A 67104-nucleotide genomic window follows, 5' to 3' on the forward strand; every position below is an offset into this window, starting at 1 on the left:
GGGGAAGAGACCAGGCACCGAGGATCGGCCGCTAATTACTTGATACCATCTCAGACTGGAAGGAACGATTTGGGATGTTCCCGCCCCGCGGCTGAAATCTCAGCCGTGGCCAGTTCAGACAGGCTCAATCTTTCCCTAGCTGGAGGCGGTGGGTTCCCACGGATTTCGTCCGCACACGGCCACGAGGGCAGCAGCGAAGTGACCCCTGCTTTGGGTTCTGAAAACGCTGAGTGTCGGGGTGAGGGGAAAATCAACGCCTGATCGGACCCTGTCCAGATACGGCGTTTCCGTCGCTTTCCTTTCCATAGCTTTCCTTTTTTTCAACCTTTCCTGCCCGCGTTTGCCAGGGGACGCCGGGGACCCGACCCTGGAGCTTTGTGTAACATCCCGGAATGTCGGACACATTGAGGGGAGTTACCATCTTTGAAGGAACCGCAGGACGCCTGGGTCCTCTCCTCAGTTGGGGGAGGGGAATGGGGTCTAGTAGTTAAAGCAGGGGGCTGGGAGCCAGGTGTCACGGCGTCCCCGGGCGATGCTCTGGAACGGCTCCCTACGAAGCCAGTCAGGACTCTGGGGGAGTCTCCTTCCTGTGAGCAGCCTGTCTGCAGGACACACAGCTCACCCGGCTTCCCCCTTCCTGGGTCTGACCTCGGAGCATTCAGCCTCCTCTGCCCCTCCGTGCGCTTCCCACAGCGAGTCTGTCCAGGCAGGGTCCTCAGGAAGCCAGAGGGTCCTGCCCCCCAACTCCGCAGTCAGACAGGACTCTCAGCCAGCCAGTAACACAGAAGGTTTATTAGACGACAAGAACATGATCTAACACAGAGCTTGTAGGTGCAGAGAACCGGACCTCTCAGCCTGGTCTGTCTTGGGGGCCAGGGAGGCCAGAGCCCCATCTGGCCCTCCCTCCATTTCCCCAGCCGGCTCCAAAACTGAAACTCTCCCCCCCTCCCCCATCTGGCCTTTGTCTCTATCCCAGGCCAGGAGGCCACTTGATCTCTTTGTTCGCCAACACTTTCAGCTGGCACCTTGCAGGGGGGAAGGGCCCAGGCCATCAGTAGCCAGGAGACAGGGTGTTGACCATTCTCTGTGCAGACACCATCAAGCTGGCCCTCTAGGGCTCTGCAACAATCACACCCCCCCTTATCCCACCACCTAGAGACTTAATAAAGACATAGGGGAAACTGAGGCACTCCCACACTATTCAGAGAGAACTTTAAGAACAGCCCCACTTCATCACACCAGGACTCCTGGGTTCTCTCCCCGGCTCTGGGAGGGGAGTGGGGCTGGTGGGTTAGAGCAGGGGGGGTTGGGAGCCAGGACTCCTGGGTTCTCTCCCTGGCTCTGGGAGGGGAGTGGGGATGGTGGGTTAGAGCAGGGGGGGCACTCCTGGGTTCTCTCCCCGGCTCTGGGAGGGGAGTGGGGGCTGATGGGTTAGAGCGGGGGGAGGGGGCTGGGTGTTAGGTCTGCTGAGTTATATATTCAGCCCTAGCCCAGTGTTTGTTCCACACATCCTGAGCTAGTTTCCGCCTCCCTTTGTTTCACTGTCAGCCAAGCCCTGGGGGGAGAGGAGATGAAGCGCTGGGGCACTCGGATCCTGCTGATTGGGGTTCTTTTTTGGCTATCCTACACCATGAGCCTCAAGCAGAGAGAGACCCCACAGGCCGGCCCCGGCCCCGGCTCGGTGGAGCTGAGTGACGGGACCTGCACCTTCTGCTTGAATTACACCGCCTTCCAGACTGAGCTTCCCCAGCTGCAAAGCTACCGGTGCCGGTGAGCTGTGGGGGCTGGGTGGGTTAGAGCAGGGCGGGCTGGCAGCCAGGACTCCTGGGTTCTCTCCCCGGCTCCGGGTGGGCAGGGGGGGCTGGTGGGTTAGAGCAGGGCGGGCTGGCAGCCAGGATTCCTGGGTTCCATATTCAGTCCTGCTTCCGTGTTTGTACAACACACTGTGGACTAGTTTCTGCTTTTTTTTTTTTCACTTTCAGTCGAGGCTCGACGGGAGCGGAAATGATTCGGTGGAGCCGTCCGGCGTTTCTGAAGAAAGTGTTCGTGGCGGGGACGGTGGTCGTGGTGGGGATGGTGGTCGTGGTGGTGGGGGCGGGTTTAGGGAGTCGCGGTGTTGGGCTGCTTTGGACCGTGTACGTCAAGCCGAGACAGAACCTGCAGGCCAGCCCCGGCCCCGGCCCCAGCCCCGGCCCCGGCTCGGTGGAGCTGAGCGACGGGACCTACACCTTCCGCTTGAATTACACCGCCTTCCAGGCTGAGTTCCCCCAGTTGCAGAGCTACCGGTGCCGGGAGCGGATCCCAGGGGACGGCGTCTGCTCCGGGCCCCCGGGGCAGCCCCTGCTGCTCCTGGCCGTGAAATCCCACCCAGCGTCCACCGCCAGACGGGCCACCGCCCGCCACACCTGGGCCCGGCCCAGGCTCCTGGAGGGCTACCGGGTCCGCCCCGTCTTCCTCGTGGGGGTGTCGCCCGACCCCCGGCACATGGTGCTGCTGGAAGAGGAGAGTCAGGAATTTGGGGACGTGGTGCTGTGGGATTTCGCCGAGAGCCACCACAACCTGTCACTCAAGGAGCTCTGCTTCCTGCGCTGGGTGGGGGCGCGCTGCGGGCAGGCGGATTTCATCTTCAAAGGTGGGCCTGGACGCCTGGGTTCTCAACCCAGCTCTGGTAGGGGAGGGAGGGCTGGTGGGTCAGAATGGGCGGTGGGCTGGGAGCCAGGACTCCTGGGTTTTCTCCCCAGCTCTGGGTGGGCAGGGGGGGCTGGTGGGTTAGAGATGGGTGCGCTGGGAGCCAGGACTCCTGGGTTCTCTCCCCAGCTCTGGAAGGGGGGTGTGGGCTGGTGGGTTAGAGATGGGTGGGCTGGGAGCCAGGACTCCTGGGTTCTCTCCCGGGCTCTGGCGAGGCCATCCGGCCCCCAGCTGCACCCTCACTAGCGTCTTTTCCTTCCTCCAGGCGATGACGACGAGTTTGTGAACCCCCCCGCCCTGGTGACCTACGTGGGCCAGACACCCAACGCCTCCCAGGTCATCCACGGTAACATCCAGCGACATTCAGTCGTGATGAGAGCTGGGAAATATCGTGTCTCCTCCACCCTGTTCCCCCAGGGCAAATACCCCTTCTTCCCCTCCGGGGGCGGGTTCCTCATGCCCAGGGCCAGCATCCTGGCCCTGGCCGCGGCCACCGAGCGCATCCCCGTCTTCCCGCTGGATGACGTCTACTTCGGCTTCCTGGTCCTGGCCGCCAGGCTGCGGTACCGGCACGATGACCGATTCCGGGTCTTCGGCACGAAGGACGAGCTGTGTCTGTACGCGGAGGCACTGATGGTGCACGGGCTGTCGCTGGACAGGGTGGAGGAGGTGTGGAGGGGGTTGTACGAGGAGCAACGGTGCAACGGGACGGGGCCTCTCCCCTCTTAGGGGCAGCAACTCCCACCCAGCCCCAGGGCGGGGAATGGGGCTTGGGGCCTGTCCCCTCTAGGGGGCACTGACCACATGGGAGTGGCTGGGAGGGGGGACAGAGCCACATGGGGATGGGGGCAGGGGGTGTGAGTGGGGGTGCAGGGCCACAGGGGGAATGGGTGTCTGAGCTGGGGTGAGGGACATATTTGCCAGGGGGGGTGTCATAAATATCAAGGGAAAGGTAAACACCTTTAAAATCCCTCCTGGCTAGAGGAAAAAGCCTTTCACCTGTAAAGGGTTAAGAAGCTCGGATAACCTCGCTGGCCCCTGACGAAAATGAGCAGTGAGGAGACAAGGTACTTTCAAAGCTGGAGGAGGGGGAAACAAAGGCTCTCTCGGTCTGTGTGTTGCTTTTTGCCAGGACCGGAGCAGGAGTGCAGGTCAGAACTCCTGTAAAGGGCTAATAAGCAATCTAGTGAGATTCTGTTTTGTTTAAATGGCTGAGAAAATAAGCTGTCCTGAATGGAATGGATATTCCTGTTTTTGTGTCTTTTTGTACCGTAAGGTTTTGCCTCGAGGGATTCTCTCTGTTTTGAATCGGATTACCCTGTAAGGTATTTACCACCCGGATTTTACAGAGGTGATTCTTTTACTTTTTCTTCAATGAAAATTCTTCTTTGAAGAACCTGATTGCTTTTTCATTGTTCTTAAGATCCAAGGGTTTGGCTCTGTGGTCACCTATGCAAATTGGGGAGGATTTTTATCAAACCTTCCCCAGGAAAGGAGATTGTAAGATTTGGGAGGATTTTGGGGGGAAAGACGTTTCCAAACGGGCTCTTTCCCAGTAACCGGTGTTAGACGTTTGGCGGTGGCAGTGATAAAGTCCAAGGGCAAAAGGTAAAATAGTTTGTACCTTGGGGAAGTTTTAAGCTAAGCTGGTGAAAGTAAGCTTAGGAGGTTTTCATGCAGGTCCCCACATCTGTACCCCAGCGTTCAGAGTGGGAAAGGAACCTTGACAGGGTGCAAGGACATATGGGGGTGCAGGACCACATGGGGATGGGGCAGATGTGCCTGAATGGGAGTGGCTAGGGGGCAGCCAGGGTCTGCATGGGGGAGGCTCCCTAGCAATCCCTTCCCTCCCCCCAAAGAAAACCTGTTCCAGACTTTCCCCCACCCAAACCCAACAAACCTCCAACTTCACACCCAGGCTCCTTCCCTGCAATTTACTCCCCGCAGCCTTTGCCCTGCTTCTGAGGGGGGCAGGGAACACCGTTCTGTACTGTAGTTTAAATGAATTGTTACTCAAAGCTCTGTATTTATATGGCCCGTAAGGAATCGATTTGTCAAAAAAGCATTTCCTGAATCTTTCCTGTTGGCTGTACTCTTACAGAAACACTTGCTGACGGGTACTGTGCAATAAATGACCAAAAATAATTGAAACTGGTGTGATTAGATCGTGTTATTTTTGACAGATAAAAGATGCAAAATTTGAAACTAGGGTGCGCAGAATTGTTACTTTTGGGGGCGCAGAATTCCCCCGGGAGTAATTGGGGCATTTGGGTTTTCTTCCCTAAATATAGCACCGTCCAGTGGTCTTTGTCCAACTTCAGTTTGGCCCAGTTCTATCCAGATCCCTCTGAATTTTAGCTCCGTCCTCCAAAAAAGTGTTGGCAACACCCCTGTGACGAGTTGGGGCACAGAAACCCCCTTGGGAGCTGCCTCCTGACGTGCTGGGACTACCCCTGAGCCCGTTTTCCCTGCCAGCGTGGGACTTCCACGCCCTGTCTTGTCGAGCCAGACCCGCCCGCCTGCTGCAAACACAGGCCCAGGTCTGAACCACGTCCCGCACCCGCTGCAGGCTGAACTGAAAACAGCTTAAGAAATGCTCCAGTCGCCAGCACCCAGATACCTAGCTCCCAATGGGGTCCCCAAATAAATCTGTTTTACTCGGTATCAAGCTTTGATGGGGTAAACTCATAAATTGTTTGCCCTCTATAACACTGATAGAGAGAGATGCACGGCTGTTTGTTCCCCTGGGTATTAATACATGCTCTGGGTTAATTAATAAGTAAAAAGTGATTTTATTAAATACACAAAGTGGGATTTCAGTGGTTCCAAGTAATGACACACAGAACAAAGTAAATTACCAAGCAAAATAAAACAAACACACGCAAGTCTAAGCCTAATACAGCAGGAAAGTAAATGCAGGTAAATCTCACCCTCAGAGATGTCCCAATGTTCATTCCCGCTGAACATCCGCCCTCCCCCGGAGCATGGGGGGGGGAGGGGGCTTTCCTTATCCCCAAACTGGCGGCGTTTGGCCCCAAAATGAGGTCGGGCTGGGAGAGCAGCAGCCTAGGGCAAAATCCTCTTGCTCCTGCAAACCCCATGAGTCCCCGCGACATCTTCCTTGTGCAAAGCAATTGGCGGCCGTCCTGGTGACTCTCGCTTGTGCGAACCAATGTTCACGAGTCCTAGTGACATCTTCCTTGTGCAACGCGCTGGGTGACTCTCACTCGTGCAAACCAAGATTCACGTGGCCCAGTGACTCCCTTGGCGGCCGTCCGGGAGACACTCGCTCGTGCGAATCAGTTTTCACCAGCGCCGCCCCCCTCACTCGGGTCCCGCCAGAACTGCGGCAGGCAGAGATTGTAGAAGGAGGCGGGGTCGAAGGAGGCCAGGCCTTGCCAGTGCACCCACCCCGCCGCCTGCATCCCCTCCCGCCCAAGGCCTCCGGCCCCCCGGTAATAGTGGGGATCCAGCACGAGGAGATGGTGGCCGGCGGGCATGGAGCAGACCCCCAGTAGCCCCTTGGACGAGCTGTCGGCGTCACCCCCCAGCATCACAGGCCCCCCACCCTCCTGGAAATGGGCATATAAGGCTCCCACCTGCTGCCCCAGCCCGCTCCCCCGGGGGCTGTGCACGATTTTGCACGGCACCCCGAAAAAGTGATCCACGCACAAGGTGGCTTCCACCGTGCCAATCCAGTCCCGGGAGCCGGCGAAGGCCGGGGGCTTGTCCCCCATCTCCACCAGGGCGCGCTGGATGGCAGGCAGGGAGGGGACCGGCCTGGGGGAGCCCCCCGGCCCCGCTCCGGCCCCCGCAGCCGCCAGCCAGGAGCAGAGAGTCTGGAGGGTCCGGTAGCCGCAGCCCCAGCCCCGGTCGTCCACCCCGTCACAGCCGTAGTGGTAATAGAGGTAGGAGCCGGAGACCTGAGCGGCCCGTGTTGGGGAGCCCGGGAAGGGGAGGCCCTGGTGAATGTCGGGGAGCAGAGACCTCGGGACCGCCCTGCGGGGAGAGAGAAATTGTATTAGGGCCAGGTGCTGAGATGCAGCCACCTCTGGGGAGGGGCGGTTGGTGACACAGGGACCACCTGGCCCGGCGCCGAGATGCGGCCACCTCTGGGGTGGGTGGGTGTAACCGGTGGGGAACAATCTAAGCCATTGACATTGCAGGGCCGATTGAGCAAGGTCCAGACCCAATGTGGGGGGAAATCACATCTCAACTCTTCTGTGAGCAAGAGGATGTAATGTAAGGACTCCTGGGTTCTCTCCCAGGCTCTGGGAGGGGAGTGGGGGCTGGTGGTTAAAGCAGGGGGGCTGGGAGTCAGGACTCCTGGGTTCTCTCCCTGGCTCTGGGAGGGGAGTGGGGGCTGGTGGGTTAGATCAGGAGGGGCTTTGAGCCAGGACTCCTGGGTTCTCTCCCTGGCTCTGGGAGGGGAGCGGGGGCTGGTGGTTAGAGCAGGGGGTCTGGGAGCCAGGACGCCTGGGTTCTCTCTGTAGCAGGGTTGTGGGTGCTGGTGGGTTGAGGCGGGGGAGACAGATTATGCGCCCCCTCCCCAGAAGCGCTGATTTGGGGGTTGGACCCCCCCTCTTCCGGCATGGGGGGGACCCAGGAGTCCGGGCTCCCCCAGCACCAGCCCCCACTCCCCTCCCGGAGCCGGGGAGAGAACCCAGGAGTCCGGGCTCCCCACTGAAATCTCACCCGGCGCCCTCCATGTGGCTGGTTTTCCCGGGCGCTGGATTCTGCCTACAATTCCCAGCATGCACCGTGCGCCCCCGCCCGGGGTTAACTCTTTGGTGACCAGCGGCTTGTGCACAATCAGCCCCATATCCCAACTCCCAGCCCCCACTCCTCCAACCCCCAGCCCCCTCCCACCCCCGAGCCGGGGAGAGAACCCAGGAGTCCTGGCTCCCAGCCCCCCTGCTCCGACCCACCAGCCCCCACTGCCCTCCCAGAGCCGGGGAGAGGACCCAGGAGTCCGGGCTCCCAGCCCCACTGCTCCGACCCACCAGCCCCCACTGCCCTCCCAGAGCCGGGGAGAGGACCCAGGAGTCCCGGCTCCCAGCCCCCACCCCTGCTCCGACCCACCAGCCCCCACTGCCCTCCCAGAGCCGGGGAGAGGACCCAGGAGTCCGGGCTCCCAGCCCCACTGCTCCGACCCACCAGCCCCCACTGCCCTCCCAGAGCCGGGGAGAGGACCCAGGAGTCCCGGCTCCCAGCCCCCACCCCTGCTCCGACCCACCAGCCCCCACTGCCCTCCCAGAGCCGGGGAGAGAACCCAGGAGTCCTGGCTCCCAGCCCCCCTGCTCTGACCCACCAGCCCCCACTGCCCTCCCAGAGCCGGGGAGAGGACCCAGGAGTCCCGGCTCCCAGCCCCCACCCCTGCTCCGACCCACCAGCCCCCACTGCCCTCCCAGAGCCGGGGAGAGAACCCAGGAGTCCCGGCTCCCAGCCCCCACCCCCCAAAAAAGTCAATCCATAACCACACAGGCACTGGCCACGGTCCTTTTTTGCGTTGTCATTTATTGAGTGCGCTCGTTAAAATACATGTCTAAATATCTCCCCGACCCACCACTTCCCCCCACCCTTAGTTTACTGTGTTATTACCCCCTCCTCCAGGGGGCGCTGGTCAGTTGTGTTACATGAGGTATCCCAGAGAGAACTGTTAACCAAAAATAGCCTAGTAGCCTAAATAAACTGCATATCGGGGGGGGGGGCTGGTTTTGGGGATCCCCCCAGCTTCTATCCCCCCCTCCAGGGGTTAATCCCGGCTGGGTTAGTTAAGGGCGCCACCTTGTGCCCTGCTGTAGGACACCCCTGCCCCACAAGGTGGGCTGTTGCGGGAGGGGGGACCCCAGTGCTGTACAGTTCGGGGGGCATGGAGCTAAGGCAACAGGCGTTGGGGGGCCTGGGGCCTCCTCAGAAGAGAGACTGGGGAGCACAGAAGAGGCAAACCCCAACCCGAAGGGTTTTTGGGGGAGTGTAGGAACAGCTGGGGACCCCACCAGCCCTAGAGAATTCAGGGTGCAGTGATCTGGGGTGCCTGGAAAAAATGGGGGACCCCCACACAGCCCTGAATGAGGTGCAGCGGAAGAATAGGAGATAGTGATTTGGGGCCCCTGGGCATAAAAAGGGGACCCCATCCCAAGCAGTGATGGGAGGAGATTGAATATGTGGGGAACAGTGATTTGGGGGTACCTCGGGAAATGGGGACCCCCTATAGTGAAGGAATATGGGGTGCATGGATGTGGGGGTACCTGGGAAATTAGGACCCCCTAAGCAGTGCAGGAATGTGGGGTGCATTGATTTGGGGGTACCTGGGAAAAATGGGAACCCCCTAAGCAGTGCAGGAATGTGGGGTGCATTGATTTGGGGGTACCTGGGAAAAATGGGAACCCCCTACTAAGCCATGAAGGAATGTGGGGGGTGCAGAGATCATGGGGTACAGCAGAAGTGGAATGAGGGAAAAGGGGTTCCAACAGTTGCAAGGTTGAGCCCCCCCCCCCGAATTGCAGCCTCAGTTTGGGGGCGGGGGATGGGGGGGGGTCTCTCCCCCTCCACCCGCTCATTACAGGCACCAGGTTTTGGGGGCTCGAAGGCCGGGCCCCCTCAGCTAATCCCACGGGGGGTGCGTCGCCCGGAGGCCGGATGTCCCGGCGCGGTCTCCAGGAGTTCCCCAGGCCCTCGCCCTCCTGCCCCCACCGTCCTCCTCCGGCCCGGCCCCCCTCAGAGCTCGGTGCAGGTGACGGGCGTCAGGCCGTGCACCAGCAGGGTGGGCCCCAAGTCCCGGGTGAGGATCTCCAGCTGCTCCAGGTAGCGCTCGTACGCGGCGGTGTCGGCCGGCGGCCGGGGCAAGTAGAGGAATCGCACGGCCACCTGGCCCCCTTGCTGCAGCACCAGGGCGTTGACGGCCGCCAGGTACTCGTCCGTCACCCGGTGGGCGGCCGGGTTGAGGAAGGGCTCGCCGGCTGCCGGCCGCTGGCCGTGGAGGGCCACCACGTGGTCCCAGGCCACCGCCCGGATGGCGGCCTTGATCCGCAGCTTGCCCAGCAGCTCCTTGAGCTTCTCCTCCTTGGCCAGCCAGCCCCGGTCGCCCGACTCCACGCACAGGAAGAGACGGAGCCGGGCGGCCCGCCAGGAGCTGACCATGGTGAGGATGCAGGCCAGCTGGAGCAGGAAGAGGCTGCAGACGTCCACGTAGGCCGGGGTGTCGGGGCGCAGCAGGTTGAGGGGCCATACGTCCACGAAGCACCCCTCGGCCTTGCAGGAGAAGAGCCGCTCCTTGTCCAGCCGCGGGAAGTAGCGGGCCAGACAGACGTTCTTGTGCATCTTGACGGCGTCCGAGACGATGGCCACGTACTCCGCCGGCGGCAGGGCCTTGGGGGCGCCGGCCCCGCGCACGGGGGGGAAGTGGGCCTGGAGGGCCGGCTGGTCCACCCCGAAGGGGTCGCGCTCCTGGGCCTGGCTGAAGGCTGGGTGGCGGAGGAACTCGTCATCGGGCACGCAGGCGTCGTAGAAACCCAGCACCAGGGTGTTGGGCTTCATGCCGCCTGGCGGGGGGGGAGAAAGAGGGTCAGTGGGGGCGGAGATGCGGCCACCTCTGGGGAGGGCGGCCGGAGACCCAAGGACCCCTCGCCCGGCGCCGAGAGGCGGCCACCTCTGGGGCGGGGCGGCCGGAGACCCAAGGACCCCTCGCCCGGCGCCGAGAGGCGGCCACCTCTGGGGCGGGGCGGCCGGAGACCCAAGGACCCCTCGCCCGGCGCCGAGAGGCGGCCACTTCTGGGGCGAGGCGGCCGGAGACCCGGGGACCCGTCGCCCGGCGCCGAGAGGCGGCCACTTCTGGGGCGAGGCGGCCGGAGACCCGGGGACCCCTCGCCCGGCGCCGAGAGGCGGCCACCTCTGGGGCGAGGCGGCCGGAGACCCGGGGACCCCTCGCCCGGCGCCGAGAGGCGGCCACCTCTGGGGCGGGGCGGCCGGAGACCCGGGGACCCCTCGCCCGGCGCCGAGAGGCGGCCACCTCTGGGGCGGGGCGGCCGGAGACCCGGGGACCCCTCGCCCGGCGCCGAGAGGCGGCCACCTCTGGGGCGGGGCGACCGGAGACATCACTCACCGAGCCCCGTGATGCGCAGCAGGTGCTGGGTCCCCTGTCGGACCGAAGGCGAGAGGGTCAGATCCACGAACGCCTTGACGTTGAGTTTATCCACCAGGCTGAGCCAGAAGTTGTAGTGAGCTTGGATGGGGTCGGAGGGCATCGTGTCTGGGGGGCAGAAATAGAAGGTAGCCAGGACTCCTGGGTTCTCTCCCCCGCTCCGGGAGGGGGCTAATGGGTTAGAGCTGGGGGCGGGTTTGGAGCCAGGACTCCTGGGTTCTCTCCCCGGCCCTGGGAGGGCAGTGGGGGCTGGTGGGTCAGAGCAGGGGAGGCTTGGAGCCAGGACTCCTGGGTTCTCTCCCCGGCCCTGGGAGGGCAGGGGGGGCTGGTGGGTCAGAGCAGGGGGGGCTGGGAGCCAGGACTCCTGGGTTCTCTCCCCGGCCCTGGGAGGGCAGGGGGGGCTGGTGGGTCAGAGCAGGGGGGGCTGGGAGCCAGGACTCCTGGGTTCTCTCCCCGGTCCTGGGAGGGCAGTGGGGGCTGGTGGGTCAGAGCAGGGGGGGCTGGGAGCCAGGACTCCTGGGTTCTCTCCCGGCTCTGGGAGGGCAGTGGGGGCTGGTGGGTCAGAGCGGGGGGGCTGGGAGCCAGGACTCCTGGGTTCTCTCCCCGGCCCTGGGAGGGCAGTGGGGGCTGGTGGGTCAGAGCAGGGGGGGCTGGGAGCCAGGACTCCTGGGTTCCTTCAGTGGGGCGAGGCAGGGGAGTGGCAAGCGCCCAGACGCCTGGGTCCCTCACCCAGCTCGCCGATCTCCACGTGGCCCAGCACGAAGAGCCCCCCCTTCTTGAGGTCGTTGACGAAGCGGACGAGCTGGGCCCCGCTCCGGGGGTTCGCCACCATCAGCAGCATCTGGGGGCGCCAGAATTTCACGTGCTCCTTGCGCACGTCCAGGAGCAGCAGGTATTTCCGCACCTGGGGGGCGGAAAGAGGGAGACGCCCCCGATGCTGGGCACAGGCCCCCCAAAAGTCCTACCCCATCGACTCCGCCCACCGCCCCATAGACCCCCATCTTCCCATGGCATGAAGCCAGCCCCCCCCACAACCCACAGTGGCCTCCGTCCTGTCCCCGGCTCTTGGGCCACCCCACTGCCCCCCCCCATCAATCCCCCCACAGCTGACAGACCCTCCTCCTAGTACCGGGGGGCGGAGGAGGAAGAGGTAGGCAAGGGGATGGCTGACGGATCCCCCCCAATCCCTGGTGTGTCGGAGGGGGTGGGGTCAGATATAGAAGGGAGCCCGGACACCTGGGTTCTCTCCCGGGCTCTGGGAGGGGAGCAGGGGCTGGGGAGTCAGAGCAGGGGGAGGTGGGAGCCCGGACACCTGGGTTCTCTCCTGGGCTCTGGGAGGGGAGCGGGGGCTGGTGGGTCAGAGCAGGGAGGGCTTGGAGCCAGGACTCCTGGGTTCTCTCCCCGGCTCCGGGAGGGGAGCGGGGGTTTGGGGGGGTCAGAGTGGCGGAGGCTGGCAGCCCGGACGCCTGGGTTCTCTCCCCGGCTCGGGGGAGGGGAGCAGGGTTTGGGGGGTCAGAGCGGCAGGGGCTGGCAGCCCGGACGCCTGGGTTCTCTCCCGGTACCTGGTGGAAGATGAGGGCCTGGCTGATGTAGCCCCAGGAGCTGGCGGGCGCCCGCAGGTGGATGGAGCCCAGCAGGGCCAGCATCAGCACCAGGCTGCCCGAGGCGCCCGCCGGGCTGATCAGGAACATCATGAGCAGGCAGCTGGCGATGCCCAGCAGACAGGTGTGCCAGCTGAACAGCTGGAAGGTGGGGCTGGGGGGGAAGAGATGGGGGGTTACAGACAGGCCCCCCCACCCAACAGAGGCCCCCTCCGCCAGGGATGCCCCAAATCCCAGCCCCCTCCCGCCCCATGGACGCGCCCCCTCCGCCAGGGATGCCCCAAATCCCAGCCCCCCCACCCCACAGAGGCCCCCCTCCACCAGGGATGCCCCCAATCCCAGCTCCCTGGCCCCCCCCCCACTCACCTGCCCCCCCCCCCTCCCCAGAGCTCTGAAAACCTGAATTGGATCCTGGCCCCCACCCTGGCAAGTTTTCCTATGAACCCCCACCCCTGCCTTCTCCAGGTCTGGACACTGCCCCCCCTCAAATCCACTCCCTTTCCCCAGAGCTGCCCCCCCACCGGAAATTGGGGGCCGAGGCCCACTCCAGCGCCAGGCAGGCCAGGTCGACGGCCGCGTACGCCACCAGGTAGAAGACAGTGACGATCCCGGCGATGGTGTTCAGCTTCCCTGCGAACAGCACCAGCTGGGGGGGACCAAGAAGGGGGGGGGTCAGGACGCCTGGGTTCTCTCCCCGGCTCTGGGAGGGGGGTGGGGGCTGGTGGGTTAGAGCAGGGCGGGCTGGGAGCCAGGACTCCTGGGTTCTCTCCCCGGCTCTGGGAGGGCAGTGGGGGCAGGTGGGTTAGAGCATGGGGGCTGGGAGCCAGGACGCCTGGGTTCTCTCCCTGGCTCTGGGAGGGGAGGGGGGGCTGGTGGGTTAGAGCAGGGCGGGCTGGGAGCCAGGACGCCTGGGTTCTCTCCCTGGCTCTGGGAGGGGAGGGGGGGCTGGTGGGTTAGAGCAGGGCGGGCTGGGAGCCAGGACTCCTGGGTTCTCTCCCCGGCTCTGGGAGGGCAGTGGGGGCTGGTGGGTTAGAGCAGGGGGGCTGGGAGCCAGGACTCCTGGGTTCTCTCCCCGGCTCTGGGAGGGGAGGGGGGGCTGGGAGCCAGGACGCCTGGGTTCTCCCCCGGCTCTGGGAGGGCATCAGGTTAGAGCAGGAGGTGGGGGGGGGGCACTTACCTGCACCAGGGCCCAGGTGTACAGAACGGCCACCCAGGGGTTCCCCCCCTTGGAGACGATTTTGGCCGGAGCCAGGATGATGCCTGGGGGGGGGAAGGAAAGCGCGTGAGAGTGACGGAGGGACCCCAGTCGGGAGGCTGGGGGGCCTCCTCGGGACAGGCCGGGGGGGGGGGGGGGGCTCACCGAACAGGTCGTCCTTGGCCAGCGCGTGCAGGATGCGGGAGGCCCCGATGAGGGAGCTCATGGAGGCCGAGAGGGACGCGGCGTAAACCCCGACCAGCACCAGGGGCGGCCACAGGTTGATGGACCGGAAGAAGCCGTAGTCTTCCTTCAGCAGTGTCCTGGAAAGGGGGCGGAGCCAGGCCTTGAGCCCCGCCCACCCACTGCCACCCAGCTCCCCTCGGCAGGCCTTGTCCCTGCCCCTTGCCCATTTCCCCTCCTCTTAGTCTGGCCTGGAAAGCCACGCCCCCTCTGCAAGCCACGCCCATTTCAAGGAGCTCTGTGCCTGAACCGCACCTGTTACACTGGCCCTGAGCCACGCCCCTTCTTATAAACCACGCCCCCTCCCATAAGCCACACCCACTTCAACTAGCTGTCTGCTTGAACCCCACCTCACCCCTAGCCCCACCCATCCATAACCCCAGCCCCTTCGCCCCACCCTCTGCACATGAACTGTGCCCTAAGCCCGGCCCCCCAGCCCGCCTCTTAGCCCGGCCCTATTTCATTAGCCACGCCCCCTGGCAATTCCCCCCCCCGCCACTCCATCCCCGATAGCCCCGCCTCCACCTTCATCTTCCCTCCCACCCCTGCCCTGACCTCAGCCATGAAGCTCCGCCCATCCCCACCAGCTTGCTCTCCTAGCCCCACCCCCTGCTCCCTTAGCTCCGCCCCATTGGCCAGTTCCTCCTTTAGCCCCACCCTTATGCTTTTAGCCCCGCCCCTTGGTGCCAACAGCAGGGTGTCCTCCAACCCCTCCCCCCGCCCCGAATCCATCCCTGCCCCCACTCACCTCTCACAGGTGAAGCTGGTCATGAGGAAGAGGAGGAAGTAGATGACGAAGGTGTAAACCACAGCGATGATGGTGCCCTTGGGGATGGAGCTGCTGGCGTTCCTCAACTCCCCTGCAACGGCAGCCCAGAGCCGGGATGGGACCCAGGAGTCCTGGCTCCCAGCCCCCCCTCCCACTCTAACCCACCAGCCCCCACTGCCCACCCAGAGCCGGGAGAGAACCCAGGAGTCCTGGCTCCCAGCCCCCCTTGCTCTAACCCACCAGCCCCCACTGCCCACCCAGAGCCGGGAGAGAACCCAGGAGTCCTGGCTCCCAGCCCCCCTTGCTCTAACCCACCAGCCCCCACTGCCCTCCCAGAGCCGAGAGAGAACCCAGGAGTCCTGGCTCCCAGCCCCCCCTGCTCTAACCCACCCGCCCCCACTGCCCTCCCAGCGCCGGGGATGGGACCCAGGCGTCCGGGCTCACCCGACATGTTGGACCCGGCCATGATCCCGGTGCAGCCGTTGAACATGACGGCGAAGACGGTGGCGAACGTCATGACGTTGTTGGTGGTGTAGTCGCGGGAGTACATGGCTGGGGGGGCGGGGGAGACACACGACAAGTGACTGGGGGGGGGTCGTTCCCCCTTCCCCACGGACCCGTCCCCTCTGCCTGCTGGGGCCCCCCCTCCATACGCCCCCCTCCTGGGCCTTGCCCCCCCCCAGGCCGTGCCCCCACCGATCCCATCATCTCCCCGCAACCCCCTACACCCCCCCAGTGTTTGCTCCACACCCCCTGCTGTCCATCACCCCACCCCCCTGAACACCCCCACTGCCCCCCACCCCTCCCTTTCTCCCTCTTACCCCGCCCACATCCCCGCCCCTCCAACCACTCCTCAAGAGCTCCCCCCACTCAACACCCCTCCAACCCCTGCTTTGCCCCCCACCCCTCCCTTTCTCCCTCTAACTCCGCCCACATCCCCACCCCACGGCACATCCCCAGCCCTCCAACCACCCCTCAAGATCCCCCTCCCCAAAACGCCCACTCGACACCCCCTTCCCCTGCTTTGCCCCCCCACATCTCCAGTCCCCTCATGTCTGTGACCCCCCAGTCCTCAACCCACCAGCCCCCAGTCCACTCCCCTCCCAGCGCGAGGGAGAGAACCCAGGAGTCCTGGCTCCCAGCCCCCCAGCTCTAACCCACCAGCCCTCACTGCCCTCCCAGAGCCGGGGACAGAACCCCCCCCCCCCGAAAACCCCCTTCCCCAGAACGCCCCCCCGCCCCATTCAACACACCCATCCCCTGCTTGGCCACCCCACCCATCCCTTTCTCCCTCTGCCCCCCCCATCTCCAGTCTCCCCACCTCTGTGACCCCCAGTCCTCAACCCACCAGCCCCCAGTCCGCTCCCCTCCCAGAGCCAGGGAGAGAACTCAGGAGTCCTGGCTCCCAGTCCCCTCTGCTCTAACCCACCAGCCCCCACTCCCCTCCCAGAGCCGGGGAGAGAACCCAGGAGTCCTGGCTCCCAGCCCCCCCCGCTCACCGGGCAGGTTGGCCCGCAGGGTGGCCAGGCGGAAGCCGGTGAAGCTGGCGTTGACGGTGTGGTTGGCGTCGCGGGCCACGGGCACCTGGCGGGGCCCCACGGCCACGAAGCTGATGAAAATGTCCAGCAGCACCAGGTTGACCACCAGGAAGATGAGGAAGGCGGCCCGGGCGTAGATCCGGGCCCCCACCAGGCAGACCAGCAGGCAGAGCAGGAGGACCACCGAGCCGTAGAGGAAGCTGTAGAAGTAGCCCTGTGGCAGGATGCGGGCGCCGGGGGGGTCCGTCCCGTCTGCAAGGGGGGCACTCTCAGGACTGGCGAGAACCCAGGCGTCCAGGCTCCCAGCCCCGCCCCGAGGCCCCACTCCGCTCCGCTCCCAGGGCTGGGGAGAGAACCCAGGAGTCCAGGCTCCCAGCCCCCCTGCTCTAACCCACCACTCCCCGCTCCCCTCCCAGAGCCGGGGAGAGAACCCAGGAGTCCTGCCTCCCAGCCCCCCCTGCTCTAACCCACCAGCCCCCACTCCCCTCCCAGAGCCGGGGACAGAACCCAGGAGTCCTGGCTCCCAGCCCCCTCTGCTCTAACCCACCAGTCCCCGCTCCCCTCCCAGAGCCGGGGACAGAACCCAGGAGTCCTGGCTCCCAGCCCCCTCTGCTCCCGTCCCAGAACCGGGAGAGAACCCAAGAGTCCTGGATCCCAGCCCCCCCACTCTCACCCACCAGCCCCCATGCCCCTCCCAGAGCCAGGGAGAGAACCCAGGCGTCCTTGCTCCCAGCCCCACCCCGAGGCCCCACTCCGCTCCGCTCCCAGCGCTGGGGAGAGAACCCAGGAGTCCTGGCTCCCAGCCCCCCGGCTCCTGTCCCAGAACCAGGGAGAGAACCCAGGCGTCCGGGCTCCCAGCCCCGCCTGCTCTAACCCATCAGCCCCCACTGCCCACCCAGAGCTGGGGAGAGAACCCAGGCGTCCGGGCTCCCAGCCCCCCTGATCTCACCCACCAGCTCCCACTCCCCTCCCAGTTCCAGGGAGAGAACCCAGGCGTCCGGGCCTACCTGCCCCGAAGACGTCCAGCACGGCCTCCACCAGCCCCAGGATATAGACCCCACAGGCGCAGACGTTGGCCAGGTAGAACATAAGCCCGATGCTGCCCCCAAACTCGGGGCCCAGCGTCCGCGAGATCATGACTGGGGGTGGGGGGGGGCCATTAAGGAAGCACCATAGAGAGACACCCCCACACACACGGAGCCCATTCCCCCTGCCACAGCCCATGGAGACGCCTACACTGCCCCCCAGCCACCCCAGACAGCCCCCCACGCACCCCTATATCCGATCCAATCCCCCAGTCTCCCCCAAAGACCCTCTCCATAAAGAGATCTCCTGACAGCCCCCCACCCGCTGCTCCCTACAGCCCCTGCCCCCCAAGACAGCCCCCCATATCCCCATGTCTCCCCCACAGACCCCCTCCATAAACAGATCTCCCAACACCCCTACCTGCACCCCAGCTCCCCTCCAACTGCCCCCCACACCTCCTGCCCCCCAAGATGCCCCCATATTCCCTCAGCCCCCTAATCCCAGTGTCACCCTCAAAAAAAACCCTACACAAACAGATCCCCTGACACCTTTCACCTGCACCCCAGCCCCCCTCCTACTGCTCCCCAGAAACAGCCCCCCATATTCCCTCGCCCCTCTCCCAGACCCCCCAGTGTCTCCCCCACAGACCCCCTCCATAAACATATCTCCCAAGACCCCCTCACCTACTGCTTCCCACAGCTCCTGCCCCCCACAGAGACAGCTCCCCATATTCCCTTATCCCTCCCCCAGACCCCCCAGTGTCTCCCCCAAAGACCCCCTCCATAAAGAGATCTCCTGACACCCCCGCACCCACTGCTCCCTACAGCCGCTGCCCCCCTAGAGACAGCACCCCATATTCCCTTATCCCTCCCCCAGGCCCCCCAGCGTCTCCCCCAAAGACCCTCTCCATAAACAGGTCTCCCGACACCCTCCCACCCACTGCTCCCCACAGCCCCTGCCCCCCAAGACAGCCCCCCATAGACCCCCTCCATAAACAGATCTCCTGACTCCCCCCCACCTGCACCCCAGCTCCCCTCCAACTGACCCCCACACCTTCTGCCCAAGACAGCCCCCCATATTCCCTCAGCCCCCTAATCCCAGTGTCACCCCCAAAAAACCCCTACACAAACAGATCTCCTGACACCCTTCACCCGCACCCCAGCCCCCCCCACTGCTCCCCACAGACAGCCCCCCATATTCCCTCGCCCCTCCCCCAGTGTCTCCCCCAGACCCCCTCCATAAACAGATCTCCCGACACCCCCCACCTACACCCCCACCTGCACCCCAGCTCCCCTCCTACTGCCCCCCATAGCCCCTGCCCCCCAAGACAGCCCCCCATATCTCCCCTAAAGACCCCCTACACAAACAGATCTCCTGACACCCCCCCCCGCACCCCACCATCCCCATTGGCTGAAGGATACAGTAGGCCCCACCCCCCTGGATGGCTCCATTCGTGCAGATGGCACAGACGGACAGGACGGTCAGCAGGATGATGACGTAGGCCACCACCAGCATGAGCAGCGACTGCAGGAACCCGGCGTGCCCCACCACGAACCCTAGGGGGCGACAGAGGGGCTGCGGGTCAGGTGTGAGGGGCCCCGGCGGAGCTGGGGTGCGGGGAGCCCAGGGGTCTATTCTCCAGGTAGGTTCCCGGACTGGGCCCATCCCCACGGCCTCGGGGCGCACCTCCCGGCCACGCGTTAACCTCCTCCGATGGACGTCGGGCCGCCTTTCGCTCATCTGCCGCTCATTACAACGGGGGAAGTCGGCTTTCGGCGCCCGAAAGGGGGTAAATACGCAGCCGCCGGCCATCCAGGGGAACTCCCCGCCCCATGATTTTGCTGGAACCGAACTTTCCCTGCAATTGCACCACCAGACCTGGACAAAGCAGCCGCCAGTTGCGGCAAGGAGCTGGCCAAACAGCTGGGTCGGAGGAGGAGCAGGGGTAAGTATGGGCCAACCCCACCCCCCCGTTAGCTGGTGGAACTCCTTGCTGCATGATTTTGGCTGGAAATAGCCAGTGGAACTCCCTGCCACAGGATTTTGGCTGGAAATCAATCCCGCAACCATGGGGGATGGAGCTTTGCTGGTATTCCTAGGGGCAGCGATTTCCCTAGAGGTATGGGGGGGGGAATCCTGAACGGGGGGTCACTCACCCACACGCATGAAGACAACGATGCTGAACATGGACAGGACGGTGGGCACCACGACGCCGAAGAAGGTGGAGAGCCGGCCGGCCGGGTCAGGGTGCGGGGTGCCCATGGCGCCCCCCCCCACGAGGGGGGCCTCCTCCTGGGCCCGGCTCCCTGGCATCTCCCCCTCGTCCACCACACTGAAGAGCCGGTAGCTCAGGAGGGGGGAGCTCTCGGTGGACATGGCAGGGGGGCCCGGTCACCCTGGGGGGGGAGGAGGGGGAAAGGAGGGGTTCAGCCAGGGACCCCCCCGTTATCACCTGTCCCTCCCCCCACAGAGCCCCCACCCCAAATTCCCTCCCCCAGCACCTCCAAATTCCCTCCCCTAGCCCCCTACCCTCTCCCACCCCAAATTCCCTCCCCAGATCCCCCCCAACCCCACTCACCTGCTCTCTGCTCCAAGTTCCCAGCTCCTCCCCCACTTTCTCCCCAGCCCCCACAACTCCCTTCCCCCCAGGCACCCCTGAAATCCCTCCGCCCCTACCCATCAGCTCCCCAGACCCTCCCTGCAAATTCCCTGCCTCCCCCAGCCTCACCTGCAACACCCCCCAGCTCCCCCCACACACACCCCACAACCATGAACCAAGTCAATAGAAGACCCCCTGATTTCAAATCCACATCAGAGACACCCCGCCCCCCAAAAAGAGCTAGAAAAACAGGGGTCAAGCCCCCCCCCACTTCCTGCCTCTGCCATGCGCGGGGCCGGCTTTGAAGCTGCCTGCAGACACCTCCAAAAGAAAATGGGGGGGTGAACCCTAAAAACCCCACCCAGCTTCTTTGAATTAACAGGAGGGGGAAAAGGATCCGTGGGTCTAGGCCCTCGAAATCCAGCCTACCCTCCCATCGCAGAGATGGAGGTACAGGGGGACACCCCTGTTCTCGGTCCCTCTTCTGGAAAAACAGGGGGGTGAAGAGAGTTTAAAAGTCAAATTGAGGGGAACACAAGATGCCACAGATTCGAGGCCAGGGGATTGCTTAAGGGGTGCAAAGAGGAGCTGGGTAATATTTTGGGGGGCACAGCTGGACCCCCAAAAGGACCCCCAGGAGAATCACTGGTAGGTCAAAGCCAGAGCTGACAGATACTGGGTCTCAGAAATCCTGCGGTCACAGAGTAGAGTAAACAGGGGGATCAGCCCCCTACTCTCCACCAAGGGGGTCCCCAAGTTCTGGAGGACGAAGCTCACCAGATACAGGCTACAGCAGTGGGTCACGCTCCCCCCTAGGGCGCAGGAAAAGAGGGAAAGGTGAGGCCAGAGGACTTTATAGAGGGGGGAAGGTTAGTTATAGACAGGTGTGTGGGGGGGAGGATGGGGGCGGGACTTAGCCACCAGGTGGGAACCAGGTGAGTGGAGGAGCTTAAATAGATTTCCTGCCCCCTCCCCACCCCACCCCCAATTCATTAGACCCTACCCCCCTCCCAGAGCCGGGGAAGGAACCCAGGAGTCCTGACTCCCAGCCCACCCTGCTCTAACCCACCAGCCCCCACTGCCCTCCCAGCGCCTGGGAGAGAACCCAGGAGTCCTGGCTCCCAGTCCCCCCCCACTCTAACCCACCAGTCCCCACCCCACCCCCCTCCCGGTGCCAGGGAAGGAACCCAGGAGTCCTGGCTCCCAGCCCCCCCTGCTCTAACCCACCAGCCCCCACCCCCCTCCTAGCGCCTGGGAGAGAACCCAGGAGTCCGGGCTCCCAGCCCCCCCACCCACTCTAATCCACCAGCCCCCACCCCACCTCCCGGCGCCAGGGAAGGAACCCAGGAGTCCTGGCTCCCAGCCCCCCCTGCTCTAACCCACCAGCCCCCACTCCCCTCCCAGCGCCTGGGAGAGAACCCAGGAGTCCGGGCTCCCAGCCCCCCCAGCTCTAACCCACCAGCCCCCACCCCGGAGCCGGGGAAGGAACCCAGGCGTCCTGGCTCCCCACCCAGAGATGCACACACCTTTAGCGGGGGATGCTGGGGGGGGGGCCGGGTCTCCCCCAGCTCCATGCAGGGCTCCCCGGAACCGGCTGCCGGGCCCCAGGCTGCTCATGTGACGAGGCCCCCCCCCCGCCCCGGCCTCTACTCCCGCCCCCGGGTGTGACTTAATGGGCAGCTGTGAGCTCAGATCCTGCCCCCCCCCCGCCTCCTCCAGATGCAGCCTACGTTACACACGGCCCATGTGCGTGAGCGCGGACACACACACAGAGAGAGAGAGAGAGCTCTGTCCACACACACACACACCGAGAGAGAGAGAGAGCTCTGTCCACACACCCACACACACCGAGAGCTCTGTCCACACACACACACACACACCCCGCTCTGTCCACACACACACACACACACAGAGAGAGAGAGAGAGAGAGAGAGAGCTCTGTCCACACACACACACACACACCGCTCTGTCCACACACAGAGAGAGAGAGAGAGAGAGAGCTCTGTCCACACACACACACACCGAGAGAGAGAGAGAGCTCTGTCCACACACCCACACACACCGAGAGCTCTGTCCACACACACACACACACACCCCGCTCTGTCCACACACACACACACACACAGAGAGAGAGAGAGAGAGAGAGCTCTGTCCACACACACACACACACACCGCTCTGTCCACACAGAGAGAGAGAGAGAGAGAGAGAGCTCTGTCCACACACACACACACCGAGAGCTCTGTCCACACACACACACACACACACACACCGCTCTGTCCACACACACACACACACACACACACCGCTCTGTACACACACACACACACACACACACACAGAGCTCTGTCCACACACACACACCGAGAGCTCTGTCCACACACACACACACACACCGCTCTGTCCACACACACACAGAGAGAGAGAGAGAGCTCTGTCCACACACACACACACACACACACACACAGAGCTCTGTCCACACACACACACACAGAGCTCTGTCCACACACACACACACACACACACAGCTCTGTCCACACACACACACACACACACACACAGAGCTCTGTCCACACACACAGAGAGAGAGAGAGAAAGAGAGAGCTCTGTCCACACACACACACACACACAGAGAGAGAGAGAGCTCTGTCCACACACACACACACACACACACACACACACACACACACACACAGAGCTCTATCCACACACACACACACACACACACACAGAGCTCTGTCCACACACACACAGAGAGAGAGAGAGAGAGCTCTGTCCACACACACACACACACACCGAGAGCTCTGTCCACACACACACACACACACACACAGAGCTCTGTCCACACACACACAGAGAGAGAGAGAGAGCTCTGTCCACACACACACACACACACACGCCTGCTTGGTACACAGAGAGAGAGAGAGAGAGAGCTCTGTCCACACACACACACACACACACACACAGAGAACTCTGTCCACACACACACACACACACAGAGCTCTGTCCACACACACACAGAGAGAGAGAGAGAGAGAGCTCTGTCCACACACACACACACACACACGCCTGCTTGGTACACAGAGAGAGAGAGAGAGAGAGCTCTGTGTCCACACACACACACACACACACACAGAGAGAGCTCTGTGTCCACACACACACACACACAGAGCTCTGTGTCCACACACACACACGCCTGCTTGGTACACAGAGAGAGAGAGAGCTCTGTGTCCACACACACACACACACACACACAGAGAGCTCTGTGTCCACACACACACATGCCTGCTTGGTACACACACCGAGAGCTCTGTCCGCACAAACACACACACACACACACAGAGAACTCTGTCCACACACACACACACACGCAGAGAGAGAGAGAGAGAGCTCTGTCCACACACACACACACACACACAGAGCTCTGTCCACACACACATACACACACAGAGAGAGAGAGAGCTCTGTACACACACACACACACACACACACACACACGCCTGCTTGGTACAGAGAGAGAGAGAGAGAGCTCTGTGTCCACACACACACACACACACAGAGCTCTGTGTACACACACACACACGCCTGCTTGGTACACACACAGAGAGCTCTGTCCGCACACTCTTGCTTGGTACACACACAGAGAGCTCTGTACACACACACACACACACTTGCCTGGTACACACACAGAGAGCTCTGTACACACACACACGCCTGCTTGGTAAACGCACAGAGAGCTCTGTACACACACACACACACACACACACACACGCCTGCTTGGTACACACACAGAGAGCTCTGTACACACACACACACACTTGCCCGGTACACACACAGAGAGCTCTGTACACACACACACACACACACACACACACACGCCTGCTTGGTAAACGCACAGAGAGCTCTGTACACACACACACGCCTGCTTGGTAAACGCACAGAGAGCTCTGTACACACACACACACTTGCCTGGTACACACACACAGAGCTCTGTACACACACACACACACACTTGCCCGGTACACGCACAGAGAGCTCTGTACACACACACACACACACGCCTGCTTGGTAAACACACAGAGAGCTCTGTACACACACACACGCCTGCTTGGTAAACACACAGAGAGCTCTGTACACACACACGCCTGCTTGGTACACACACAGAGAGCTCTGTACACACACACACACGCCTGCTTGGTACACACACAGAGAGCTCTGTACACACACACACACACTTGCCCGGTACACACACAGAGAGCTCTGTACACACACACACGCCTGCTTGGTACACGCACAGAGAGCTCTGTACACACACACACGCTTGCCCGGTACACACACAGAGAGCTCTGTACACACACACACACACTTGCCCGGTACACACACAGAGAGCTCTGTACACACACACACGCCTGCTTGGTACACACACAGAGAGCTCTGTACACACACACACACACTTGCCCGGTACACACACAGAGAGCTCTGTACACACACACACGCCTGCTTGGTACACGCACAGAGAGCTCTGTACACACACACACGCTTGCCCGGTACACACACACACACACACACACACACACAGGGCCTGGTCCCTGCCCCCGAGGACCACTGGGGAGGGGTGTCTGCAGGGCCCGGGAGCCGGTGTCGTGACCCCGCTAACGGGACCCTGGCCCCACCTCGGCCCGGCTCAGATCCACGGGACCTCCCTCTGGCCGGCCGGCGATGCCCCTCGCTGCCCTGCTCCGCCCCCCAACCCTGCCCCACTGCCCCCGCCGGGCCCCCAGCACCCCTGGTCCTGTGTCTGCTTCTTCACCATCCTCCCGCCCCAGAGGCCTCGGAGGGGCGTGTAGGGGGATGGACGGACAGACGCACAGAGGGGCGTGTACGGGGATGGATGGATGGACAGACAGACGGGTGTGTAGGGGGATGGATGGGTGGACAGACGGAGGGGTGTGTACGGGGATGGATGGACAGACAGAGGGGTGTGTAGGGGGATGGACGGACAGACGGACAGAGGGGTGTGTATGGGGATGGATGGATGGACAGACGGGTGTGTAGGGGGGTGGACGGACAGACAGACGGAGGGGTGTGTATGGGGATGGATGGACAGACAGAGGGGTGTGTAGTGGGATGGATGGACAGACGGAGGGGTGTGTAGCGGGATGGATGGACAGACGGAGGGGCGTGTATGGGGATGGATGGATGGACGGACAGACGGGTGTGTAGGGGATGGACGGACAGACAGAGGGGTGTGTATGGGGATGGATGGACAGACAGAGGGGCGTGTAGGGGGATGGATGGATGGACAGACGGAGGGGTGTGTACAGGGATGGACGGACAGACGGATGGGTGTGTAGGGGGATGGACGGGCAGACAGACTGAGGGGCGTGTATGGGGATGGATGGATGGACACACGGAGGGGCGTGTAGGGGGCTGGACGGACAGACAGAGGGAGGGGCGTGTAGGGGGCTGGACGGACAGGCGGACAGAGGGTCGTGTATGGGGATGGATGGATGGATGGATGGACAGACAGAGGGGCGTGTAGGAGGATGGACGGACAGACTGACAGAGGGGCGTGTAGGGGGCTGGACGGACAGGCGGACAGAGGGTCGTGTATGGGGATGGATGGATGGACAGACAGAGGGGCGTGTAGGAGGATGGACGGACAGACTGACAGAGGGGCGTGTAGGGGGCTGGACGGGCTGAATGCCGTGCATGGGGAGAGACAGATGTTCAGTGGGGACAGACAGACGTGCACGGGGACAGATGTCCCTCCGTGGGGACGGGTAGATTTCTCCTTATTTGAACATCTGCCGGAAACCCAAATTCCGCCCCCTCCCCCGCCCCGAAGATTGAGACCCTCCCCCCCTTTGCTGGTTTGTTTCTGCCAACCCTTTCCCGGGGGCCAGCCCCCTTTCCCGGCCGGCTGCACTTGTGACCCTGTAGGGGGCACTCCGCTCCCGTTTCCACGCTGTTCCCCCGTTCGGCATCCATCCCGGCGGGGGGGCGGGGGGCACCCAATGGAACCGTAGAGACCCCCCCGCCCCGCCCCCCTAGAGCGCCCCCCGTGGGAGCGTAGAGACCCCCCGCCCCACCCCGCCCCAGAGTGCCCCCCGTGGGAGCGTAGAGACCCCCCCCGCCCCGCCCCCCTAGAGCGCCCCCCGTGGGAGCGGAGACCCCCCCGCCCCGCCCCGCCCCTACAGCGCCCCCCATGGGAGCGTAGAGACCCCCCCGCCCCGCCCCAGAGCGCCCCCCGTGGAAGCATAGAGACCTCCCCGCCCTGCCCCTAGAGCGCCCCCCATGGGAGCGTAGACACCCCCCCGCCCCGCCCCGCCCCAGAGCGCCCCCCGTGGAAGCATAGAGACCTCCCCGCCCTGCCCCTAGAGCACCCCTCATGGGAGCGTAGACACCCCCCCGCCCCACCCCTAGAGCGCCCCCCGTGGGAGCGTAGAGACCCCCCCGCCCCGCCCCAGAGCGCCCCCCGGTGGGAGCATAGCCCTTGGAGGGAGTGCTCGGGGGGATTTTGGGATGGGGGGTGCTCTGGCCCAGGGCATTGTGGGATACGGGGGCGCTTGGGGCCCAGGGGGTTATGGGATACGGGGAAGGGGCTCGGGCCCCTTTTTCCCCGTATCCCATAATGCCACTGGTGCTGGGGTGGGGAGATTCGAACCTGTGACCTTAGGGTGCCTGGGGGGAGGGGACTGTGTGGAAACTGTTATGGTGGATTGACATCCTGGGTCAGCCAATCAGAAGAGCGGCTGAGAACGGCGGGGGCGGGCCTCGTTGTGTGATTGGCAGTTATGGGCGTGGCCTTGGCGTCGGGCGTTTCCCGCTCTCGGTGTCGGAGGGGGAGAGGCAAGGGGGCGCCGCAAATGTTGGCTGGAAGAGAGAGGCGCCTCCTGATTGGTCAACGGAGGTAGAAGGCGGCCTCGTGATTGGTTGGAATGGCGAAGGGGCGGGGCAGGGCTCATCGGGGCGTCGCTGAGACTAGGAGGGGCCGGCGCCTGCGTATTAATCCCGCCGCCGCCATTGGCTTCCCCCCCCCCCCCCCCCACCAACCACCCGGGGCTCCCACTGCCGCCTCCTGATTGGCCGCCGGGGCGCGCGCGCGCTCGCGCGGGGCGCAACGGCGGCCTCGACGGCGCCCACCCATTCCGCCGCCTCCCATTGGCCGCCCGCCGCTGGGCCCCCGTCCTGCCATTGGCCCGCGGCCCCGGGGCGGGCTCCCGCGGCTCGGGGGCGAGGCGCGCGCGCGCCCCTCCCCTCCCTGCGCCTGCGCGCGGGCGGTGCGTGCGTGCGCGCGCGTCTGCGGGGCCGGGGGGGGGCGGCCGCTCGCGCTCGCGGTGTGAGGCGGCGGCGGCGGCGGCGTGAGGAGGCGGCGGCGGCAGGTCGGGTCGGTCCCTGCCTCACGGTGGCGGAGCCGGAGCGGCCCGGGGCGCCTCCCATCCCCCCCCCGCTGCGGGGCTCCCCTCAGGCCGGGCCCGGCGGCGGCGGCGGCGGCTCGGCGGCCGGGAGGCTCCGGCCCGCGGCGGGGCCCGGGCCCCTCCCCGGGGGGGCGGCGGCGGCGGCCGGGCCCATGGAGGGGCTGCCCGTGGAGGTGCGGGGCTCCAACGGGGCCTTCTACAAGGTGAGGGGGGCGGGGCCGGCACGCGGGCGGGGGGGGAGGGGAGCTGGGAAGGTCCCAGGGTGGGGAGTGGGGGAGGGGGAGAAGCGTGATGGGGGTGGGGGGAGAGGAGTGTGATGGGGGGGAGGGGTGTGATGGGGGGGGCAGTGGAGGTCCCTCTGGGGAGGGGCAGAAACGTGATGGGGAGGGGGGAGGTCCCCTGGGGGAGGGGGTATAGCGCTGGGGAGGGGTTTGGGGGCAGGAGTATGATGGGGTGGGGGAGGGGAGGTCTCATTGGAGTGGGGAGGTCCCCCCAGTGGAAAGGGGGGTATGATGGGGGGGGCAGTGGAGGTCCCACGTGGGGATAGGGAGGGGGTGGGGGGGAGAGGCATGATCGGGGAGGGGGGACAGGATGTGAGGGGGGAGGTCCCCCGGTGGGGGGTTTTAGAGTTGGGGTGGGTTTGGGGGGCAGGGGTATGATGGGGGGGCAGTGGAGGTCCCACTGGGGGGCTAGAGGAGGGGGCTGGGGGGGAGGTGTGAGGATGTGGGGAGAGCAGCAGGGAGGTCCCAGGGTGGGGAGTGGGGGCGGGGTATGATGTGGGGGGCAGTGGAGGTCCCATTGCGGGGGGAGGGGAGGGGGAGAGGCATGATCGGGAAGGGGGACAGGATGTGAGGATGGGGAGAGAGGAGTGGGGAGGTCCCACGGGGGGGGGGCGGCGTGTAGAGTGGGGGAGGGGGTTGGAGGGAGAGGTATGATGGGGGGAGCGGGCAGGTCCCACGGGGGGGTCCGCGGGGAGGAGAGATGATAGGGTGGGTGAGGGGGGATCAGGGAGATCATACAGGTGCATGGGGGAAGGTGGATGAGAGGGAGGGGGTCTGGAGGGGGGAGTGGAGGTGATGAGGGGGACGGGGTTTAGGGGAGGTAATAGTGGGGTGTGTGGGGAGGGGGTATGACAGGGTGGGGGAAGGTGGATGATGGCCTGAGGGCGGGTCAGAGGGTGGCAATAGTGGGGGTGAGGCAGAGGGGGTCAGGTGGGGTTAGAGGAGGTAATAGTAGGGTGTGGAGGGTAGCATATAATGGGATGAGGGAGGGGAGGTTACGTGGCTGTGGGTTTATGATGGGGGTATGATGTGGGAGGCTTATGGGGGGGGTCTGTGGGAACATGGTGCTATGGAGGGAGGGGAGGTCATTTGGGGTATGATGGGGATTATGGGGAAGTAACTGGGGAGCGGGGCTATGTGGTGGGGGAGGTTTGGGGGTTATTTAGGAGGAAGTAAGGGAACCAGGAAGGTTTTGAGCCAGGGGGTGAACTAGAGAGTGCTAACTGGGGGCCAAGGGGCTTGGGGTAAGATGTGGGGGTAAGGGGGTAATGTGCAAGCTCACGGGAGGACATGAGGCTTAGGGGGGGACATGTTAGGGTGTTTGGTGGCCCCTTGGGCGTGACTGAAGAATCTGGGACTCTGCAGAAATCTGTCGGGACCTGTGGGGGGGGGGGGGGGGATGGAAGCCCCCTTTCATTAGCAATGAGGATTTCCTCTCCTAAGGATCTCCTGCGGGCTGTTGCCGGGTCACTGGGGATTGGAGGCCCCCCTAATATAGGGGTGGAGGGTCACTGAGCTGGGTAGGCATTCTTAGGATAGCGACCCTGCTTCCCCAATCCTTTTCGGGGGCCCTGACTGTGAGTGGGGCGATCAAAACCTGGAAAAGGGCACCAGTGGGGGTCTGAGAATGCAGTGTCACTGTGGGGGTGGGGAATCCCAATTTAGCCTGTGGTGCACTGTGCCTACCTACCTACCTACCTCCCCCTTATCTCTAAGCTCCACATGAGCTTCCCATAACCCCCCCCATTCTTTCCTCCTTTCCCTTTGCACCCCTAGAAGTTTTGCTTTTGCACTGGCTCTTCTCTTCCCTCTCCACTTTCCCTTCCCCTTTTCCATGCTGCCTCCCTTCTAGAACCACTGACAATTCCTTCCCAGATCATTTCATTTTCCCCAAGACAACGCCTCTTTGCTCCTTCTCAGATGTGTCTCAAAAGCCCAGCCCTGCCTCCTAAACCCAGACATCACAGGGGTCAGAGCTCCCTTCCAACAGTGTGGCAGGGTTAAAAATCGACCACTGAGCAGTCGGGTTGTAGCCGGCCTTTATTGTGTCTCAGGGAAAGTGAGAGGCCTGAAACCCTGCCTGAATCAACCAGCTGTTCATTGCAGCCAGTAATTCCTGGCTGCCAGAGTGCCACAGGCAGGTGGATGTGTCTTGTACCGGGACCCAAAGTCACCTGACCAAACATAAAGAGTCCCTGGTCACAACTGAAACCGACAAGACAGGAAGGATTGTGATTCCCATCTCCCAGATGGGGAAACTGAGGCTCAGATTTGTTGACTTGCCTGTGGTCGCGCAGCGGGTCTCTAACCCTGATTTCCCGGTTCCTTTCTCTTGCAGCAGCACCCAGGTTCAGAGCCCCTTTGCAAACATACACCGATTGTAGGGTGCAAAGCATGAGGATTGATTTCAACATCCTTTGTGGCACTGAACGCCCATATGACGCAAATTCTTACATGCTTTTGGCTTCCCATGCCTTAGCGGACCACAGGAATTATTTAAGTTTATGACCGGCTTCTCCTGTTCCGCATTCATGCTGCCTGCTAACAGGCTATGGATCCAGGTAGTATTTGTGGACAGTCTTGTCTCCTGCAATCTCTTCTCGGTGGTGTGTTTAATTACGCAGATGATACGACTTTCGTTACAGAGCACTTAGGGTTGTTGAGTCAGATTGCTCAATTAGCCAGGCAGGCCTAACCCTACAATTTTGCACTTATGGCACCTCCATGGCAGAGCAGCGACAGGAGAACCTCTCGTGCCGTCTGAAAATCTGGTCTCCTCATTGAAGTGCTTTATCATTTAGCTGGTGAAGATGGTCTTGTGGCAAAAGCTGGGACTCTGGAGAGCCAGTTTCAGTTCCTGCCTGTGCCACACGCTTTCTGCAAGATCTTGAGCGTATCACTTTAATCTCTGGGCATCTGTAAAATGGGGCTATTTCTTCCTTTGTCTTGTCTGTTCAGAGCACGCACTGTCTCTTATTATGTGTATGCCTAGCACAGCTGATATCTAGCCCAATCTCCAGTCTCTGACAGTGACTAGTATCAGCTGCTTTTAGAGGCAGGTGGAAGAAACCCTGCCACCTTAGAATAACTTGCCCCCAGATAACCACCAGTAGAGGTTGTCTTACAAACCCTGCATCTTTGCTGCTGTTCTTATGGATGTGCATGTTGTCTGTATAAATGTCCAATCCTTTTTTCGGTAACTCTTGGGTTCAGCAATATCATGTGGCAGTGGGTTCCACCGGCTAAAGTTTTCCCCATTTGCTCCTGAGCCAGTCTCTTGCCATGAGACTGTCATGGTGACAGCTGGCACGGAGTCCCAGTGCCGTCATGTGTGTTCCCCTGATGCTCTCATTCGTGCTGCTATGGCTGTAATGACCTGTCCGGTCGCTCTTCCCAAAGCCATGGTGGTTATCCTTGTCTGATATCGTTCCACTGAGATTGCAGGCATGGCATAATATGATTTAATCAGGGTTATTAAACCGAGATTGGGACCCCATTTTGCTAGGCACCCTACGTACACATCAAGACAATTTTTGTCCTGAAGAGCTTACAGTCTCAATAAACTAGATAGGGGAGTGATATTTTCCCTGTTTTACACATGGGGAGCTGAGTCTGACTAGTATTAATGTTTTAATATATCAGGCTTTTCATCGGTCAAAGCGCTTTACAGAAGAGGTGTCAGCATCATCCCTATTTTAAAGATGGGGAAACTGAGGCCCAGATAGGGCAAGTGACCTGCCTAAGCTCACCCAGCCCGTCAGCCCCAGATCCAGGAATAGAACCCAGGTCTCCAGTGCTCTGTCCCCCAGTCCAGTGTTTTAATTACAAGCCCAACCTTGGTTCATAGCCCCAAACTCCTCAGCTTGGACGTGACGTGAAACGGCGTTTACTCCTTTTTGACCCATCTCGACAGTAAATTTGCCAAAAGATGACCACCAGGAAGTCCAACAGGGTTAGAAATGAAAGGTTGTCTAAAGCCGCAGCTCTTTTCAAACAGGTCGTAGGGCACTGGATTATGAACCCTGTTAGGACTATTGCTCTTTCCTGTATTCAGATTTTGAAGCAATGAATGCTTTAGATAGTGTAATGCTGGGAGAATACCGGGTGCAATTGACTCCACCCATCAATATTTCCTTTCCTTTTTTTGCTCCAAAATTAAAACATTAACAAAAAAAGTTGAGGTAGTATGAGGTTAGCAGCTTGAAGCAAAATATTTTGAAAAAATCTTGATTTTTGGCCCCTAGTGACAGACCTAGATTGTGTTAACATCACAATGACTTTACAATCTATTTCACATATTTCATGTTTATGGCCTTATTCCCACAGCACTTGACCACTTCACAACTTTTCATATATTTAGCCTCCTTGTGAGGGTAGGAATAGAATAAGATTAGTCCTCTAAATGGGTGTTTTAGTAGCCAGTATTTTCTCCCCTTGAAGGTACTTGTCCACTGTAATCATGTCATCTCTTGATTTTTTTGATAAGTTGAACAGACTGAGGTCTTTAAATTTCTCAATATAAGGCATATTTTCCAGTCCTCTGATCGTTTTTGTAACTCTTCTCTGTACCCTTTCCAACTTTTTTCAACATTTCTTTTAGAAGAATGACTGTCCGTCATATGAAAATCGGGGACATCAAGAACTGAAGTGCCTGAAATCACCCATCATTTTGGCCCAAACCCTATGTCACTTTGATTGCGAATCTCAGTCGATTTCATGTCTGAACAGTTGCAAGGAAAAGACAGAATGTCCCCAGTCTGGATAATGCTGCAGGTCAGGGTTTCATAATTGAGTAACTTGGAGAGGGGCTTGTCTAGGTTGGTCAATTTCATGGTTGATCCTAATCTGTTTTGTTAACAGATTCTCTCCTAGGTTAGCATTTTGCTGTTGTGTCGAAGCTTTAAATAGAGTTTGAGTTGAAGTTTGCTTTAGTTTCAACAAATGTTTGTCATGTTTTCTTGCAGCCCCAGATATTTGGATCTAAGCTTTCCATTAAATTAGAACAAGATGTCAGTAATTTTAGCTCTTGTGATGTGTTTCTTTCCTATGTTGGAAGAATTTGAGGATTGTCCTGTTGTAGAAACCCGTACCTTCTCTCACGTCACCTACCCAACTTTCTCTCTTGGCAAGTCATTCCATCGCTGTGCTTCATTTGTCCCTTTGAGAGGAGCATCCTTTTCTCCCACCCTTTGTTTGCCTTGCCAATTTAGATGAGGTGATCTTTGGGGCAGGACTGTTTCTTCCTGCATTGCATGTATGTATTGCTCCTAGCACAGCGAAGCCCTGATCTTACTAAATGCTGCTGTAATAATATCCAAATAATATCCCCGGGGGTCTGCAGACTGTCTTACATATCCAGGGGGTTCCGCGCCTTCACTTGAAATTGTTTAGGGGTCGACAAATGAAAAATGGTTGGAAACCACTATAATTCGCAATGCGTTCTTTGCTTTTAGGTGTGTATTGTGCAAAAGGAGTAACTTTTAGGTGCTTTCTTAGACTGTCTTTAGCTTTCTTACACTGTCTTAAAAAAGGTAGATTTCGCATCAAACCCTCCATAAATTTCAAAACATCATCGACCCAGCTGTTTTTAATCTTTGATCATATTTTGTCCCTGGGAGCTAAGAATCAATTCTGTTGGGATTTTTTTCAGAGCAGACTTGCCTGTTTTATCTCCTTCTAGTACTTTCTCATCAGCCATGAGTTGCTACAAGAATCTGCACCTGCTCTTGATTTTTATTAACTTAGGTGCTTTTAAGGGGCAAAGTTGCCTCTCTGAAACTGGGATTATGTTAAGCACCACCATGTGTTGTCAATGATCTCAGTAAGAAAGTAACTTTTTCTTAGTGACATCTGGCAACACTTTGAGCGGGTCCCTGGTTGTAGGAATTTGAGGATCGGTGCCGTCCTTATGAAACAGCGAAGCAAAGACGAGAATTGGATATCTGTAAATAGTACCGCACGTTCGGAAAAAGCGAGAGCTATGGGATGTTGCAGTAACCTGATCTGGGCCAAAGGGGTGTGTGGTATTGTCTCCACTTTGCCACAGGGCTAATTTTAGACCTCTCTTGCCCCACGGGAGAACAGTCGAAAAATACGAACCGGTGTCTGGCATCTGCGGGTCTGCAGATCAAAGGTGTAAAAAATTCTTCATGGGCTAATTCTCTGCTTAGAAAGGGGGAAGAAAGGCTTTTTTCAGCTGACCTGCCTGCTTTTGTTAGCCTTGCTGCTTCTGCCTTTCATGAGTGGAGGGTCTCTGATTCCCATCCGACTTTCGTTCGCGTTTAAAGTGAAGGTTCTCTGGAGTTTTGCAAGTGAGAGTTAAGAAGATTTCAGAGGTTATTTCCCCTTCCTATACTTCACTGCCCAAGTCCCCTTTTGGTTTAAGTAATAGCAACCTGTCATCACTCGCTTATTCCACCAAAATCCGGCCCCCTCGGGGAAGTTTGGTGGCCTTTTAGCTAGAGCCTCAGACTGGGCATCGAGAGATCCGAATCCTATTCCTGGCTTGGCCACGGGCCTGCTGGGTGACCTTGGTTAAGTCATTTCACTGCTCCATGCCTCGGTTTCCCCATCTGTAAATTGGGGGCAATGATTTGGATGCCTCCTCTGTAAAGCCCTTTGACCTCTAGTGATGAAAAGCACTAGATGGTCTTGTTTGATTAGCCTCATTTGACATTTAACTGCTCTTAGAGTTAGTTTTCCTTGTATCTACCCTAACCCTCCCTTGCTGCAGATTAAGCCTGTTGCTTCTTGTCCTGCCTTCAGTGGACATGGAGAACAATTGGTCCCCATCCTTTGTAGAACATATTTGAAGACTTTTATCAGGTATTCACATCCCCCACCCACCCCAGTCGTCTTTTCTCAAGACTTAAACGTGCCTGGTTTTTTTAACCTGAGCATAGGTCAAATTTTCTAAATCCTTGATCATTTTGGGTGCTCTCCTCTGGACTCTCTCCAGTTTATCCACACGTTTCCTAAAGTGTGGGCACACACAAATGGACACAGCACTGCTGCTGCGGCCCCCCCAATGCCAAGTAGAGTGGGATAGCTACCTCCCGTGTCTTACGAGCGACACTCCCATTAAGACCCCCCCAGAATGATGATAACCTTTTCTTTCAACCGCGTCATGCTGTTGACTCATATTCCGTTTGTGATCTCTCGGTGCACTTCCCCCTGTTCCACTGCACCAAATACAAACTGGATCACTCTTAGGGCCTCTTGCCATTTAGATACGCAAAGCTACCACCTTGTCGTCATCCCTGCTAGGTACAGGTTTGCCCGCGTTGCTTCGGCATGCTCGTAACGCTTGCAGCTCTGCGGTAAGAACGCTGTAATCAAGTGTCATGCTTCATGTTTTCAGCATGTTGCCTCCGGGGTCAGGAAGGAATTGTTTTCCCCATAGCACAATTGGCTAGACATATTCAGGGTTGGGTTTTTTTGGCCTTCCTCTGAAGCATCAGAGATTGGCCACAACTGGAGACAGGATGCTGGATGGGGTGGACCAGTGCTCAGAGGTGGTACAGAAAGTCCTTTCTAGTGGCTTGGCTGGTGTGTTTTGCTCCTTTGCTCAGGGTCACACTGATTTCTGCATTTAGGGTCCGATCAGATTGGCAGGGATTTTTTTTTGGGTGTGGGGGGGTTCGCCTTCTGGGGTCAACTGGGTATGTATATCACCCAATCGTTTTGCTGCCGTAGCAGGGGCCACGGGCACCGGTGGCCCTTTGGCCTCTCCTGTTCTCTCACTGCGGTGCGCAGTTTAGTCTCCCGAGGACTGAAATGCTTCGGTTAAGCAAAACTGGGCTCAAGGTAGTGGCCTGCGTTAGATCATACAGCCTGAGCTTGGGTTTAACGCCCCTGCCTGGCCTTCAACTCTGTTAAACTATGAAAATCCCTCCTCCTGTATGGTGCCTGAGATGACTGGAAGATCTCTGAGCGCAGAAGGCTCTTCAATCCAACAGACTAAAGTGGAATCAGATCTGATGGCTGGAAGCTGAAGCTAGACTGGGAACAGGGGGCAGGTTTTTAGCCCATCAGGGTCATTACCCATTGGAGCAGCTTCACAAGGGGCATGGCATACATGGGCCGGAGGTGGGTATACTTAATCCTGCCTCGGTGCAGTGTTTCTCAGTGACCGGTCTGTGGACCGTCGCTGGTCCCTGAGATCTCGCTGACCCAGTTTAGGAAGGCAGCAAGCCGGTATCAAAAAGGTTGAAAGACACTGGACTTGATAACTTGTTGAGGTCCCTTCCAGCACGACGTTTCTGTTTTTGTGGTGGATTTGTCCATCTCTTGGAATTTTTAAGTTGACGTATAACTGGGTTCAAAAAAGAACTAGATAGGTTCATGGAGGAAAGGTCCATCAAGGACTGTTAGCCAAGATGGTCAGGGATGCAACACCATGCTCCTAAAATGTCCAGTTGCCAGAAGCTGGGACCGGACAACAAGGGATGGATCACTCGAAAATGCCCCAGTTCTGTTCACTCCCTCTGAAGCATCTGGCCCTGTCTGTTCCCTGCCAGAAGACAGGTTAGTGGGCTAGATGGACCATTGGTCTGACCCCAGTATGGCCGTTCTTACGAGATGGAATATCTTTCTAAAAGAGATGTTCTTAGTTCAGTCACAAATGTGTTGGGATCGATGTAGGAATCACTGGCTGAAATTCTCAGGTGTATGTTGCGTAGGAGGACAGACTAAGAGAAAGATTAAGACCAGAGGGGATTGATATAACGCTGACCGCGACTAGACGGGTGGCGACTATCGGGCTTGAAGCACAAAGTGCTAGTTTGCCTTCCTTCCCTTTGGTCCATAATTTCCCCTGATGTCTCCTCACAGTCCTAGATTGTGAGCAGCACAACAAATCTTTGTGGCTAGAAGGGACCACTAGAGAGAGTCTGACTTCCTGTATTTCATCTGGGGACTCCTGTATTGAGGCCAATAATTTGTGGTGGATTAAAGCATCTCTTCCCGAAAGACAGCCATCCGTTCTTGATATGAAGGCCTCAGAAGGCGGAGAATCCACCGCCTGGGACTTTGTTCCAGGGTTAATCGCCCTCACTGTTAAGAGTTTGTGCCTTATTTTTAACTTGACTTTGTTTGGCCTTAGTTTCCGGCCGTTGGTTCTTGTTCTGCCTTTCCGTGCTAGGTTACAAAGCCCTTTAGCCTAAGTACCCACATGGAGAAAATATCAGATACTAAACACCATGATCAAATCACCTGTTTGATCTTCTCTAGTCTTCTTAAGTCTCTCGCTTATTTTCCAGGTTTGGGATAATTTGTGTGGTTCTTTGCTGCACCATCTCCATCACCATCTCCTTTATTTTAAAAAAGGTGGATGCAAGAACTGAATGCAGTGTTCCACTCTTGGTCTCACTGAGTGACCCTGATCTTGCAGGGTTTGAAACTTGTCTGGTTAATAGAGCCAGTGGCTTGAAACCTTAGCTTAGTTTATTTAATGGGCTCTCAAACTGGGGGTTTTGGTCACCGCGAGAAGGATGTGGGAGGCTAGCACGACAGTGTTCCAGTTCTCCGTAGCTAGCTAGAGACGGGAAGCTCCTGAAACTTTCATGGACGATCCCGAAACTCTCTCCTGTCTCAGCATAGGGTCGCCGCATGCAAAAGGCCGAGACACGCTGTTTATTTTAGACCCCAGCAGTGTGTTCAGAAGGGGTGTGTGTGTGGGCTCCGAGTGGAAAGTGGAGATAAAATGTGCCACTTTGGTATGAGAGGGGAGCTGATTTGCTTCATGCTGAATGAATGATAAATGAGACGCCGTTTGCCAGTCAGTTGACTAACTTGGAAATGACACTAGCTACATATATACCCTCAGGCACAACTGCATTTAAAGGGGACCTGCTTGAGACAAATATAGAACTGTTACTCCTAGAGGATTAAATTACCATCTGTGGATTGGGGGGGTAAATGTGTGGTGGTGCTGGGGGGGGGGCGGAAGGGGGCAGGGGGTGATCAGTTCCTCTGGTTAGATCAAGATTTGCAAAGCGAACCCCCTCCCAACTTAGCGTCGTCCGCAAATTTTATAAGCACCCTCTCCACTCTGTTATCCAAGACATTCATGAAAGTATCGGATCGTAAGTGACTCGGTGCTAGATGCCCCCTCTTCCCAAGTTTGGCAGCGAACCATTGATAACTGCTCTTTGGGTACAGTCTTTCAGTCGGTTGTGCACCTTCATTTAGACCACGCTGCCCTAGTTTGCTTTTGAGGATGCCATGTGAGACGGTGTCAAAAAGCCTTCCTGAAATCAAGGGATATCTCCTCTACAGCTCTCTCAGAACAGAGTCCCTGCCCCAAATTGTATACAGCAGGGAACAGAAGTTGTATGGCGGGCCATGAATGCTCACAAAATTGGGGTCGGAGTGCAGGAGGGGGTGAAGGCTCTGGTTGGGGGTGCGGGCTCTGGGGGGGGGCTGGGGAGTTTAGGGTGTAGGGGGTTGCTCCGGGCTGGGACCGAGGGATTCGGAGGGGGATCAGGGTTAGGGCACGAGGAGAGGCTCAGGGGTGCAGGCTCCGGGCCGCTGCTTCCAGGAGCCACTTGAGGTAAGCGCTGCCATGTCCCCCCTCTGGCTCCAACGTGGAGCTGCAGCCCTGCACTGCCCTGTCTGCAGGCGCTGCCCCTGCAGCTCCCATTGGCCGCAGTTCCCAGCCAATGGGAGCTGTGGGGCAGCATGCAGAGCAGAGGCCTCTGGCTGCCCCAACATGTAGGAGCAGGAGGGGGGACCATGCCGCTGCTTCTGGGAGCCACATGGAGCGGCTCCCAACCCTGCTCCCCGGCTGGAGCGCCGAAGCGGGGCAAGCCCCAGACCCCAATCCCCAGCGGGAGCTCGAGGCCCGGCTTAAAACGGCTGGCGGGCTGGATCTAGCCCACGGGCCATAGTTTGCCTGCCCCTGGTTTACAGTCTGTATGATGAGACAACAGATGGATCCAGTCAGACAAGGGAGTACAAGGAAACAATATTGAGTTTAAGGAGGGGTGTGAAGGAGGTTATGTTAGTTTTTTTTTTTGCGGGGGTGTACGGAGAGCTCCTCCCAAGCATGAGGGGCAGCATGGGAGAAAGCATGAAGGTGTGCCTTTGAAATTTAACAGGTGGTTTGGAAGCTGGCATTGTGCGCTGATTGGAAGCGAGTGTTGACATCTTGATAGCAAATAGTTTCACCTGGAAAGATCCCATCTCTAATACAGATATCTTAGAGGTACCTAGGGTAATATCGGCCTCTGTAGTAACTTGTCCAGGGAAATAATTGTTCTTGCTCAAGTCCTGCTTCCCTGATCTTTGATGTTTGAACTCTGAAGTCAGGATTGTCTGATGCCCTGTTCAGAATTAGTGCAGGAGTTCCTGCGTTGGTTGATTCACAGATTGTTTTCCTGCACTTAGAGGAGCGTTGAGCTGCTTTTGTTTTCGACAGTTGGCATCTTCTGCATGAGTCTCGAAACTTCTGTCTCGCAGATCATGTTTTACCGTTCCCAGTGGTGAATCCCCCTTAAAGACCAGCGAGTCAGAAAAGCACCTGGCGTGAAACCTGTCACGTGTGTGGCTCTGTATTCAGAAACAACGAGAGGAAAGCGAGCTATGGGGCTGAGATTCCAATCTCGCTCCCTGTAACTTTGGGCCGTGGCTTCATTTCTCTGTGCCTCCCTTCCCTATATGTAAAAACCTCTGATCTCCTGAGGAATTCTCCGTGTCTTGATGGCTTCCAATCAGGACTGTTTCGGCTAAAGATATGTTTTAGCCTGGCACAAGTTACTGGACTCAGGATGACTGGGTGAAACTGAACTGCTTCCGATATAATGTCATGCTAGGTGATCTAATGGTCTTTTCTGGCTTTAAACGCTCTGAACTTAACTTTGGTGCTGTCATTTGTTTCTGTTTATATATTATCACTCCCATCCCATAATACTGAGCACCTCCTGGGAAGAGATAGCTTTATCCTCTGGAAGGGAGGGAAATATGATCTTCATTTTGTGGGTGGGGAAACCGAGGCACGGACAGTTAAGTGGCTTTCCCAGAGTCAGAGCTGGGAATCTGAGTCAGACCGGAGTCTCAATCCAGAGCCTTAATCATGAGCCCGTTTGCAGAATTAGCTTCTGGCTGAGGTGGTGGTGAGTATGGGGGAGCGTCTCTCTAAGCCCCTGTTCACCAGTGCAAATGAGGCATTCCTGGTATCAGACGCCGAATGAGTGTGTCCAGAAGGTGTTAAAACAGCAGGAAAAGGGAATTGGCTCTGGATTTTGTAGTCCCTTTAAAAATATAAAAAATTTGTTGGCAGTGTTTAGCGACCCAACTGGGATGAGGGCCCCGTCCTACGGAACACAGAATATATTGTAATGCCTTTCTGGAAATCAATGGGTGGTGCCTTATCTGGAGATGACCTTAAAAAGGAGGTGGCAGAGTTAGAGGGAGTTCAGAGAAGGGCCATGAAAATGATTAATAGCCTGGGTAACCTCTCATGTGAAGAGAGATGAAAGCCGGAATGGCTCATTAGCCGTTCCTGTCAATCGCTGGCCGCCGAACCCCGCCGTCACCCCGTATTGAGCCGATGGCCTGGGTTAGACTAAAGCGTTACAGCCCTCAGGAGGTTACCCTGTTGTGTGCCAGAGGCAGAGAACAGGAGCTGACGGAGTTGACACCAGTGCCCAAGGCAGGGAATTAATTAGGTGAGATGTACCCAGATGATCCTAGCAAGCAACCTGCCCCCCAAGCTGAAGAGGAAGGTGAAAGCCCCCCAGGGTCCCTGTCAGTCTAACCTGGGGGAAGATTCCTTCTCACCCCTGAAAATGGCAATCAGTTTGTTGTGGGATTGTTACCTGAGAAAAGGGGTTTGTTAAGAGAACACAAGTCTGTAAAGTAATGACTGGGAAAGAGAAGGTAGAGTGGGAGTTTCTCTCTTCCCTGTGTCTCAAAACCATGGCCAGGGGACACCAAACGGAATGGTGGCAAACACAAAAATGAGCAAAGGAATTTTATTTTTTTCCACACAGCATGTGATTAGCTTGTGGAACTCGCTGCCACATGAAATTAGTAAGGCCAAGAACTTAGAGGTTTTAAGGCCAGGAGGGACATCCTGATCCAAAAAGGCAGCCCTATGTTGGACTGGATCGATTGTATGATTTTTTCTTTTTCCCCCAGAGGGTTTTACTGGAGACAAGGAAGAGCTGTTTATTCTGGTAGCACGTAGAGACGCCCAAGTGCGAGGCGTTTTAGGGACACAGTAGTCTATGCACCCGATGAAGTGAGCCGTAGCTCACGAAAGCTTATGCTCAGATAAATTGGTTGTTTTCTAAGGTGCCACAAGTACTCCTTTTCTTTTTGCGAACACAGACTAACACGGCTGTTACTCTGAAAGTAGTCTATGGTCTTGGATCTGAACCAATCCACTGGGGAACTGGCCTTGCCCCACGGTCCGTTTCCTCCTTGCTGCTCAAAAGGGGCCTTATTTTAGACTGAGCGCGTCCCTGCTTCTGCAGCAGATGGGTCTTGGGGCTTCACCGCATACTAGTGACAAACAGGCAGCTGTTGGCTGGGACCGGCAGTGGTGCGGGGACAGCACCTGTTCATCCCGTCACCGGTTGGCGAGGCATTCCTGTCCCTGGCCTCGGACTCCAAATGCGGAACAGGATTGCCTGCCCCCCACCCCCACCGCTCCTCACAGAGTCTCCTGGTTGATGCTGATGGCCGGGACTACGATCAAATAGCCCAGGACTTGGGTGCAGTATATGCGTTGGGCCCCTTGTGGTGCTCCAGGCCATGCCCCACTTGTCTCCTGTGTTAGGGGCAGCTGTGTGGCTAGTGGGTAGAAAAGGACTGAGAATCGGGCCCCTCAGAATTCTGATTTTGCTCTTCGTTGTCAGATGACAACTTCGTCTGTTTGTACAATAGGGCTCAAGGCCCCTTGGTGGTGCTGGGTTTTGTACAGGTCTCCAGCCCATATCAGGAGTAGTGCCAGGTGCTGGGTGGGCCTCCTGGCTGAGATCTGAGGGGGCTGCCCCCCATTGGGCTGGGCGGGCCTCCTGGCTGAGATCTGGGCAGGCTGCCCCCCAACTAGGCTGGGCACTCCACAGCTGCCATGAAAGACAGTCCCTGCCCCAGAAGAGCTAACGATCGAAATAGACTAAAAAGCTCTTAAATGAGGAACTGAAGGCACGTACAGTCTCAGTGGCAGACCCCGGTTTCAAGCCCAACCCTGACAACACATCCTAGGGATTCCAGCCGAAACTTTCAAGAGACTAGGAGATTTGGGGGCGAGGGAGGCCTGATTCTGCAGGAAGTCCAGCGCATCCACCAAATCTTGCCCAGCACTTCCTGAAAAGCAGGGTGCCCTGTGAGGATGCGTCAGGCGGGGAGAGGGGAAAAGCTACATATGGTAATCTAAAACCCTAAACACTGTTTGTGGGGAGGAGGGGGATGGTTATAAGTGGAGTGCTGGATTGATACCATCTAGCTCTTAGATGGCGCTTTTCCTTACTAGACCTCAAAGCTCTTTACAAGGGATGTCAGGGTTGTCGTACCCGTTTTATATATGGGGAAACCGAGGCACAAGACACACATGGTTTGTCCAAGGGGGTGAAAGGGATAGCAGCATAGGTCCCCCATATGCCCCCTAGAGATCTGGGGGACCCCAGCAGCTGGAGTGTGTCTGCATGGATGGAGCAGCAGGTCTGCTGCGCCTCCCCCCTCAACACCACACAGAGCCCTCTGCTGGAATGGGGTTGGCTGTGGTTGTGGGGGCCCAGTGCTGCAGGGTTTGGAACTGATACCCCATTGAAATACATGGGACAGTTCCCCTTGCTGAGAGGGATTGGTTCAGGCTCTCTGCAGACTCAGGCAGCCTTGCTGAGTCAGTTATCCGTGGGGCAGTTCACCCTTCTCAGAGCTAGCTGTATCCGTTACACTCAGGTCAAGTTTTCGGGTGTTTCCTCACAACCGTGAGAGCTAGAAACGTAATTTTTTTTTTAAAATAAAATCCTAGATGCTGCTAAAATCACTTGACCCCAGGAACCAGGGCTCTGGACACATGGTTGCAGTGCTGCGATCTTAATTCTGCACGTGGGTGGTGTGTGGCTGGCTGAAGATACAGCAGATTCTGCTTATTAGCAACCCCTTGGTTGCCAGGAGAAAGTTGCAATTATCCACCAATCCCTGCCACTGCCCTGCTCACAGCCTCCCCACCCGACCCGCAGACCTTTCCCTCCAGTGTAGTCCCTGGACGCAGGCAGGTTTGCAGGGCTGGACCTCGGTACTTTCTGGGGCTGCAGCCTCGCAAACCTGCCCGCAGCTGGGTCCCTTTCTTCCGAGAAAGCCTTCCCATGGCCAATATCCGAATCCCATTAGCATCAAAGTCAATGGGGCGGGCTTGGTTCCCAGCATAACGAAGTCGTTAACCCGATGTTAATATCCGGGTTTGCTGTCAGGCAGAATCTACTGTCCTCAGGATCTCTCACGCTTTCTTCTGTTCTCCCTCCGCAGGGTTTCGTGAAAGATGTGCACGAAGACTCGGTCACGATATCCTTCGAGAACAAGTAAGTATCCGCCGGACGCCCCTGTGCGGTCCTTGGCCTAGCCTCTGTTTGTCCTTGTTCTGAGCTTGGGCGGCTGGGCGAGTCTGGCCTAATTGCTCCCGTAGGGGTGAAATCTGAGAGACCCCTCAGGTGGACGTTTTCAAACAGAGGCCATTATGTTCGCAGCTCCCAATCCTACCTAACTCTGCATCTCCTCTGAAAAAATCGTGGCCTTTGTCAGCTGCTTTCAGTGGCTGCTAACTTCTTAAAATGGTTAGGCCCCACAGCTGAGTCGGTGGCAGACCCGGGGATAGAACCCAGGCGTTCTGGCCTCCCCAGTCCCTTCCCGTGGCTACCCATTGGACCCCCATGCGCCTTCCAGAGTTGGGGCTATGGTCCGGGGTGTCTGACTCCTAGCCCACCAGACCCTGCTGCCACTTCCCCTAAACGGCAGGCTGGAGGTATCAAATCATCTATTAAGATCGTTAGCGGGACCGGTGTGCACTACTTCGGTGCGCCGCTTACGGGGCGAGCTGTTGCTTTCGGTTCCAAGGCCGTGGTGCAAGCGCACGGATTGTAAATTTCAATCCTACGTCGTTCCGTGGCAGGAGGGTCGTTGGCGTGCGACTGTAGGGCCGGTGGGCACGTCACGCAGCCCTGCTGGAGCCGATGCAGAGAGAGATCAGGGTAGAAATGCTGGAGTGCCACAGTCCCTGCTTCAGAGCCATAAATAAAGCTGCTGCACTCAAGGTATCTGACACGGGCCTTGAGGCCCAGCATAACTAGCGGGCTGCCGCTTTTCCAAATTTAGTTCCTGCTGTTCTTTGTGGCATGCGAATGAAACTGACTCACTCTGAATAAGCCAGCCGCCCGCCCCCGGGGATGCCTCTAGATTGGCAGCTGTCACTCTCCCACATGGCAGGATTATGTGGATCGATGCTAGGGCAGAGATCTCAGGGCCGCGTTGGGCTCGGCGCCGTCTGTACAGGTACCGAGCCGCTGCCGGTGGCTGCCCTGTTAAATGTTTCTCCTTCCAACCGGCCGGGTTCCTTCAGTGACGGTAGTGACGTCCTTCAGTGACGGGAGGAAGCAGCGTCTTGTTTGCAAACCTCGGTGCCTGGTGGGAAAGAAAAGGCAGAAGGCCCGATTTTTAAAACCCTGCCCTCTTCGTGCAGGCATATCAGAGCCCTTAAACGCAGCTTGGTAGGTAGCTGAGACTACAGATGGCATGGCAGACAGGCCAACCCACAGAAGCAGCCACCTCTGGGATGTGCCGTCTGTTCAGACAGGGACCCCTCACCCAGCACTGAGATGCGGCCACCTCTGGGGTGGACGGTGGCATTTAACAGCCATGGGGTAGGGCAGGAAGCAACGAATGTTCTCCACCCCAAACTGTGCAGGGGTGGTTGGTGTTTAAACAGTCCGTTTGTTCCGTTTCTGTCTAGTTTGCCTGGCGTGTGGTTCTTTAGCCAGGGACCTGAAATGTTTCTGAACCGGTAGCAGGCTAAATGGGGTTTACATCAACTTACGCCACAAACAAACGGCTTTAAACGCAGTTCCAGGCCCCGGCTGCGCCTCTCAGCCGATGTACAAGTAAAAGGCTCCAGTCCCGCCGCTGCTTCTGAGCGGTGGATTTCTCTCTTTCAGCAGCTGATCCCAGGCAAGCGACCTTTCCACCTTTTAAAGCTTCGAAGCGCTGCCGGTTGGATTGAACCTAGCTGCCCTGGATTGGGCAGGTGCAGGGTTTCCCTTCAGTTTCTGCGCTTGCCTAGCTGATTTCGGGGCATCGTGTTCGCTCTGGGGCTCTATTTCGGATCGACCAGGGAAAATTAGTAATGCTGGAGGACTGCCAGCTAGAGTGGCAGCCGGTGCTTCGGGAGACACACTCCGAGATAGCTCGGCTGTCCATAGTTAGGCTCGGTGGTGTAATTAACCATGGTGGTGTAATTAACCATGCAAATCCCAGTGTAAGTAACCTGCTCACACCTAGATGGTGAGATTACGGCACTGTCGCAGGTTCCTAGAGCTGCACGCTGGCTCCCTCTGCTTCTTGGCTGCGATTCTGTCTAAGCTGGGGGCAGGGGGGAATGAGCCGCGTAGATCCACTGAACGTAGAGGTCACTCCAATCCTCAAATACCTCGCTTGGCTGCGGTGCCCCCATATGGGGTTTCTAGCAGCATTGCTGAGCAGGTGAAATTTCCCTGCCGAGACAGCTGTAGCTTCCCCGCCTCCCAACAGCTGTTCACATCTGCAGGCCTCTGGATTCCCAATCCCAAATACACACACGCGTTGCGCTGACTGGGGGCCCCAACCTGAGTCAAGCCGGGCCCTGGGGTTCAAGCCCTATTGCTTGGAAGTGCAGATGCAACCTCGGGCTGGGAGTCCACCAAAAATATCCCGCACACTGACTTTTTGTCCTGCGGGCAATCAAGTTTGGTGGACAGTCATGCTGCACCACGGACAAAGCGGCTGCGTTTTGGGATGACACTGGGACAGTGTAGATGCTGGAACCCCAGGTGGGAACAGTTCCTAGCTGGGGGGTTACAAATGAAGGTAGACGGCACCAGCCCTGAGGACACAGGGTCAGACTACCGAGAAGCTGAAATGTCTTGTGCCTAAGATACATGGTGGCGTTCAAAGTGTCTGCTTCCTCTCCATCCGAAAGACGCTGACTGAGTCACAAAAAGCCCTGGGCATAAATTAATCATTAAAACAAACAGTGAGGCGAAAATCCCTCTTTAAGCGGAGAACCGAAGCCGCGGAAAGTTAAGCTGGGTTTAGTGGAAGGGAAAGTTTATCCCCACCCGGTGTTCAGTGCGCAAAATCCATCTAGTGGCCGCGTGGCGGTTGTCATATTGCGGTCGCGTCTCAGATTCGCAGACTGGGACCTGCTGTACGAACATAAATCGAAAAGAGCTTAAGATTTATGTAGACGGCAATCCCAGAATTGCCGGGATGAGGGTGGAAAGGCCGGTTTATAAAGCACTGGACTGGCACCTGGGGAGATGAGTTCGTTTCCATCACGGTCATAGACTCTGGGGTCTTCTCCCCGCTTTCCAGAAGGGGGAACAATCCTTTCTTTGTCTACATAGATGGCAAACTCTCCAAGGCAGGGACTGTCTCCGGCTGTGTGGTTGCCCCGGGGCCTCGTGCTGTCTCTTCACCGTGATCAGGAACACACACCCGTCTTGCTGTGTGTCCCGTCCTATTCCCAACCTGCGGTGCCACCTACAGGCGAATCCAATCTCGATCTTGTGTCTCCTAACAGCTGGCAGCCGGAGCGGCAGATCCCCTTCGGTGACGTACGGCTCCCCCCGCCCGCAGACTACAATAAAGAGATTACAGAAGGGGATGAAGTGGAGGTAGGAGGGGTGCTTTTTGGGTGGGGAGGGGTGCCACCATGAGCCCGCTATCCTCACTGGTTTCCCCGCTGACCTATACCCGTCTCTCTAGGTTTATTCCCGAGCCAATGAGCACGAGCCGTGCGGCTGGTGGCTGGCGAGGGTCCGGATGATGAAAGGAGATGTAAGTTTCTGAGGATTACCACCCCCCCCACCCCACCCCCCCGATCACTGGCATCTATCCCAGAATCCTTTGTGCCAGCTCCCGGCGTTTTGTGGGAATTGGTGTCAGGGGCGAGGTTCTAATTAAGATCGGATCTGGTTCAACCAGAAGGGGCAGGCCTGGCTTATGCAGGAAGTAGAGATTAGATGAGCACAGCGGTGCCCTCCAGCCTGAAGATCCGTGAAGGCTCCCTCGTCCCTCTAGGGCAGGGGTGGGCAAACTACGGCCAGCAGACCGGATCTGGCCCACCCGCCATTTTAAGCCAGCCCTCTGGCGCTCCAGCTGGGGAGCAGGGTCAGGGGCCGCTCCACACAGCTCCCAGAAGCAGCGACACTGGTCCCCGCTCCCATTCCTACGTGTAGGGGCAGCCAGGGGGTTCTGCTCTGGATGCTGCCCCTGCCCCAAGCGCCGCCCCCGCAGCTCCCACTGTCCGGGAACTGTGGCCAATGGGATTTGCAGGGGCGGCACCTGCGGATGGGGCAGCGTGCAGAGCTGCCTGGCCATGACTCCACGTAGGAGCCACAGTGGGGATATGGCTGCTACTTCTGGGAGCCACTTGAGGTAAGCGCCTCCTGGAGCCTGCACCCCTGAGCCTCTCCCTGTGCCCCAACCCCCTGCCCCAGCCCTGATTCCCCTCCTGCCCTCCAAACCCCTTGGTCCCAGCCTGGAGCACCCTCCTGCACCCCAAACCTCTCATCCCCAGCCCCACCCCAGAGCCTGTACATCCAACCAGAGCCCTCACCCCCCTGCCCTAGCCCTGATCCCCCTCCCACCCTCCAAACCCCTCGATCCCAGTCCGGAGCACCCTCCTGCACCCCAAACCCCTCATCCCCAGCCCCACCCCAGAGCCTGCACCCCCAGCCAGAGTCTGCACCACAACCCCCTGCCCCAGCCCTGATCCCCCTCTTGCCCCCTGAATCCCTCGGTCCCAGCCCGGAGCACCCTCCTGCACCCCAGAGCCTGCACCCCCAACCAGAGCCCTCACCCCCTCTTGCACCCCAATCCCAATTTTGTGAGCATTCATGGCCTGCCATACAATTTCTATTCCCAGATGTGGCCCTCGGACCAAAAGGTTTGCCCACCCTAGCATAGTCTATAAAAGCAGTATAACCAAGTTGGTCTGTATGAAAGTTTAGTTTGTGCTGACTTGGCTAATGCCTGTTGTAAAACTAGGCAAATCTCTAGATGAGTTGACGTAACCCCTGGAAAACCTCTGCGTACCCCCAGGGGTACATGTACCCCCAGTTGAGAACCCCTGCTCTAGGAGACCCACAATCCTTGGTGCAACCAACTAGATCTTCGTAACCTACTCTGATGTCCGAGCAGGAGTCAGAACCCAGCAGGGGTGACTGGAGCCTAAAAACGGCCCCCTTCCTGACCTCTAATTCCGATGGATCTGAATCAGGTGGGGTTTTTTAATCCCTTAGTGGTCACTGGTCTAATTCTTATCCAGTCCCTCCGTGACTCTTGCTAAGTGCTTGCCTCCATCCTAGCCAGTGGCAGTGAGGTCCACAGGCTAATTCCATCTGAAAACGAAGCACTGAGCATGGTTCCCCCACCCCCACGTCCCCCCGGCTGCATCGGAATGGCTCGGCCCATCTCGGGACGTGCGGTCAGCTCTCTCCTCCCCACCCCAAATTCCTGGCTCTCACCCGATCTCTCCCTCCTCAGTTTTACGTCATTGAATACGCAGCGTGCGACGCCACCTACAACGAAATCGTCACGCTGGAGCGGCTCCGGCCCGTCAACCCCAACAAAGTGGCCACCAAGTCTAGCTTCTTCAAATACACCATCGCTGTGCCGGAGGACCTCAAGGAAGCGTGAGTGAGACGGGGATCCTGGGGGGCAGCTACGGGGCCTTGGACAACAGAAAAGCTGCTAGCTTGGCTTTTCCTCCACGGGGAAGGAGCCAGCGACCGGGGCTGTGGTCTGCACAGTCTCTAGCGTGAGGTAGAGCAGCCCAGAGGCCCCTCTAACTTGGGGCTTGTCTGGGTGGGGAAATAGACCGGCATTATTCTACTGCAGTTATGCCCGGGAATAAGCTATACTGGGCCCTGGGAGGAGGCACGTTCCACACCCCCTACCGATCTGCCCCCGACGCAGCAGCTGGGAGCCAGGTCTCCCATCTGGCAATCCAGGGCGCCCGCTACTTTCTTAGAACCAGTCCCCTAATCCAGTTCTGGACCCTGGCGGTCTGGGTTCTATTCCCGGCTTTGCCACAGACTGGACAGATCATTTTGGGGGGTGTCCCGCTGCCCCCGGTCCCCGCTCCGCTCACCCGTCCCCTCTCCGCTCAGGTGCTCCAACGAAAACGTGCATAAAGAATTCAAGAAGGCGGTGGGGGCAAACTGCATCTTCCTGAGCGTCGCCAACAGCGAGCTCTTCATCCTGGTGAGCGAGGCATCGGGGGATAGCGGGGTGAGGGGGGTGGGGGCTCGTCGGAGATCGGCCGCAGCGGGGTGAACCCGCTGCTCCGGGCTGGTTTCGAGGATCCTCTTTCCAGCGGCCCGGATGGCTTGTCTTGCCCACGCCAGGGACCCCCGGTTGGGGGGAGGGGTTCTCCTCGGTCCTGCTGCGACCATCTGGACAGGTCTCGCCTAGTCACTGCGGCTCCTGTAATCAGGGCTGGCTAGCCGCCCGAGATTCCTGCTGTCCTGGTAGTTCTGGAGGGCGGTGGGGGGCAGTCTGCCCGATCTCTGACCCCGCCCGTCTTCCGCCCCCCTTCCCAGTCGACGAACGAATCCACGGTAAAGCGGGCGTCGCTGCTGGGCGACATGCACCTGCGTAGCATCCGCACCAAGCTCATGCTGATGTCGCGGAACGAGGAAGCCAACAAGCACCTAGAGGTGAGGAACCCGGGCGGCGGCCCTCACGCGCTGGGGGGTGGGCGCCGTGGGCCAGTGGGCCTCTGGCTTTCTCCCCACCCGGGCGGGCGCTGGGGGTGGGGAATAGGTGGCTGTACAGGGCCCGCCTAGGGCTTCCCCGTTGACACTGGGTTGGATTGCCCGGCCGGTCACCTGACCTGACTCCATGGGGGCGGGGGGGAGTCACGGGACACCGGAGCCAGGGGTCGGCGCTCCCCCCGGCTGCTCCGTTGACTCCCCGCTCTGCGTCCCAGCGCTCTTTCTCTCCCCAGACGAGTAAGCAGCTGGCCTCGGCGTTCCAGGAGGAGTTCACCGTCCGCGAAGACCTGATGGGGCTGGCCATCGGCACCCACGGCGCCAACATCCAGCAGGCCAGGAAGGTGCCAGGCGTCACTGCCATCGAGCTGGACGAGGAGACCTGCACCTTCCGCATCTACGGGGAGGTGAGGGCCGGGCGGGGGCTGGGAGCCAGGACTCCTGGGTTCTCCCCCCAGCTCCAGGACACTGACTTGACCGTTGTCTCCTCCCCACAGACTCCCGAGGCGTGCAAGCAGGCCCGGAGCTACCTGGAGTTCTCTGAAGACTCGGTTCAAGTCCCGAGAAACCTGGTCGGTAGGTGTCACGAGTGCGACCGTGCTCTGTCGTGACCCTCCGGGGGCCCGGCGTTCCTGGGGCATCCCCCGGAGAACAGGGGTGACTTTCCTCGTGATGGGGACCCGGACACACAACCACGGCCCCACCTCTGCACCGCGTTGGAGCGGGCGCCTCAGAGGGAAGTGGGCTCCGAGTGAGAGTGACCACGTGTGCCCCAACCGGTGGAGGGCACCCGATGTCCGTTGGAGTCCGGGGGCCCCCCCTGCGGTCACCAACACAACATCCCATAAAGGCTCGAACGAAAACCTGGTGTCACACCGGTGGGCGGAGCACCCGGGGGGAGTTGTGTACATGCTAAAAATGACGTTCTCTGGGTCTGTCGTTAAACAGGTCGATCGGAAGTCGGGGGTCTGGGAAAATCCCTTCCACCGGGGAGTGGGGGGCACTTGTGGGTGTGTGTCACCCTGGGAGGTGGTTAGCTCAGGTCAAAGTGCGGGACCCTGTCGCTCTGTGGGGCTCACCTCTCCGCTCACCCCGCCAGGCAAAGTGATCGGGAAGAACGGCAAAGTGATCCAAGAGATCGTGGACAAGTCGGGGGTCGTGCGGGTGCGGGTGGAAGGGGACAACGACAAGAAAAACCCCCGAGAGGAGGTAAGCGGGGGCGGATCGGAGTGGGGGGTGGCCGGCGGTGGCGTGGGGGGGGACGGCCGTGCCGTGATCGGGTCTCCTCTCGCCTAGGGAATGGTCCCCTTCATCTTCGTCGGGACGCGGGAGAATATCAGCAATGCGCAGGCGCTCCTGGAATATCACCTCGCTTACCTGCAGGTAAATCCGGCGCTGCCGAGAACGGGCCGAGGAACCGGGTCGCTCCGCGGGGAGGGCACCCGCCTGAGAATCGGCCAGGGACCCCCGTATTGGGGCGCGTGTTGCGAGCGGGGTCAATGTGGGTGTCGCGCGTGTGTGACCGTTAATCTGGTCCCTGGCTTCTTTGCATGGGTGCATTTGCTAATTCGTTCCCCCTTGCAGTGCAGTCACTACTTGGTTCCCCCCCCGCCAGCCCTTTATATGTGCAGCCATCAATTGGTCCCCTGCCTTGCAGCTGCATGGGTGCTGTCACTAATTGGTTCCCCCTTGCAGTGCAGTCACTAATTGGTGTGTCAACCCCCCCCCCACCAGCCCTTTATAGGTGCAGCCATTAATTGGTCCCCTGCCCCAAGGCTGCATGGGTGCAGTTGTTAATTGGCCCCCTCGCTTGCAGTGCCGTCACTAACTGGTTCCCCCCGCCAGCCCTGCATGGACGCTACAGCTGATTGGTTCCCCTTCTCACCCCGTCCCCAGGAGGTGGAGCAGCTGCGTCTGGAGCGGCTGCAGATTGACGAGCAGCTGCGGCAGATCGGCATGGGCTTCCGCCCCCTCTCCAGCCGGGCCGACAAGGAGCGGGGCGGCTACGCCACGGACGACAGCACCTCCTCCTCCCTCCACGGCACGCGGACGTACGGGGGCAGCTACGGAGGGCGAGGCCGCGGGCGCCGGGGGCCCAACTCCGGCTACGGTAACCTGCCCCCCGGCGCCTTGGCCAAACTCTCCCCTTTTTTGCGGCGGGGGCGGGTTGCTGGATGGGCCACACCCCAGAGGTGGCTGCATTTCAGCAAGACTGTACAGCGCTTGTGTGTCCTGCCCCTCCTAAAGCTTTGGGGATCCCCCCCCATAGTGGGGACTGTCCCCAACAACAGCAGCTCACGCGTGTCCCCCCCCCCCCCCCCCCCGCTCTGTCCTGCCAGGTACGAACTCCGACCTGTCCAACGCCTCGGAGACCGAGTCGGAGAAGAGAGACGATGGCGAGCGAGACCCGCGCCCCGAGGACAGCCGGAGGCGCCCGGGAGTGGGGCGAGGGCGGGGTCCCAACCCGGCACCCCGAGGGGCGGGAGGCAGCAAGTACAACAGCTCCTCCATCAGTTCAGGTGACTGGCTGTGGCTGTTAAAGAGCGGCTGCGCCCCGCCCCAGAGGTGGCTGCATCTCAGGGCCGGGCGAGGGGTCCCTGTATAACCAGCGGCTGCGCCCCGCCCCAGAGGTGGCTGCATCTCAGGGCCGGGCGAGGGGTCCCTGTGTAACCAGCTGCTGCGCCCCGCCCCAGAGGTGGCTGCATCTCAGGGCCGGGCGAGGGGTCCCTGTATAACCAGCTGCTGCGCCTTGCCCCAGAGGTGGCTGCATCTCAGGGCCGGGCGAGGGGTCCCTATATAACCAGCTGCTGCGCCTTGCCCCAGAGGTGGCTGCATCTCAGGGCCGGGCGAGGGGTCCCTGTGTAACCAGCTGCTGCGCCTTGCCCCAGAGGTGGCTGCATCTCGGGGCCGGGCGAGGGGTCCCTGTGTAACCAGCTGCTGCGCCTTGCCCCAGAGGTGGCTGCATCTCAGGGCCGGGCGAGGGGTCCCTGTGTAACCAGCTGCTGTGCCTTGCCCCAGAGGTGGCTGCATCTCAGGGCTGGGCGAGGGGTCCCTGTGTAACCAGCTGCTGCGCCCCGTCCCAGAGGTGGCTGCATCTCAGGGCCGGGCGAGGGGTCCCTGTATAACCAGCTGCTGCGCCTTGCCCCAGAGGTGGCTGCATCTCAGGGCCGGGCAAGGGGTCCCTGTATAACCAGCTGCTGCGCCCCGCCCCAGAGCTGGCTGCATCTCAGTGGCATATAAACAGATGCCATGTTCCAGCATCCTGACTCAGAATGAAGGGGGGTGGGGCTGGGATCCCGGACTCCTGGGTTCTCTGTGCCCGCTCGGTGCTGACGTCCTCTCTCCCCGCAGTGCTCAAGGACCCGGACAGCAACCCCTACAGCCTGCTGGACAACACGGAGACCGACCAGACGGCCGACACCGACGCCAGCGAGTCGCAGCCCGTCAGCAGCCGCCGACGCCGTTCCCGACGCCGCCGCACGGACGACGACGCCACCGTGATGGACGGCGCGGCCGAGTCCGACAGCATGTCCGTCAACGAGAACGGCGTGGGTGAGCGGGGGCGGGGAGCCAGGACGCCTGGGTTCTCTCCCCGGGTGGGGGGGCGGCGCGGGGAGCCCGGGACGCCTGGGTTCATCCCCGTCTCTGCTCCCTGCTTTCCCAGAGGACGAATCGAAGCCTCAGAGACGCAACCGGAGCCGCCGGCGCCGTAACCGCGGTAACCGCATGGACGGCTCCATCAGCCGGGACCGGCAGCCAGGTACGGGGGTACGGCGGGGGGCTCGCGAGGGTCTGAATGCCACTGGGGGGGCAGGAGCAGCGCTGGGAACCCTTCCTGCGCCGGGTGCTGCCAGCGGGGCCCCATTTGCGGGCCGGATCGGGGGCGTGGCCAGAACTCCCAGCCTCCTGGGGATCCACGCACGCGTTAGCGCAGCCCTGAGGCTGCTCCGGTTTAGCCCGGCGGGCAGTGTAACCCCCGGCGGGCTCCTGGGACCCGGCCCCGCCCCCCGTTGGCGTTCTGTCCCGGCCGTGCTCGCGTCGCGGGGGGTGGGGCCGGCAGCCGTCCGAAACCCAGCGCCCGCTCCCTCCTCCCCAGTGACCGTGGCTGATTACATCTCCCGGGCCGACTCCCAGAGCCGCCAGCGGGCCCCGCAGAAGGAGCCCCGGGAAAAATCCACCGAAGACGACACACCGAGACAAAAGGTAGGGGCGGAGCCGGCTGGGGGGGGCGGAGCCGGCAGCAGGCGGAGCCTGTCTGGCTGAGGGTGGGGCTTATTCCAAGCCCCTCCTGAGACCACCTCCCTCCCCCTGCAGGCAGAGCCAGCCGGCAAGGTGGCCAACGGGCCGTCGGAGAATGGCGAGGAGCCGGCCGCCATGGTGAACGGGCTGTCGTAAGCGCCGTGCCGGGAGAGCCGCGCCCGCCGCTTCCTCCCCCACCGACCCCCGTCCGCCCTGCTTGCGTCATCGTTAAACACACACCCACCGAGCTCTCGCTAACGAACCATTTATTCAAGGATCAATAACGCCTCTCGTGCTTGTCGGAAGCTTGCCAAAGATAGCCAAGCTCGTTCGGCTCCAACCAATCAAGAGACAGGAAACCGTATTTTCTTGCCGGGGGGGGGCAAGGGCGCGGCCCCCCCCAACCCCTCCTCCGGGCAAGGGGCCTTGACAGTAAAAATTAATTCTCTCTTAATTGTGTGTCCGTTTTTGACGACTCCCTTCGAGCCAGGAAAGGGAAACCGGCCGCGGGTCGAAACCGGAGCGGGGATTTTTTTGTGCCTTCTGAGCGCGCGTCGCTTCCCTTCCTTTTTCGTTCGGTTCCTCCTCCTCCCCCCCCCCCCCCGCCTAGGTCGCTTGGGCAACGATTTCGGCGGGGGGGGCGGTGCCCGAGGTTGTGCCGTTTATCCCCCCCCTCCTTAAAACAAACAAACCGGAAGGTACCACGGGTGCGGAGCGAATTTTTGTTTCCAGGCAATACAGAAACAGGAGGTATTTTCTTTTTTTCCCCGTACGCTGTGGCAAACGGGGGGGGGGGAGACGGTAGAGCCGGCCCCCGCCCCCAGTGTCGCATGGCCGGGGGGGGCACGGGGGGGGCAAAATCGAGCTGTGACGGTTGAGACTATTTATTTTTCACTGTACAGTATTTAAAAGAGAATAAAGAACCAAACTCGTAAGCAACAGCTGCTGTGTCTTCCCCTCCCTCCCCCTGGAAATGTGGCCAGGGGGGCAGAAAATCATCCCCCCCCCCATAAACCTCCTGGCCCCCCGAGATTGTCAATAAAGCCACCGAAAAGAACCGACGTCGGCTCCGCGCCCTTCACTCGCTGCGTGAGGGTGGGCGGGAACCCCGGGGGGGGGGGTCTAGTCACGCCCTAGTTGGTGTGCCCCCCCCACTGTTAACCACCTCCCCCCCCCCCCCGTTCAGCCTCGTTGGCTGGTTCAATTGGCCGGGGCGGGTGGGTTTTCTGGCCGGTGGGAGAAGCTGCTGGTTCCCCGCAGTTGGGGAGCTGGTGGACCCACCCCTGCCGGCCTGGGGGGGGCAGGTATCAGAGGACAAGCTCAGCAACAGCCCAGGGGGGCCTAGTGTGTTCCTGCGGGGGCAGGATTCCTGGTTTCTTCCCCCCTGCCCCCCCAAGCAGGCGGGCGGGGGGGGCAGAAGGCCTGAGAGAACAGGAGTGGGTGTAATTCTGAGGAGTGGCCACAGGGGGGAGACGTCGTATTAGGCAGGGGGCAGGGAGGGAACAATCATGTCGGAGCTGGGGGGGCTATACCGCCCCCCGTTAGTCACGGGGAGGGGCTAGTCCTTAGAGGGGATAAAGCTAGGAGCCAGGACTCCTGGGTTCTCTCCCCAGCTTGGGGAGGGGAGCGGGGCCCCATGGGTTGCAGAGGGGGGGGGCTGAGAGCCTGGACTCCTGGGTTCTCTCCCTGATTCTGGGAGGGGAGTGGGGGTAGGTGGGTTAGAGCAGGGGGGGCTGAGAGCCTGGACTCCTGGGTTCTCTCCCTGGTTCTGGGAGGGGAGTGGGGGTAGGTGGGTTAGAGCAGGGGGGGCTGGGAGCCAGGACTCCTGGGTTCTCTCCCTGGTTCTGCGAGGGGAGTGGGGTCTGATGGGTTAGAGCAGGGGGGGCTGGGAGCCAGGACTCCTGGGTTCTCTCCCTGACTCTGGGAGGGGAGTGGGGGCCAGGATATCTGTGTGGGGAGGAGCCAGGTGGTGGGGGGCGGGGCTAGCCTGCTGGCCCAGCTGTGGGCTGAGCCCCCCGGGGGCGGGGCCCCGGCTCCTGGCAGGGAGGCTCCACCCTCCGGTGGGCGGGGCCCCGGCTGGGCTATATCTTGCTCCCCAGGGCGTCCGGGCGCAGACGGGGCCGGGCATGGCCGAGGGGCAGGGTGCGGCGGGGGCCCCCCTGGACAAGGTGAAGCGCCCCATGAACGCCTTCATGGTGTGGTCCAGCGGGCAGCGCCGGCGCCTGGCGCAGGAGCACCCCAAAATGCACAACTCGGAGATCTCCAAGCGCCTGGGGGCCGCCTGGCGCCGGCTGGGCGAGGCCGAGAAACGCCCCTTCGTGGAGGAAGCCAAGCGCCTCCGCGCCCGCCACCTGCGGGACTATCCCGACTACAAGTACCGGCCCCGCCGCAAGGGCCGGGCCCCTGCCAAGGAGCCGCCGGGGGGCCACCCGCCGCCCCCCCAGCCGCCCCGCCCGGCCCTGGGGCTACGGCGAGCCCCTGGGCTACCAGCCGCCCCGCTACCCGCCGGGCCAGGCCAGCGCCGGCTATGGGAACGCGGCCGGAGGGTACAGGTGGGTCCCGCCCGCGCCTCCTGTCCCCCATCCCCTCAGGCGAACAGGGGACCCCCAACTGTGCCCCCTTACGGGGGAAATTAGCAAGGGCGGAGGGGGGGCTGGTATGTTCCCTCTTTCCCCCAGCAGGGATGGTTGAAATGAGGGGGTCTGCATATGACCATCCCCGGAGGCGCCCGCGTCTGGGCGAGGGGTCCCCGAATAACCAGCCACCCCACCCCAGAGGTGGCTGCATCGCAGCGGGGGAACCAGGTTTGGGGGCTGGTTGGGACCACAGGGGCCAGCTGCTGAGTGATGCCCAGGGCATGACAGGGCACCAGCTGCTTGGTATGTGAACCCAGGAGTCCGGGCTCCCAGCCCCCCTGCTCTGACCCACCAGCCCCCACTCCCCTCCCAGAGCCGGGGAGAGAACCCAGGAGTCCGGGCTCCCAGCCCCCCCCTGGCTCTAACCCATAAGCGCTGATTCCCCTCCTAGAGCCAGGGAGAGAACCCAGGAGTCCTGGCCCCCACTCGGCTCCCAGAGCCGGGAAGGAACCCAGGAGTCCTGGCTCCCCCGTGTGCCAGGATATTACCACCCCCGCCCGGGGCCCTAGATCTTTGGGTCCCGGCCAGGGGTGGGGTGGGGCTGGCTGCCAGGCAGCACCCGCCCTGCGGCTGGCATCGGCTGTGCCCTGAGCGAAGGGTCATGACCCGGCCAGGCCTCGTCCAATCCATGGCCTGGCTCTGCACCGCGGGGGAGGGCGGGGGCGTGTGTGTGCGCGATCCAGGGCCCATGGGAGGGGAAACTGAGGCACAAGTGGAAGAAGCCAGGAATCCTGACTCCCAGCATCCTCTGCTCTAACGGCGACATTGCCCACTAAAGGAGAAGGGGAGTCAGGACTCCGGGGTTCTCCGGAGGGGGAGCGAGGGCTAGTGCTCAGAGCAGGCAGGGTGCCAGGACGCCTGGGTTCCGTCCCCGGCCGCGGGAGGGGAGGGCAGGTCGGGGCAGGCCACGGGGGAACCGCTCACGCCCAGAACCGGATTAACAGGCCACCTGAGGAATGCGGCCCGGGCTCACCCAGCCCTGGGGGGGCGGGAGACTCTTCCTGCAGCTGCGGGGGCAGGGCTGGCACCCCCCCCCCCCCGCATGACATGGCCCAGAGCTGGGAGAGAACCCAGGCGTCCGGGCTCCCAGCCCTCACGGTGGGGGCTGGTGGGTCAGAGCAGGGTGGGCTGGGACCCAGGACTCCTCTGGGTTCTCTCCCCGGCTCTGGGAGGGGAGGGGGGCCTGGGAGCCCGGACTCCTGGGTTCTCTCCCCAGCTCTGGGCAGGGAGCAGGGGGTGGTGGGTCAGAGCCGGGGGGCTGGGAGCCAGGACTCCTGGGTTCTCTCCCCAGCTCTGGGAGGGGAGCAGGGACTGGGAGCCCGGACTCCTGGGTTCTCTCATTCTGAAACTGTAATTATCCGGCTCGTTAACCCCTCTTCTCCCCCACCCCCCGCAGCGGCCTGTCCTATGGCCCCCCGGCCCCGACGCCCTACAAGCAAGAGCCCGCGCCCCACCCCGGGGTGCTGCCGGCCGACTTCCGCGACATGATGGCCGCCTACGGCCTGCAGGCCTGCGATGTGGGCGAGGGCTTCCCGCAGCTGCCCTACGAGCCCCCCGGGCCGGCGCCACTGACGCCTCTCTAGCCCGCGGGGGGCCGGGACCGAGGGGGGGGGGGCAGCTTTTTATACGGAAAGATGGAAAAAGTGGAGGAGGAACAAAGTTTTGGGGGGACTCTGGGGGGTGACCCAGTGACTCCAACCTAAGCAGGGGGGGCAGGGTGGAGGCTCTCTTCCCCCCCCATCTCCCCCCCACACACACCCTCTGTTAACTCTTTGCTCGCTTCTCCCACCCCCTAACAAATCAAGTCCCCGGGCACTGGCACCAGAAAGGGGGGCGGCAGTAGGGGGCTGAAAGAGGGGGAGCGTGGGGCAGGGACAGCCCAGAGAAGTGGGGGGGGGGTGCAAGCGCTGGGGGGCTCTCTCTCAAGGCAGGGTGTCAACATATTTTGTAAAGAGAATAAACCTGGTTCCTGGACACGCCCCCAACCCCGGAGCATTACTGGGGGGGGGCGGGGGGGGCAAAGGAGACATTCAGGGGGGCAGGAAACAGATTGACACCTCCCCCCCACAGGGTTTGACCCCCCCCGAGAGCAAGAAAAACTTAAAGGAGGAAATGAAAATGCCCCCCACTCCTGCCCCGCAGCCCCCTGCCACCCCAGCCCTGCCCCCCCCAGCTCCACCAGTGCCCCCAGCAGCCCCCTGCCAGCCCAGCCCTGCCGGTGCCCCCCCACTCCCGACCCGCAGCCCCCTGCCAGGCCAGCCCTGCCCCCCCCCAGCCCCCTGCCAGCCCAGCCCTGCCGGTGCCCCCCACTCCCGACCCGCAGCCCCCTGCCAGCCCAGCCCTGCCCCCCCCAGCGCCTCCCACTCACGACACGCAGCCCCCTGCCAGGCCAGCCCTGCCCCCCCCAGCCCCACCGGTGCCCCCCACTCCTGCCCCGCAGCCCCCTGCCAGCCCAGCCCTGCCGGTGCCCCCCACTCCCGACCCGCAGCCCCCTGCCAGCCCAGCCCTGCTCCCCCAGCTCCACCAGTGCCCCCCGCAGCCCCTGCCAGGCCAGCCCTGCCCCCCCCAACCCCACCGGTGCCCCCCACTCCTGGCCTCACAGCCCCCTGCCAGGACAGCCCTGCCCCCCCAGCTCCACCAGCGCCCCCCACTCCCAACCCGCAGCCCCCTGCCAGGCCAGCCCTGTCCCCCCGCAAGCTCCGCCGGTGCCCCCCACTTCTGACCCGCAGCCCCCTACTAGCCCAGCCCTGCCGGTGCCCATCACTCCCGACCCGCAGCCCCCTGCCAGCCCAGCCCTGCCCCCCCCCCACTCCCAACCTGCAGCCCCCTCGGGTCCCAGCTCCTCCGAGAGGAGCTAAAGAGTTAACCCCGTGTGTGCCAGGGAATGGGGGGGGGTGGGAGGGGATGGCGCCGTTGCCCCAGTAACGGTCTTCTCTCCCAGCTACAACACCCAGGCCTGCCCTGTCACCCCACCCAGTTGCCACGGTAACCAGGGAAGGGCCCCGGGCCCCTGCCTGTTCTGACAAGAAGGGGTGAATCACCCAGGGAAACCTGCGGGGGGGGGGGGGGCAGCAGGAGGGGGAGCCCAGGGCTCAGCCCCCCACCCCCCTCCCAGAGCCGGGGAGAGAACCCAGGAGTCCTGGCTCCCAGCCCCAGGCAGGGACCCCGGCTCCGTGCCCGGTTCGGCTTTGCCCTGCCCACACTTGGGGATCCCAGCGCCGGGGGCGGGGGGGGGGCAGGGAAGCAGAAAGGTGGTGACTAATTGGCACGATTAGCACCGAGCTCGTTAGGTGCAAGGGGGGGCAGGGGAGAAGGGGTTGGGGGTTTCCATGCCTGCCCCTCCCTCCATTCCAATTCCACCCTCTGTCCTTCCCTGCCCCTGCAGCAGGGAGTCCCAGAGATCCCCCCCATATGGGCAAAGCCAGGAGCTCATGGCAAATCAGTGTTTAATTACTTCACCGGCCGGGTGGGGGGGTAGAGACCTGCCCTCCCCCCCACAGCTCCCCCCACCCTGCCAGAGCCCAGCTGGGGAGATGGGGGTTAGTCTGGGCTGAGGGAGGGCAGGGCTGAGTGGGTTCCCTTGACCCGCACCTCGATACAGCTCAGATGGCAGTGGGGGGGCCGTGGTCAGAGTTGGGGGGTCCGTCCCCCCCCCTATTCCCGCTTCTTCCTGGCCTCCACGCCGGCCGGCACCTGCCAATAATACAGCAGCTGGCCCGCGATGACGCCGTTGCAGAGGGAGGAGACCACGTAGGTCAGAGCCATCAGGGGGTCGCCCGTCTCCTGGAGGGGGACAAACGGACAGGGGTGAGGGGGGGCGGGGAATGGGGCGGGGGCCTGTCCCCTCTGGGGGGCGCTGGCTCCCACTGGCGCCCGGGCAGGGACTGGCTGGCTCAGGGGGCGGGGAATGGGGCACGGGGCCTGTCCCCTCTAGGGATCCCCTCTGCCCAGGAGCATGCCCAGAGGGATAGTGGGCGGGAAAGCCCCCCCCATGCCCCCCGACCCCAAAGCTCATACCCCCCCCGGGGGGGGCGGTACCTGTACGGAGGTGAAGATCCGGGCCAGCGAGCCGCCGAAGAGGAGGAAGACGGTGACGGCCGACAGCTGCCCCGTGTGCCCATTGCGGTAGTTGGTGGCCGCTTGTAGTAGCTGGGGGGGGAGGAGACGAGACCCCCCCAGATCAGCAGCTTGGACGGATTTGCCCCCCCACCCCCACCGTGAGCCCCCTCCGCCAAGCCGCTTGTAGGCCGGGAGTAGCCAAGCCCCACGGCCACCCACCTTCGGCGGAGGTAAGGGGCTGGTTTGACACCCTCGACGGAATAAGTCCTGCTGGGGGGGCAGCTCCCCCGAAACACACAGCCCCCCACCACTAGTGTGACCCCTGAGCCAAAGTCCTCTGCATGCAGGCTCAGATGGGAGCCGGCGCCCTCTAGAGGGGACAGGCCCCTGCCCCATTCCCCGCCCCCCCGAGCCAGCCAGTCCCTGCCCTGGGGCCGGGTGGGAGCCGGCGCCCCCGAGAGGGGACAGGCCCCTGCCCCATTCCCCGCCCCCCTGAGCCAGCCAGTCCCCCCTGGGGCCGGGTGGGAGCCGGCATCCCCGAGAGGGGACAGGCCCCTGCCCCATTCCCCGCCCCCCTGACCCCGCCAGTCCCCCCTGGGGCCGGAGGGGAGCCGGCGCCCTCTAGAGGGGACAGGCCCCTGCCCCATTCCCCGCCCCCCTGACCCCGCCAGTCCCCCCTGGGGCCGGAGGGGAGCCGGCGCCCTCTAGAGGGGACAGGCCCCTGCCCCATTCCCCGCCCCCCTGACCCCGCCAGTCCCCCCTGGGGCCGGAGGGGAGCCGGCGCCCTCTAGAGGGGACAGGCCCCTGCCCCATTCCCCGCCCCCCTGACCCCGCCAGTCCCCCCTGGGGCCGGAGGGGAGCCGGCGCCCCCGAGAGGGGGCAGGCCCCTTACCCGGCTGATGATGATGGCGGGCACATTGGTGGCTTGCAGGAGGGTGACCATGGCCTGGGGGGTGAGGGGGGAGAGCAACAGGCAGAGCAGAGCGAAATACAGCACCAGGAAGGAGATACCTGTGGGGGGGGGGGAGACAGGAGAGGGTTAAACCCCCCCACGCAGGGATCCCCCCCCCTCCAACCCACACCCTGTGCGGGGGGCTGCGTCCCACTCACCCTGCGCGGTGCGTCCCCCGAAGTGCTGGGTCAGGAAGCCGATGGTGACCGTTTGGAGCATGAGGAAGAGCGCCTCGCCCCAAGCGCTGCGAGGGGGGAGAAAACAGGGGGTCCGGCCCGCCCTAAAAACCCTGCCCCCCGACCAGCCAGCCCCCTGCCCTGGGGCCGGGAGGGAGCCAGCACCCCCGAAGGGGAAAGGCCGTCTGGTAGAGCACCCCCACTTAGAACCCCAGAGCCGGGGAGAGAACCCAGGAGTCCTGGCTCCCAGCTCCCCCCAGCTCTATCCCCACCAGCCCCCACCCCCCTCCCAGAGCCGGGGACAAGACCCAGGAGTCCTGGCCCCCAGCCCCCCGTGCTCTAACCCACCAGCCCCCACTCCCCGAGCCGGGGAGAGAACCCAGGAGTCCTGGCTCCCAGCCCCGCCGGCTCTAACCCCACCAGCCCCAACTCGCCTCCCAGAGCCGGGAAGAGAACCCAGGAGTCCTGGCCCCCAGCCCCCCGTGCTCTAACCCACCAGCCCCCACTCCCCGAGCCGGGGAGAGAACCCAGGAGTCCTGGCTCCCAGCCCCGCCGGTTCTAACCCCACGAGCCCCAACTCGCCTCCCAAAGCCGGGAAGAGAACCCAGGAGTCCTGGCCCCCAGCCCCCCGTGCTCTAACCCACCAGCCCCCACTCCCCTCCCAGAGCCGGGGACAAGACCCAGGAGTCCTGGCTCCCAGCCCCGCCGGCTCTAACCCCACGAGCCCCAACTCGCCTCCCAGAGCCGGGAAGAGAACCCAGGAGTCCTGGCCCCCAGCCCCACCGGCTCTAACCCACTAGCCCACGCTCCTCTCCCCGAGCTGGGGAGAGAACCCAGGAGTCCAGTCTCCTGGCCCCCACTGCTCTGACCCACCAGTCCCCACTCCCCTCCCAGAGCCGGGGAGAGAACCCAGGAGTCCTGGCTCCCAGCTCCCCCCAGCTCTAACCCCACCAGCCCCCACCCCCCTCCCAGAGCTGGGGACAAGACCCAGGAGTCCCGGCTCCCAGCCCAGCCGGCTCTAACCCCACGAGCCCCAACTCGCCTCCCAGAGCCGGGAAGAGAACCCAGGAGTCCTGGCCCCCAGCCCCACCGGCTCTAACCCACTAGCCCACGCTCCTCTCCCCGAGCTGGGGAGAGAACCCAGGAGTCCAGTCTCCTGGCCCCCACTGCTCTGACCCACCAGCCCCCACTCCCCTCCCAGAGCCGGGGAGAGAACCCAGGAGTCCTGGCTCCCAGCTCCCCCCAGCTCTAACCCCACCAGCCCCCACCCCCCTCCCAGAGCCGGGGACAAGACCCAGGAGTCCTGGCTCCCAGCCCAGCCGGCTCTAACCCCACCAGCCCCAACTCGCCTCCCAGAGCCGGGAAGAGAACCCAGGAGTCCTGGCCCCCAGCCCCCCGTGCTCTAACCCACCAGTCCCCACTCCCCTCCCAGAGCCGGGGAGAGAACCCAGGAGTCCTGGCTCCCAGCAGGGCTCTCCCACCCCAGGGCTGACCTGGCCTGACCCCGCAGGGGCCGGGCCGGGCGGGGCTCACGGGGCCGGGGCTCCCCCTGGTGGCGAGGGGGGGCAGGCGCAGCCTCACCTGAAGGGGAAGCCGTTGGCCACGCTGTAGACCATGGTGCCCGTGAGGGCCAGCAGCTCCAGCAGGATTGAGTGGAAACTGAGCCCCATGGCGCTCTTCGCCCCCAGGATCTTAAACACCTGGGGCAGCTTCACTGCAGGGAGGCGGGGCGCACGTCAGGGCTGGGGGGCAGCCCCCCATCGGCACGGAACGGAGGGGCCTCTCGTCATCCTGCCCATGGGGGTCAGATAGGAGCCAGAGCCCCCTAGAGGGGACAGGCCCCTGACCTACTCCCCACCCCCCTGAGCCAGCCAGTCCCCACCCTGGGGCCGGATGGGAGCCGGTGCAGGCCCAGTGCCCCATTCCCCGCCCCCCATGAGCCAGCCAGTCCCCACCCTGGGGCCGGATGGGAGCCGGCGCCCCCCCGAGGGGACAGGCCCCTGCCCCATTCCCCACCCAGACAGGGAGCGGGGGATGCAAGGAGCCGGATGCGTACCCATCAGCGACCCCGCAACGATGGCGATTCCCAGCCCTTTGCTGACCAGGATCTTCAGGCAGGGAACTGGAGGAGGGAAGGAAAGGGAGAGGGAGAAGGGGGGGGCAGGGGGGGTCAATACCAATGGGGCAGCAGCACGTCCCGTCCCGCCCCCCAACCCCCTCACATCCTGGGTTCCCAGGGCTGGTGCTTCACTGGCCCCCGACCCTAAGGCCTCTTTGGGTGTCCTTAGCATCCTGCCCCCTTTGCCCTTCCCCAGCAGCCCCAATCGGCCCCCCCCGCTCCGGCATCTGCGGCCCCTCTGGATATCTCAGGTACCCCGACCCCAGTGACCGGGGCCCCATGCTGATCCTATTGGTCCCCGTCCCTCATTCCTCTGACTGCCCCCCCACGGGCCAGTCTCCCCCCAACGTCGTGTGTTTCTCTGAGCATCCCTGCTCCCCCCACCACTCCCCGGCCCTCAGCGTTATGGCCCCCCCGAGCCCTCTGGGTGTTCCTGGATCCCTGCGCGCTGGGCTCCCCCCGGCTCCCCAGCCCCACCGTGGGCCCCCAGCCCCCCTGCTCGCCCCCTTCCCTCCCGGCCTCGGCCCTCTGGGTGTGCCTGGCTCCCTCCCTCTCAATTCCCCCCTTGGCCCCCATGGTAGCTCCTGCCCCGCCCCACTGACCCACTGCGCCCCACCCAACCCCCACTGCTCCCCCAGGCCTCCTGACCCCCACTGCTCCCCACCCTTCCCCATTCCCCCCATTAGCCCCCGCCCCACCATCCTTGCCCCCAGCCCCACTGACTCCCACCCAACCCCCACCGCTCCCCCTTCCCCCTGCCCCCCCTTGACTCCCACTCAACCCCCACTGCTCCTCCCACCCCCCACCGACCCCCACCGCTCCCCCAGGCCCCCCACCCTTCCCCATTCGCCCCTGCCCCACCGTCCTTGCCCCCAGCCCCACTGACTCCCACCCAACCCCCACCGCTCCCCCTTCCCCCATTCCCCCTTCCCCCCCTTGACTCCCACCCAACCCCCACTGCTCCTCCCACCCCCCACCAACCCCCACCGCTCCCCCAGGCCCCCCACCCTTCCCCATTAGCCCCTGCCCCACCGTCCTTGCCCCCAGCCCCACTGACTCCCACCCAATCCCCACTGCTCCCCCTTCCCCCATTCCCCCCTTCCCCCTGCCCCCCTTGACTCCCACCCAACCCCCACTGCTCCCCCTGACCCCAACCCAACCCCCACCACTCCTCCCACCCCCCACCGACCCCCACTGCTCCCCCAGACCCCTGAGCCCCACTGCTCCCCCTGACCCCCACCCCTCCCCCAGCCCCACCGACCCCCACCGCTCCCCCATTCCCCCTTACCCCTGCCCCTCTTGACCCCCAACCAACGCCCACTGCCCCTCCATTGTAGTCCCCCCAGAAGTGGGGAGACGGCTGAGGCCGGGACGTGTCAACACAGGGGAGTGGGCTGACAAAGGGGGGGGGTCACCCCTCCCCCAGGAACCCCCCTTCTGCGGGCACTTCCGCCCCGCACCGTCATGGCGGCGGCACGCCTCACCGGGCACTTCCGCCCCGCACCGTCATGGCGGCGGCACGCCTCACCGGGCACTTCCGCCCCGCACCGTCATGGCGGCCTCACCAGGCACTTCCGCCCCGCCCCGTGGAGCGCCGGAGGGCGGGCGCCTTGCGTTGCCATGGCGGCCGGCGCGTGTGGCCCCGGTGGGGGAGGGGCGGGCGCTCACCGTGCAGCAGGTTGAAGCGCAGGAACAGCTCGTCGTAGCAGCGCTCGGGGAGCAGGTGCGGGACCAGCAGCCCCTGCAGCGCCGCCGCCGCCATTTTGGGAAATGGCCGCGCGCCCACCCCGGCCCGGCCGGCGCTTCCGCCTCCATGTCGCCTCGGTGCCTGCGGCGCAGGCGCGGAGGCGCCCGCGGAGCCACTCACTGCGCAGGCGCCTCCCTCCCCCCCCCAACGGCTTGTGCGCATGCGCTCGCACTCCCGCCGCAGAGTTCCCCCCTCCGCAGTACGCAGGCGCCTCTTTCGCTCTCTTCGGCGCATGCGTAGCGGAGGGAGGGAGAGACAGGGGACGCCGAGCATGCGCCGCCCTGAGTGTGACAGTGGGCGCGCATGCGCCCTGTCCCTCAACAGTCCCCCTCCTGTCCTCCTCGCGCATGCGGTCTCCCCCCTGCGCGGCCTGTCATTCTCACGCATGCGCCCTTCCTCCCAACCCCCCTCCCTTTGTGCGCCCCGCGCACGCGCCCTCCCTTCCCACGCCCGGCTCCCCTTCCCGCGCATGCGCCCTAGAGCCCCCCCCCCACACACACAGAGACTCCCTGCCTTGACCAAACTTTGGCCAACCCAAGATGGCCGCCCCAGCCCCGCCATCTTGCCCGCTCCCCGCCCTGAGCCGGGGGGCCGTGGCCCTCTGCCTGCTGCACTACCTGCGGCTGCAGCGGGGCCGCCGCCTGCGGGAGGCCGCCCGCCGCCACCGGGCCGCCCGCCACCGCCGGGCCCGGGCCCGCTGGGGCCGCCGCTTCGCCCTGCTGTGGCGGGCGGGGAGCCCGGCGGCCGGGCCCGGCCCCCGCCCGCCCCTGGCCCGCCCGGCCCCGGCCCCGGCCCCGGCCCGGGAGCGGCGGCTCTGGAGCAAGGCCCGCAGCTCGGCCTTCTGGGACACGGTGCGGGCCAAGGCCTTCGGGCCCGGCGAGTGGGCCGACAACTTCCGCCTGGGGCCGGCCACCTTCGACTACCTCTGCGGGCGGCTGCGGGGGGCCATCCAGCGGCGGGACACCAACATGCGCCGGGCCATCCCCGCCGAGGTCCGCCTGGCCATGACCCTCTGGCGCCTCGGGGCCTGCACCGAGTACCGGGCCGTGGAGCAGCAGTTCGGCGTCTCCCGCTCCACCGTCTGCAAGATCCTGCGGGACGTCTGCGAGGCCGTGGTGGCCATCCTCACCCCGGCCTACGTGGCCGCCCCCGCCGGGCCCCGGGCCGCCGGCTTCCCCGCCCCGCCCCAGCTGGCCGGCGTGCTGGGGGCCCTGCACATCCCCATCCGGGCCCCCAACGAGAACGCCGCCGGGTACTTCAACCGCCGGGGTTGGCACTCGGTGGTGCTGCAGGCCGCCGTCGACGCCCGCGGCTGCTTCTGGGACGTCAACGTCGGCTGCCCCGGGAGGCAGACCGACGCCCAGGTGCTGCGGGCCTCCGAGCTGTACCAGCGCGCCCAGCGGGGGGAGCTCTTCCCTGGGGCGGCCCGGGACGTGGGAGGCGTCCAGGTGCCCGTCTACTTGCTGGGCGGCCCGTCCTACCCGCTCCTGCCCTGGCTGATGAGGCCTTACCGGGCCGGGGAGCTGACGCCGGCCCAGAGGCGTTTTAACGAGTACGCCGCCGCCGCCCGCACTGTGGTGGGGGTGGCGTTCGGGCGCCTGAGGGGTCGCTGGCGCTGCCTCCAGAAACGCAACGACACGGATGTCTCTTTCCTGCCCACCCTGATCGCCGCCTGCTCCACCCTCCACAACGTCTGCGAG

General features: G+C 61.8%; 6 protein-coding genes across 8 annotated transcripts; 3 read left to right on the plus strand and 3 right to left on the minus strand.

Annotated features, from left to right (window-relative positions):
* Window positions 1-1497: 1497 nt before the first annotated feature.
* On the plus strand, window positions 1498-3526 carry LOC125628645 (N-acetyllactosaminide beta-1,3-N-acetylglucosaminyltransferase 4). The gene is made up of 3 exons (XM_048833882.2): window positions 1498-1770; window positions 1983-2632; window positions 2954-3526. Exons 1-3 carry the CDS (start codon window positions 1571-1573, stop codon window positions 3415-3417), a joined length of 1314 nt encoding a protein of 437 aa, XP_048689839.2. The 5' UTR covers window positions 1498-1570; the 3' UTR covers window positions 3418-3526.
* A 1930-nt stretch (window positions 3527-5456) lies between these two features.
* Window positions 5457-7442, minus strand: UFSP1 (UFM1 specific peptidase 1). The gene is made up of 2 exons (XM_075123861.1): window positions 7384-7442; window positions 5457-6687 (listed from the first exon to the last, which is right to left on the minus strand). Exons 1-2 carry the CDS (start codon window positions 7395-7397, stop codon window positions 5988-5990), a joined length of 714 nt encoding a protein of 237 aa, XP_074979962.1. The 5' UTR covers window positions 7398-7442; the 3' UTR covers window positions 5457-5987.
* Window positions 7443-8185: 743 nt separating this feature from the next.
* SLC12A9 (solute carrier family 12 member 9) lies at window positions 8186-21456 on the minus strand. 2 transcript variants are annotated; one of them, XM_075123830.1, is made up of 15 exons: window positions 21329-21456; window positions 20580-20614; window positions 19360-19599; window positions 18625-18759; window positions 17185-17316; window positions 16139-16429; window positions 15084-15191; window positions 14619-14730; window positions 13793-13950; window positions 13610-13692; window positions 12954-13078; window positions 12394-12586; window positions 11561-11735; window positions 10793-10939; window positions 8186-10232 (listed from the first exon to the last, which is right to left on the minus strand). In XM_075123830.1, the coding sequence occupies exons 3-15, from the start codon at window positions 19577-19579 to the stop codon at window positions 9409-9411; spliced, it is 2703 nt and encodes a 900-aa protein (XP_074979931.1). In that variant the 5' UTR covers window positions 19580-19599; window positions 20580-20614; window positions 21329-21456; the 3' UTR covers window positions 8186-9408. The 2 variants fall into 2 exon arrangements, with proteins under 2 accessions (XP_074979931.1, XP_074979930.1); XM_075123829.1 differs by lacking the exon at window positions 20580-20614.
* Window positions 21457-27130: 5674 nt separating this feature from the next.
* Window positions 27131-54656, plus strand: FXR2 (FMR1 autosomal homolog 2). Its single transcript, XM_075124056.1, has 17 exons — window positions 27131-27424; window positions 42980-43032; window positions 46281-46374; window positions 46466-46537; window positions 48248-48396; window positions 48874-48967; window positions 49306-49422; window positions 49713-49883; window positions 49974-50052; window positions 50576-50685; window positions 50773-50859; window positions 51373-51586; window positions 51816-51995; window positions 52828-53028; window positions 53141-53236; window positions 53573-53679; window positions 53791-54656. Exons 1-17 carry the CDS (start codon window positions 27374-27376, stop codon window positions 53869-53871), a joined length of 1956 nt encoding a protein of 651 aa, XP_074980157.1. The 5' UTR covers window positions 27131-27373; the 3' UTR covers window positions 53872-54656.
* Window positions 54657-55596: 940 nt separating this feature from the next.
* Window positions 55597-58036, plus strand: SOX15 (SRY-box transcription factor 15). The gene is given in 3 exon segments (XM_048833971.2): window positions 55597-56156; window positions 56158-56267; window positions 57748-58036. Coding segments are annotated over 3 exon segments (612 nt in total). The 5' UTR covers window positions 55597-55841; the 3' UTR covers window positions 57935-58036.
* A 1744-nt stretch (window positions 58037-59780) lies between these two features.
* Window positions 59781-65490, minus strand: MPDU1 (mannose-P-dolichol utilization defect 1). Of its 2 annotated transcripts, XM_048833921.2 has the most exons (7): window positions 65326-65487; window positions 63595-63660; window positions 63120-63252; window positions 61521-61606; window positions 61303-61421; window positions 60390-60500; window positions 59781-60134 (listed from the first exon to the last, which is right to left on the minus strand). In XM_048833921.2, exons 1-7 carry the CDS (start codon window positions 65417-65419, stop codon window positions 60006-60008), a joined length of 738 nt encoding a protein of 245 aa, XP_048689878.2. In that variant the 5' UTR covers window positions 65420-65487; the 3' UTR covers window positions 59781-60005. The 2 variants fall into 2 exon arrangements, with proteins under 2 accessions (XP_048689878.2, XP_048689879.2); XM_048833922.2 differs by lacking the exon at window positions 63595-63660 and having other exon boundaries at window positions 65326-65490.
* Between the last annotated feature and the right edge of the window lie 1614 nt (window positions 65491-67104).

This window comes from Caretta caretta, chromosome 28 (assembly GCF_965140235.1).
Source record: "Caretta caretta isolate rCarCar2 chromosome 28, rCarCar1.hap1, whole genome shotgun sequence".
In the NCBI taxonomy this organism is placed as follows: Eukaryota; Metazoa; Chordata; order Testudines; family Cheloniidae; genus Caretta; species Caretta caretta.

Excerpts from the sequence above, each read along its gene's own strand:
- LOC125628645 (XM_048833882.2), top strand. The coding sequence starts at position 1,571 with ATGAAGCGCTGGGGCACTCGGATCCTGCTGATTGGGGTTCTTTTTTGG. Across the intron at positions 1,771-1,982 it reads CTGCAAAGCTACCGGTGCCG|TCGAGGCTCGACGGGAGCGG; the intron begins GTGAGCTGTGGG and ends TTTCACTTTCAG. Across the intron at positions 2,633-2,953 it reads GGCGGATTTCATCTTCAAAG|GCGATGACGACGAGTTTGTG; the intron begins GTGGGCCTGGAC and ends TCCTTCCTCCAG.
- SLC12A9 (XM_075123829.1), bottom strand. The coding sequence starts at position 19,579 with ATGTCCACCGAGAGCTCCCCCCTCCTGAGCTACCGGCTCTTCAGTGTG. Across the intron at positions 17,317-18,624 it reads CCAGGGGGGTGGGGCCTACT|TCATGATCTCGCGGACGCTG; the intron begins GTATCCTTCAGC and ends CCCCACCCCCAG. Across the intron at positions 10,940-11,560 it reads CGTGGAGATCGGCGAGCTGG|ACACGATGCCCTCCGACCCC; the intron begins GTGAGGGACCCA and ends TCTGCCCCCCAG.
- FXR2 (XM_075124056.1), top strand. The coding sequence starts at position 27,374 with ATGGAGGGGCTGCCCGTGGAGGTGCGGGGCTCCAACGGGGCCTTCTAC. Across the intron at positions 50,053-50,575 it reads AGTCCCGAGAAACCTGGTCG|GCAAAGTGATCGGGAAGAAC; the intron begins GTAGGTGTCACG and ends TCACCCCGCCAG. Across the intron at positions 50,686-50,772 it reads AGAAAAACCCCCGAGAGGAG|GGAATGGTCCCCTTCATCTT; the intron begins GTAAGCGGGGGC and ends CCTCTCGCCTAG.
- MPDU1 (XM_048833921.2), bottom strand. The coding sequence starts at position 65,419 with ATGGCGGCGGCGGCGCTGCAGGGGCTGCTGGTCCCGCACCTGCTCCCC. Across the intron at positions 63,661-65,325 it reads GCGCTTCAACCTGCTGCACG|TTCCCTGCCTGAAGATCCTG; the intron begins GTGAGCGCCCGC and ends TCCCTCCTCCAG. Across the intron at positions 60,135-60,389 it reads GGATCTTCACCTCCGTACAG|GAGACGGGCGACCCCCTGAT; the intron begins GTACCGCCCCCC and ends GTCCCCCTCCAG.